The 72089-nt window shown below is 32.4% G+C and overlaps 4 protein-coding genes across 4 annotated transcripts; 1 reads left to right on the top strand and 3 right to left on the bottom strand.

Annotated features, from left to right (window-relative positions):
* Positions 1-31497: 31497 nt before the first annotated feature.
* LOC112294131 (uncharacterized) lies at positions 31498-32838 on the top strand. The gene is made up of 3 exons (XM_024544322.2): positions 31498-31825; positions 32175-32209; positions 32373-32838. Exons 1-3 carry the CDS (start codon positions 31513-31515, stop codon positions 32511-32513), a joined length of 489 nt encoding a protein of 162 aa, XP_024400090.1. The 5' UTR covers positions 31498-31512; the 3' UTR covers positions 32514-32838.
* Positions 32839-44983: 12145 nt separating this feature from the next.
* Positions 44984-46719, bottom strand: LOC112294535 (uncharacterized). Its single transcript, XM_024545084.3, has 6 exons — positions 46533-46719; positions 46259-46381; positions 46069-46099; positions 45786-45830; positions 45393-45513; positions 44984-45290 (listed from the first exon to the last, which is right to left on the bottom strand). Exons 1-6 carry the CDS (start codon positions 46590-46592, stop codon positions 45236-45238), a joined length of 435 nt encoding a protein of 144 aa, XP_024400852.1. The 5' UTR covers positions 46593-46719; the 3' UTR covers positions 44984-45235.
* Positions 46720-47399: 680 nt separating this feature from the next.
* Positions 47400-53934, bottom strand: LOC112294534 (chromatin remodeling protein DDM1). The gene is made up of 17 exons (XM_024545083.2): positions 53793-53934; positions 53118-53403; positions 52802-52867; positions 52452-52676; positions 52026-52112; positions 51530-51903; positions 50916-51111; positions 50474-50649; positions 50174-50234; positions 49767-49959; positions 49353-49448; positions 49120-49214; positions 48871-48990; positions 48561-48677; positions 48367-48465; positions 48124-48228; positions 47400-47995 (listed from the first exon to the last, which is right to left on the bottom strand). The coding sequence occupies exons 2-17, from the start codon at positions 53289-53291 to the stop codon at positions 47726-47728; spliced, it is 2454 nt and encodes an 817-aa protein (XP_024400851.1). The 5' UTR covers positions 53292-53403; positions 53793-53934; the 3' UTR covers positions 47400-47725.
* A 3547-nt stretch (positions 53935-57481) lies between these two features.
* On the bottom strand, positions 57482-59780 carry LOC112294851 (uncharacterized). The gene is made up of 4 exons (XM_024545775.3): positions 59496-59780; positions 58493-59148; positions 58027-58233; positions 57482-57892 (listed from the first exon to the last, which is right to left on the bottom strand). The coding sequence occupies exons 1-4, from the start codon at positions 59761-59763 to the stop codon at positions 57851-57853; spliced, it is 1173 nt and encodes a 390-aa protein (XP_024401543.1). The 5' UTR covers positions 59764-59780; the 3' UTR covers positions 57482-57850.
* Positions 59781-72089: the final 12309 nt, after the last annotated feature.

The following is a 72089-nucleotide window of genomic DNA, read 5'->3' as shown; positions in this document are numbered from 1 at the left end:
AAATAAGAAAGTCATTTAAAAATTCTTAAAAAACATCATTTATTAGAAGTTGGAAATCTGTTGGTGTATTAATAAGTCCCAAAGGCATGACATTATATTCAAAATGTTTATACCTTGTTTAAAACAAAATCTTCCATTCATCTCCTTTTTTGATGCATATCAGATTATATGTCTTTTATAAATCTATTTTTATATTGATTTTAGCTCAATTTAATTGATTAAGAAGCTTAGATATCAAAAATAGTAAGTACCTATTCTTGATAGTGATTTTATTGAGTCTTTAATAATTAATATATATCTACAATGATCCATCTTTTTTCTTCATAAATAAAATTAGAACTCTTGTTGAAGATTTGGAATAGCATGTGAAGTTCTTGGCTATATTTTCTTCAATATATTCCTTGAGTTTAGTCAATTTATTTTGTGATAAACTATAAATTGATTCTAATGGTCATTGAGCTCCTTCTTGAAGGTCAATTGAATAGTCATAGTGACAATGTTTAGGTAGAGAATGTGCATTCTTCCTCTCAAATACATCTTAAAAATCTTGATATTGGTTTGGAATGCCATTTGAAGTCTTTTTACAATTAGAAACAAATGCAATATGAATGAATTAAGATAATCTTGCTTTTGCAATATGCAAGAAAGCTCTTGCTCCTATAAATACAAGTTTAATTACACTAAAGTTATGACTTTCTACTTGATCAATTATACTCTTAGTTATACTTTCAATAAAATCAAGACTACAAGAAATTCAATCTATTTTTGAATTATATATTTTTAACTATGATAAATCTAAAAAGATTGAATTAAAGGGAGATCTATTAATATTAAATATTAAAAAAATACTATGAATATAAGTTTTTACTTCTATAAGAAGGATTTCATAAGTAACATTTCTTGAAAATAATAGACAACCATCTATGACTTTTATGTGAATATGTTTAGTTTTTTTTACTAAATATATCCTATGACTTTTAACAAATTCTTCATTTCAAAAACATATTGAAGCTCTTAAATCTAATAAAGTAGAGGTTTTGTAATTTTTAGGTCTTAAAATAATATTTATTATAAAACAAGGAGAAGGTTTTGAAAAGAGAATAGGACCTTCACTACATATTGTACAGGATTCTAGCCACACAATCCCTATTATAGCTGAACAAACTTATTTTCTAAAATACTATCTTCTTTGACAACCGTACTCTTCATTTTGTGGTTGTGTGGCACTTTTGGACAATATTGAGTAGTATGCTTAGATCCTCCATAATACAAACACAATCCTTTTTTATGACAATAAGTCTTTTTTGCTCAATGAGAGATTTAAAACATATCGTATGAATTTGCATAACTTCTACTTCCAAACATTTGTATTAATAAAATGTTGGTATTTTCATTGAATTATAGTAATATTGAGGTATACTTATATGATTCTTACAACAAAATTTAAAAAGCCAATTTTCACACCTCATAGCAAAGCCAATTACTTAACTCAATGTTTAAAGATTACATAAGTTGAGCATCAATTTTTTTACCTCATATAATAATCTACAGAAAAAATTAGCTAATAAGTGCAACATCATCCCACTTGATATCAATTGCAAATTATCAAAACTATGAAGCATATAACATTATCGATCAATTGCTTTATCATAAAATATGCATCTTATTGATTGTAATACGAATTATATCATATTCTCTATTCATGGATCAAAATTCTATCAAAAAATCCTCCAAATAATTCAATATTAGATCTTATCATTTAAAAAAAATAAAAATTATAATAATATTGATCTTGAAAGAAGTGTAACGATGAATTTAACTTGTAATTCTATATTTAGATAACTTTGGAGTTGAAGTTCAATCAAAATTTGTACTTGATTAATAAATCTTCAAAACTTGGATCTTATGCTATAAAACTTCTCAAATAGTATATTTCTTGGTTTTTTAATATTGAAAGGATGTTCCACTATAAGAGAAGGGACATGATTTGATGCTAATGTTGAAGTAGCTCCAATCATTTCTATATCTTTATTTCTTACTATTCTTATTGCATCCTATGGTCGTAAATTGAGTTGATCTATCATAAGCATTAATTCTTTCAATTGTTCTTACATTTGTGCTATTGCACTCTTTATTTTAAAAAGCTCTACCTTGATAATACTTAAAGAAGAGAAAATGTTTAATATTTCTTAAGATAAATAGAAGAGAATGCTTAAAAATAAATCAAAAAATATCAAAGATAATATCAATTTAAAAGAGAATAATCGACAACTCCTAATATGCTTAAGTCTTATCAAGAAAAAAGAAAAATCTATTTTTAATCAATAAAAGAAAAAAATTGATATTATAAGTATATTCTTATCAATTTATCAAGGACAAGAATCCAATGAAAGTAAATAAACAAGTGAGATTTTTTCAAAGAAATATGACAAAATAGAAATAAAAAAAATTATAGATTAAAAAAAAACTAGAATGGCTATTGCCAAAAGACAAAGAAATTAAAAACTCTTGAAACTAAAGTAGAAGCAAGAAAAGGATTGACAAGAGTAAACAATGCTTGACTTTTACCTTTATGTATACTATCTATTTAAGATCTATATAGCAACGTTCTATAAAACTTCCAAAAATATATTGACTTTGCATGATATGTATCTTAACTTGCAAGGCAAGTTTTATATATGGGCACCACATAGTTAGCTTATTTTATAAGCTATCAATACATATGGCATGTGGTTAGCTTATTGACTAAGTTTTTAACCTATTAATCAACTACAAACATATTTAAAGTCAAAATAGTATCTAAAAAGCTTTTGAAAAGCTTTTCTAAAAATGTTTTATTTTACGTTATGTTGTTAAAGCCTTCATAACTTTCGTAAAATAAAACATTTGGAATACAATTAAAAATTATTTTTATTTCTAATAAAATCATCAAACATATAGAGTCTCTTCCAAGGTCATGATATCAATCACATTGTATCTTACTATCTATATATAGAAGGATATGTCATTCTTGAGGATAATTATTTCAATTATATCATCTTGAAGGTTGTGACAATTGCAATAGCTCATCAAATAAGTCAACAAGTGATAGCTTTTGAATTGAATTTGCTGATTCTTGATTTTTCATCTCCTTAATATCATAAATACACAAAATTTACAAATAAGAATAAAAGGTAGAATGTTATCTTTCTTGGATCTTTCTTCTTTTACAGTAAATACTTTCTATTCTTTATCTTGATTTTGATAGATGTCGTTGATGAAAAGCTTCAACCTTTTTTTTACATTTGCAAGACTCTTTGTTGGCTTCCATGTGCATTCACTAATATTATATTTGTGCCAATGAACAAGATATTCTAATCTATCTTAGTACCACCTTGAATCTAAGACTTCTTCTACCTCAAAGTTTTGATTATTATTTAGTTTTATAGAAAGAGGTAGCATTTGTCTTCTTTCCAAGATATTCACTATCTTATATGGCTTAAGAAGAGATATATGGAATATAGAATAGATCTTCATAGACTCTAGTAGATATAATTAATAAGCAACATGATTGGTTTTTTTATTAATAGAAAAAGGTTCAAGCTGATAATAGTCCAACTTATCACAAAGATGAGTAATCTTGATATTATAATAAAGTAATTAGACCTCATCACCTACATTGAATTGTAGTTTTTTTTCATAATAAGCATCTGTATTGATCTTTTGTCATTCTTAAGCTTCCTTTAATTGTTCCTTCATTATTGCATATAGCTCTCACAAATAATTTACTAAATCTTTTGCTATAGAATTATTACCTTTTCAATAGTCAAAAGTATTAAGTCATAAATAATAATCATAATTAGCAAAGAAAGGTGTTTGTTGAGTAAAAAAATGTACTAAATTATTATACACAAACTTTTCTAATAGCTAAAAAATTTTCCAATTATCTTGATAATAATTGATGGTATATTTCAAATATTGCTTCAAAATTTGATTCAATTTTTCTGTTTGTCTATTAATTTGAAGATGAAAAGCCATAGAGAGCTCTATATCCACCTTTAAAATCTTAAAAAATATTCTTCAAAATCTAGATATAGATTGAGTTTTTCTATCCAATATAATAAATTTTAGCAATCCATGATAGTAATAAATGTTTTCAAGAAAAAGCCTAGGGATTTTTTTACGTGTAATAGATTTTATATATGATATAAAATGTGTCATCTTAGTAAATTGATCTATTATCACGAGTATAGAATCATATAAACCTAAGATTAGAAAATCTATAATAAAATCTATAGAAATAGAAGACCATGGTTGATTTGGAATAAGTTATGACTAAAGAAGTCCATAAGGTTGATTACAAAGAATTTTGGATCTTGAACAAATATCACATGATTATATAAAGTTTTTGATTTCCTTTCATATTTGAAGCCACTAAAAATCTCTCAATATTAGCTCCAAAATCTTATTGTATCCAAAATATTTGGTTGTTGGAAAGTCATGAGGAGCATAAAAAATGTCTAATTGTGCTTTGTCTTTTAAAATATATAATTTTTCCTTGAAGTACAATAGATTATTTTTAAACTTGAACTTAAAGTATCATGAGACTTAGAAGAATTATTCTTGATATTATCAACAAGAGGATCAGAAGTCACATTTGATTGAATTTGCTTGACAAAGATTGAATCAACATTCAATGTTGATTTTATTGCTCAAAGATGAAAATATTCCAATTTCAAGAAAATTATACTTTGTTGATTAAAAGATGTATTTTTTTTCTTTTAGTGTAAGATAAAAATATCTAAAAAAGATATTTAATAAATTTTATTATTTTTTGAATCTATAAGTGATCTTAAAATTAAATCTTGATAAACAATTACTCCAATAAGTTTAGCAATAATTTAGAATATATACAAATATGAAATACTTAAGGTTTTTGTGATCTATATACACAATAATTTGATTAGAAGTGCCTTCTAAATACTGACACCATTCTTGAAATGAATCCATAATTATAAGAAACTCTTTGTCATAGATCTAATAGTTAATCTTGGCTATTAAAAATTTCTTCAAATAAAAAGCTACCAAATTGAGCTTATCATTTTCTTCTATTTGTAATAAAATAATATCCATAGCAAAATTTGATGCATTTTTTTATATAAAAGATGCCTTAAAAAAATCAACACGACATAAAATTGATGTAAAAATAAATGTTGCCTTTAAGACTTCAAAAGGTGTTTCAACTTCTTTGCTCTACTTAAGTTTATCTTTACATATCAAATATATAAGAAAAGCCACAACTTAAGAAAAAAAATTGATAAATATTTGATAATAATTGAAAAATCTCAAAAAACATTGCATATCTTTGATTTTTTTTGGGACCTTTCAATTTATGATAGTTTGGACCTTATCAGAATCCATTATTAATCTTTCATTGGAAATGATGTATCCTAAGAAATCAACTTAAGTAATGTAAAATATATACTTTTTTATCTTGACATATAATCTTACATCTCTTAATTTTTGTAACACATGATGAATATGAAATTCATATTATTCTATTCTTAGAATAGATTAGAATGTCATTTACATAATAGAAAATAAAATCATTAAAAAAACTCACAAAATATATCATTTATAAAATGTTGAAAAATAATTGATATATTTGTGAGTCCAAAAGGCATGATATTATATTTAAAATATCTATACTTAGTACAAAAAGTAATCTTTTATTCATCTCTTTCTTTGATGTGGATTAGATTGTATGTTCTTTATAAATCTATTTTTATATAGATCTTTGCTTAATTCAATTGGTTCAAAAGTTCTAAAATCAAAAGGAGAAGATATCTATTCTTGATGGTGATCTTGTTAAGTTCTCAATAGTTTATGCATATCTACAAAGATCCATCTTTTTTCTTTGCAAATAAGATAGAAGTTCCTATTAGAGATTTCAAATGGCATATGAAGTTCTTAGCCAAGTTCTTGTGAATATACTCCTTTAATGTAGCCAATTCATTTTACAATAAATTATAGATAAAATCAAATGGTTGTTGAGCTCTTTTTTGTAGATCAATTATACAATCATAGGATCAATATTTTAGAAGAATATCTATATTTTTAAAAAAAAACATCCTAGAAATCTTAATATTAATTAAGAATATTATTTGATCTCTTTTTACCATCAAAAATAGGTGTATGTCAAGGAAAAAGACTCGATGAGGGAAAATATACACAAAAAGGCTATCTCGATATAATAAGTCAAAATATAAACAAGTATGTATATTAAAAGGAAATTGGAATGGCTATTGCCACAAGACAAGAAACTAAAGACTCTTGAACCAGGACTAGGAGCAAGAAAAGAGTTGACAAGAGTGAAGCCTTCTTCACTCTTGTCTCTATATATACTATCTAACTAGGGGCTACGTGGCGACGTTCTATAGGACCTCCAATATGTATTGACTTTGTAGGACACATGCCTTGACTTACAAGGCAAGTTTTTCTACGTGTGGGCCACATAGTTAGCTTGATCTTCAAGCTAACAACATGTGTGGCACATGGCCAACTTGTTGACCACGTTTCTAATCCAAAAAGTCAATTAAAGACACCTATGAAGTCAAAGCAGCGTCTAGGAAGTTTCTAGGAAGCTTTCATATTAAATATTATAAAATTAACTTACTTTTATCTACTTTTACTTATTTCTACCTATTTCTATATGTAATTATTAGCTTACATGATTATGGCCGTGACATTACCCCCCCTTCTAGAGACGAGTTCCACGAGGAGCGGTCATCATATATTGAGGAAATCTATGATGCGACGAATTGTATTCGCCACATACTTTGATCTCTGTTCTCTTCGAAGATGATTGATAGGGCCTCTCAACCATCGGTAGTGTCCCATACCAGGGCGGGAAGACCATCCAGTTATTTGATCATTGTTGAGGCCTTCGTAACTTCCTTCGAATAGAATATTTGGAACACCATCAGGAGTTGTTTCTACTTCTAGCAAAATTAACAAACATCGGGAGTCCCTTCTCAAATCGTGATACCAAACGCATTGTGTCTCACCATCTATTCGAGGAAGAACATATCGTTCTTGAAGAGCTTCATCTCCATTGCATCGTCTTGAAGGTTGTGACAATCGTAATGTCTCGTCCGGCAGGTCAACAAATGAAGGTTCTTGAGTTCAATCCGCTGGTTGTTGGCTCTCCATCTAATTAGCATCACAAATGCAAAGAAGTTACAAACAAGGATAGGAAATTGAATGTTATCTTGCCTCAATCTTGTCTCTTTTATAAGAGAGATTTTCATCTTGGTTTTGATGGATGTCGTTGATGAAAAACTTTGACTTTAGCTGATGCATTTGTTAGATTCCTAGATGGCTCCCATGTACGTTTACTAATATCATATCCACGCCAATGAACAAGATATTCCAGCTTATTTTGGCGCCGCCTTGAGTCTAATATCTCTTCCACCTCAAATTCTTCATTATTATCTACTTCTATAGAAGGCGGTGGCATTTGTCTTCTTCCTTATATATCCACTGTCTTATATGGTTCAAGAAGAGACACGTGGAATACAAGATGGATCTTCATTGACTCCGGTAGATGTAACCGATATGCAACTGGGTTGATCTGTTCAAAAACAGAAAAGGGGCCAAGCCTACGATAGTCCAACTTGTCACAAGATCGAGTAGTCTTGATATTGCGACGAAGTAGCCATACTTTATCACCCACGTTGAGTTGTGGTTGCTCCTTACGATATAGATCTGTGTTTATCTTTTGTCGTTCTTGAGCTTCCTTCAATTGCGTCTTCATTATTGCATGTAACTCTGACAACCGATTTGCCATATCTTCTACTGCAGGATTATCAACTTTTGAAAAATCAAAAGTATCAAGTCGTGGATGATAGCCATAATTGGCAAAGAAAGGTGTTTGTTGCATGGAAGAATGTACCGTATTATTATAAGCAAACTCTGTCAATGGCAGAAGGGTTGTCCAATCATCTTGTTGGTATTTGATAGTACACCTTAAATATTGCTCCAAGACTTGGTTTACGCGCTCTGTTTGTCCATTAGTTTGAGGATGGAAAGCCGAAGATAGCTTTATGTCCACTTTTAAAATCTTGAAAAGGGTCCTCCAAAATCTTGACACAAATTGAGTTCTCCTATCCGATATGATATCTTTAGGTAATCCATGATAGCGATAGATATTTCAATGAAAAGCTTAGCTGTTTCTTCACCTGTGATAGATTTTGTACATGGCACAAAATGTGCCATCTTGGTGAAACGATCTACTATCATAAATATAGAATCATAAGATCTTGAGCTTGGAAGATCTGTGATGAAAACCATAGAAACAGAAGACCGTGGTTGCTCTAGTATAGGTAATGGCTGAAGAAGTCCGTAAGGTCGATGACGAGGAATTTTTGATCTTGAACAAATATCACAAGATTGTACAAAGTCTTTGACTGACTTCCACATTTGTGGCCACCAAAAATCTCTTGATATGAGTTCCGAAGTCTTATTATATCCAAAGTGCCCTGCTGCTGGAAAGTCATGACGTGCTTGAAGAACACGTAAACGTGCTTCTCCTTCTGGAACATATAGGCGTCCTTCAAAATATAATAGATTATTCTTGAACTTGAACTTAGAAGGATCATGAGACTTGAAAGAATTATTCTTGATATCATGAACAAGAGGGTCTGAGGACATACTGGACTAGATTTGCTTGAGAAAAGTTGAATCAACAGTCAATGTTGATTTCATTGCTCGGAGATGAAATTGCTCCGGTTTCAAGAGGATTATTCTTTGTTGCTCAAAAGTTGCATCTCCTTCTTTTGGTGCAAAATAAGAACGTCTAGATAGGGCATTGGACAAACCTTGTTGTTTTCCTGGCCGATAAGTGATAATAAATTCGAATCTTGACAAAGACATACTCCAACGAGCTTGACGACGATTCAACACGCGTGCTGACATGAAATATTCGAGGTTCTTGTGATCTGTATACACAGTGACTGGACTAGAAGCGCCTTCTAGATAATGATGCCATTCTTGAAAGGAATCCACGATCGCAAGAAGTTCTTTATCGTGGATCTCATAATTGATCTCGGCTGCTGAGAATTTTCTTGAATGAAAAGCTATCGGATGAAGTTTGTCATCTGATCCCATTTGTGATAAAACTGCATTCAAGGCAAAATTTGATGCATCTGTTTCCATAAAAAATGCCTTGAAAAAGTCAACATGATATAAGACTGGTGCAAAGACAAACGATGTCTTCAAGGCTTCAAATGCTGCTTCCGCTTCTTGATTCCATTGGAATTTATCTTTACTAGTCAAGCGTGTAAGTGGAGCTGCAACTCGTGAGAAATCTTTGATGAAGATCCTATAGTAATTGGCAAATCCCAAGAAACATTGGACATCTCTTACTGTCCTTGGAATCTTCCAATCCATGATTGTTTGGACTTTCTTAGAATCCATCATAAGACCATCATTTGAAATGATGTATCCTAAAAAGTCAACTTGAGTAGTGTGAAATACACACTTTTCCATCTTGGCATACAATCCTACATCTCTAAGTTTTTGTAATACTTGACGAACATGTATTTCATGTTCTTCGACGTTCTTAGAATAGATCAGGATATCGTCTAGATAGCAGACGATAAAATTGTCTAAGAATTCACGAAATACATCATTCATGAGATGTTGAAAAGCAGCTGGTGCATTCGTGAGTCCAAAGGGCATGACATTATATTCGAAATGTCCATACCTGGTTCGAAACGTAGTCTTCCATTCATCTCCTTCTTTGATCCGTACTAGATTATATGCTCCTCTTAGATCTATTTTTGTATAGATCTTAGCTTGATTCAACTGGTCAAGGAGTCTTGATATCAAAGGTAATGGATACCTGTTCTTGATTGTGATCTTGTTGAGTCCTCGATAATCAACACACATTCGTAAAGATCCATCTTTTTTCTTTATGAATAGAATTGGAGCTCCTGCTGGAGATTTTGAATGGCGTATGAAATTCTTCGCTAAATTCTCATCAATATATGTCTTGAGTTCAGCCAACTCATCTTGCGATAAACTGTAAATTGGTCCAAATGGTGGCTGAGTTCCTTCCTTGAGGTCGATTGAACAATCATATGGGCGATGCTCAGGTAGAATATCTGCATTCTTTTTCTCAAAAATGTCTTGATACTCCTGATATTGACTTGGTATGCCACTTGAAGTCTTTACGTTTTCAGAAATAGGTGCAGCATAAATAGCAAAAGTTGATCCTTCTTTTGCTGCGTGTATAAATACTTTTGCACCTATCAGTACGGGTTTTACTATACTAGACTTATAATTTTTTACTTGGTTGATAGAACTATTAATAACGCTCTGGGAAAAATCAAGTTTACGTGAATTCCAATCTATTCGAGGGTTATATTTTTCTAGCCAGGATAAACCTATAATAACTGGATTGGACGGAGATTTAATTATGTTAAAAGCTATGTAGCTATCATGACCGTCTATTGTTACTTTTATAGAATGAGTTTCATGAGTGACATCTCCAGAAGACAAGGGACGACCATCTATGACTTCTACATGTACTGGTTTAGGTTTCTATATAAAAGGTATTTTACGACTTTTAACAAATTGTTCATCTAAAAAACATGCTGAGGCTCCCGAATCTAATAAAGCAGAGGCTTTGTAATTCTTAGGTCCTAAATATAAGTCTATTATAAAACAAGAAGAGGGTTCTGAGGAGAGGATAGGACCTTCATTAGGAATTGTACAAGGTTCCAGCTGCACGGTCCCTATTGTAGCTGGACGAATCCGTTTTTTGACATGTTGTCTTCTTTGACCGTCATACCCCTCATTTTATAGTTGCGTCATTTCTTTGGACAATGTTGAGCAGTGTGCTTAGGTTCTCCGCAATATAAACATAATCCTTCTTGACGACGACGAATCTTTTCTTGCTCAGTTAGAGGTTTAAAACGTACCGCGTCAATTTGCATGTCTTCTACTTCCGAATGTACGTTTGGCAAAGATGTTGATGTTGCCATTGAGTAATAACGTTGAGGTTCCCATGAATGATTTTCGGATCGAAATTCGAAAAGTCGATTATCACATTTTATCGCAAAATTGATTGCTTGACTCAAAGTTTGAGGATCAGGTAAGTTGAGCATCAATTTCTTTACTTCGTATTGCAATCCATAAAGAAATTGACTGATGAGTGCAGCATCATCCCACTTGATGTCAATTGTAAGTTGTCGAAATTGTGAAGCATACACTGTTACAGAGCGATTTCCTTGTCGTAGAATTCGGATCTTATTTGTTGCAACAGGAATTGCATCGTGTTCACCATACATAGATCAAAACTCTGCCAAAAAAGCTTCCAAATTGTCCAATATTGGATTTCGTTGTTCAAGAAAAGACGAAAACCACGATAGTGCAGAACCAGAAAGTAGAGTGCCAATAAACCTGACTTGTGATCCTGGAGTTGGATAGCTTTGCAGTTGAAGTTCAATTGCCAATTGTACTTGATTGATGAACCCTCGAAACTTTGATCTCGTACCATCAAATTTCTCGGATAAGGCAATTCTTGGCTCTCTAGTGCTTACAGGGTGTTGTACAATTGGGGAAGGAACGTGATTTGTTGTAGATATTGAAGCAGCTCCGATCATCTCTATATCCCCACTTTCTGCTATTCTTGTTCTTTCCTGTGTTGGTGAATTGAGTTGATGCATCGCAAGCATTAACTCCCTCATTTGCTCTTGCATTTGTGCCATTGCACTCTTCATTTCAACAAGCTCTGCCATAATGACACTAAGAAGAAAAATTTGTTTGATACTGCTCAAGAGAAAAGAAAAGAAAGACTTGATAACAAAGAAGATACTAAGAACAATATCAGTTTAGAAGTGGGTAATCCGCAAACTTCTAATACGCTTATGTCTTGTCAAGAGAAAGGGGTAATCCACTCAAACTCAAGAAAAACAAAGCTCTGATATTGTAAGTGTACTCTTGTCAATCTGTCAAGGACAAAGACTCGATGAGGGAAAGTATACACAAAAAGGCTATCTCGATATAATAAGTCAAAATATAAACAAGTATGTATATTAAAAGGAAATTGGAATGGCTATTGCCACAAGACAAGAAACTAAAGACTCTTGAACCTGGACTAGGAGCAAGAAAGGAGTTGACAAGAGTGAAGCCTTCTTCACTCTTGTCTCTATATATACTATCTAACTAGGGCTACGTGGCGACGTTCTATAGGACCTCCAATATGTGTTGACTTTGTAGGACACATGCCTTGACTTACAAGGCAAGTTTTTCTACGTGTGGGCCACATAGTTAGTTTGATCTTCAAGCTAACAACATGTGTGGCACATGGCCAACTTGTTGACCACGTTTCTAATCCAAAAAGTCAATTAAAGACACCTATGAAGTCAAAGCAGCGTCTAGGAAGTTTCTAAGAAGCTTCCATATTAAATATTATAGAATTAACTTACTTTTATCTACTTTTACTTACTTCTACCTATTTCTATATGTAATTATTAGCTTACATGATTATGACCGTGATAGTGTGGTATATATAAAAAAAGATGACCCTACTTTTGCTGCATGCATGAAAGCTCTTGCACCTACTAGTAAGTGTTTGAATGTAATAGTTTTTTTGATTATTATTATTTCACTATCAAGATTTTAGATTAAATTTTTAAAAAATTTAAGATTATAGAAAATCCAATCTATCTGAGGGTTATATTTTTTTAACCATAATAATTCTAAAATAATGAAATTAAATGAAAATCTTATCATATTAAATATTATTATACTATTATGATCTTTAATTGTTATATCTAAAGGAATAATTTCATGAGCAACATCTCTAAAAGACAACAAAAAATCATCTATGACTTCTACATGTATGAGTTTAGTTTTCTTGACTAAAAATATTTTTTGTTTCTTAATAAAATCTTTGCTAATAAAATAGGCTAAGCTCTTGAATCTAATAATACAAAGACTTTGTGATTTTTAGGTCCTAAATATGTATCTATTATAAAATAAGATGAAGGATTTGAAGAGAGAATAGGACCGTTATTAGACATTGCATATGATTCTAGCCGCATAGATCTTATTGGAGTTGAAAAAACTTATTTTTCTATACATTGTCTTTTTTGGCAATTGTGCTCCTCATTTAGTGATTGCATTACTTCTTTGAGCAATGTTGAGTAGCGTACTTAGCTTCTCTATAATATAAGTACAAACCTTCTTGACAATGTCGAATCTTTTCTTCTTCAATGAGGAATTTAAAACATATCATATTAATTTACATTGGTTCTAGCCTTAATAATTAAGTTTCTAAAAACTTAAGAACTATCATCATTACTTAGCTTATTCCTCTTCAAGCAAGTCTTTGTTCTTGATGCCTTTTAAATAATCAATTGTTACATGCAATGGCTTAAATAATAAATTATTTCAAAGATTTTTTTTTTGGCATTATCAATAATAAATCTTTGATATTACTCTTTAATCCATATCTAAATTGATTGAGAAGGGCTTTATCATTTGAATCCATGTCAAAAGTAAGGTTTTAGAATTCAATACCATATATAGTAGTTGATTGTGTTCTTTGTTGTAAAGATAAGAGCTTGATCTCTACTATTCTTTTTTGATCACTATCTCCAAATATAATTGTAAATACTTCTAGGAATGAATTCAAAACATAAAATAGTCAAGAATATTTTTCCATTAACATTACAAATCAAAAGATAATACTTCTAAATAAAACTATCTTTATAAATCTAACTTGAATAAATCCATTAAGATATTAGAAAAGATACAATCTTAGATAGAACTTGACTTGTTGCAAAAATCCTCAAAATTTGATCTCATTCCATCAAATTTATCAGGCATATTAATTCATATCTTCCTTATACTTATAGAAGTAGAACTTCTTAGACTTGATTGTGGAGTTGATTTATTTGTCTCTTTCAATTGCACAACTTCTTTCCATAGATTTTGAACTTCTTTCAAAGGTATAGGATTAGTATTTATGTAGTTGGTACTGATGATGCATAAAATTTTTATTTTAAGAATAATGATAAATTTATAAAGATTTACAATAGTTGCAAATCTATTCTCACTTCCACGAAGTGTAGCATCCATGATTTTTTCTTCTATTTCAAATTGGAGGAGGATAATCCACAACTTGTAATATTAAATGAAAATTTCTACAAAGAAGGATAATCTACTCTCTTTAAAAAAATATATTTATATATATGATATTAAAAAATTAAATAATTTGTTTAAAAATAAATAATCCATTGTCATATTACATATCATCTTGTTTGAGAATGCACTAGATATATGGCTGTGGAACGTGGAATTGTATTTTTTAAGTATCCAAGAATCCTAATATTTTTCATCCTTATAAGAAGAATGTAATTTGAATTTTAATTCAAAAATACTTCAATCTAATACAAAGTGATCAAAAACACTCTTTTTAGTAATCTCAACTATACATAGAGTCTAATTACCTTATTATTTTTATAATTAGGTAATTTTGATTTTTTTTATAAATCTTAATTCTAATCAACAAGCTTTAGCAAGCTATAGCTTCTAATCTAACCATCTACTTAGAGCAAAAAGTGCAAGCTCTAATTATATTACATAAATCTCAAGTTACTAATATAAATCTTGACTTTGAATAAAAATTTCCAAATCCAAACAAATCCTATAAAAACAAACCTTAAATCTCTAAAACAAACTCTAAGCTAGCTCTCAAATTCTAATTTGTGATTTTCAAATGAAATCCTATTTTTTCCTAAATTATTATTTTAGTGGTTGGAGGTTTGATTTCGACTATATCTCACAAATGGTGGATCCTTAGGTATTTATCTAACCTATCTTAGGGATTTTTTAGTCCAAACCTATCTTCAACTTAATCCTAGTATTAATCATGCTAATTATTTACTTCTTTTAATCTGATTTTACGAATTTATGGTTTTTCTAAGACAATAAAAAAAATCTCTATAGCCTAAAAGATAAAATCACTAATCAATCTTTAACTTACTAACTATTAAGGCAAGAAAATGAACCAAGAAGCTTTTATAAAAGCCATGTTTAAATATCTTAAATTATTATTGAATCAAGATAATTAGATATTAATTAAAATTTTATTTTTGATTATATTTTTATTATATAGTCATACTATATCATGATATTATAATTTTTAAAATATAATAATAGAAGTGGAATAATTCACTCACTTCTAAAATAAGATAAAAATAATAAAATAGTACTCTTGTCAAACTATCAAGGATATGAACCTTAAAGAATTAAAATGTCAATACACTCTTATGTTACTCGAAAAGACTAAAAAATCATTGAAAGATGATATAGTATCAAACTAGAATGGCTATTAATAAAGACAAGAAGACTTAAAAAGTCTCTATACAAGACTAAAGACTAGAAAGGTATTGATAAGAATGAAGAAGGCTTCATTTTTGCCTCCATATATACTTTTAACTAAGAGCTATGTGGCAATATCCTTTAGAACCTTCAATATGTGTTGACTTTGCAAGACACATATCTTAACTTATAAGGCAAGTTTTTTATATAAGTGCTACATAATTAACTTATTTTGTAAGCTATCAATACGTGATCAACTTATTGATCAAGTTTCTAACCTACTAATCAACTATAAATACATATAAAGTCAAAGTAGCATCTATAAAGCTTTTAAAAAGCTTCTCTAAAAAATATTATGAAATAAATCTACTTTTATCTACTTCTATTTAATTATATGAATAATTATTGGAATAAATATGTATGTTTATGAAATTAAGAAAAAGCTCAACCACTATTCGGACCAATCTATGGCCTATCACAAAATAAGTTGGTTGCATTCAAGGAGTACATTATTGAGAATTTGGCTAAGAATTTCATACACTATTTTAAATTTTTAGTTAGGACTCTTATCTTATTTGTGAAAAAAAAGACAAATCTCTACGGATATGTATGGACTATCAAGGACTCAATAAGATCACTATCAAGAATAGATATCTTCTGCCTTTGATTTTAAGACTTTTTGATCAATTCAATCAAGTAAAAATCTATATAAAAATAAATCTAAAAAAAACATATAATCTAATATATACTAAAAAAGAAGATGAATAAAAAACTATATTTTGAATCAAATATGGATATTTCAAATATAATGTCATGCCTTTTGGATTCATGAATGCATCAATTACTTTTCAAAATCTAATGAATGATATCTTTTGTCAATTTTTTGATAATTTTATTCCTTATTATTTAAACATCTTAATTTACTTGAAGAATATAAAAAAATATAAAGTTTATATTTATCATGTATTACAAAAACTATAAGATGCAAGATTACTTGCTAAGATAGAAAAGTATGTATTTCACATTATTCAAGTTGACTTTGTAGAATACATCATATCAAACAATGGTCTTATGATGGATCCTAAAAAGATCCACACTGTCATGGATTAGAAGATCTCAAAAAAAATCACAAATTTATAATTATTTTTTTAAGATTTGTTAATTATTATAGGATCTTCATCAAGAACTCTTTTCAAGTTGCTACTCTTTTTATATGTTTGACATATAAAGACAAACATAAGTAGAGCAAAAAAGCTAAAGCATCTTTTAAAGCTTTGAAGACAATATTTATTTATGCACCAATCTTATATTGCGTCGACTTCTTTAAGGCTTTTTTTATGGAAATAAATCCATTAAACTTTGCTATGGATGTAATTTTATCATAAATAATAGCAAATAATAAGTTCTAATTGGTAGCTTTTAATTAAAGAAATTTTTAATATGTAAGATTAATTATGAGATCCATAACAAAGAATTTCTTGTAATTATGGATATATTTCAAGAATGGCGTCATTTTTTAAAAAGCACTTCAAGTCAAGTCACTATATATTCAGATTAAAAAAACCTCAAATACTTCATGTAGGCATATTTTTTGAATTGTTGCTAAGCTTATTAAAACATATATTTATCAATATTTTATTTTAAGATCAGTCATTAATCTAAAAAACAAAAAAGTTTATCAAATACCTTTTTTAGATATTCTTATCTTACATCAAAAGAAGGAGATGCAACTTATGATCAATAAAAAATAATTTCTTTGAAGTTGGAGTATTTTCATCTTTGAGTAATGAAATCAATATTAACTACTTATTCAACCTTTTTCAAGCAAGTTCAATCAAGTATGTCCTCTAATCCTCTTATTCATGATATTAAAAAACATTCTTTAAAATCTCATAATTCTTCTAAATTTGAATTCAAAGATAATTTGTTCTATTTCAAAGGAAAATTATATATTTCAAAAGATGAAGTATGATTATATATTCTCCAAACTTGTCTCAACTTTTTAGCAACTAGATATTTTAGATACAATAAAACTTTGGAACTAATATCAAGAGATTTTTAGTAGCCTTAAATATCAAAAGAAGTTAAAGACTTTGTACAATTATGTGATATTTATTCAAGATTAAAAGCTTCTCATCATCGATTTTATAGACTTTAAAAAATCCTTTACAAGATTTTAAAGATGGACATAAAGCTATCTTTGACTATTCATCTTCAAATTAATAGATAGAAAAGGCACTTAAATCAAATTTTACAATAATATTTAAGATATATCATCAACTTCCAATAAGATGATTGGATAATTCTTTTGCCATTAATAAAATTTATTTATAATAATATAATATATTTTTTTATATAATAAATAATTTTTTATATTAGTTATGATTAGGATCCATGATTTGATGATTTTGACTTTTTAAATGTTAATAATCTTGTAGCAAAAGATTTGACAAATTATTTATCTGAGCTACATATTACAATGAAGGTACAATTAAAAGAACCTTAAGAATGAAAAAAAAATCAATACAGATGCCTATTGCAAGAAGCAATCTCAATTTCAAGTTGGTGATAAGATATGAATAAGTTGTTTTAATATCAAGGTTAATTATTCTTATGACAAATTGGATTATTATAGGCTTGGACTATTTTCTATTTGTAAATAAGTCAATTGTGTTGTTAATTTATCACATCTATTGGAGTTTATGAAGATCCATCTTATATTTCACATGTCTCTTTTTCAACCATATAAGATAGTAAATATCTCAAAAAAGAGATAAATGCCACTTCCTCCTATAAAAGTGAATAATAATCAAGAATTCAAGGTAGAAGAATTCTTGGATTTAAGGCAATGCCAAAATAGGTTGAAATATCTTATTTATTGATTTAGATATGATATTAGTGAATACACATGAAAATCAAAAAAAAAACTTGTAAATATAATAAAGAAGATTAAAGCTTTTTATCAACAACATCCATCAAAATTAAAATAAAGAATAGCAAACCTTTGCTATAAAAGAAACAAGATTCAAGAAAAATAGTATTTTACCTTCTATCATTATTTTTATAGTGCTAAGAAGATAGATAATCAACAATCAACAAATCCAACTTAAAAGATATTATTTATTGATTTATCAAATGAGACATTATAATTATCATAACCTTCAAGATAATATAATTGAGATGAAGATTTTGAAGAATGGCATGTTTTTTCTTAAATAGATAGAAAAATACAAAGTATTTGATATCACAATCTTTGAAGAGACTTTCAATGTTTGATGATTTTATTGGAAGTAAAAACAACTTTTAACGGTATTTCAAATATTTTATTTGAAGGGAGTTATGAAGGCCTCAACAAAAATCAAATAATAAGGTAGTCTTCTTGCTCTAGTATGAATTACTATTAATAGCTGAAAGAAACTATCAACCATCTTCAAAAAGAACAAAGATCAGAGTATATAGAAAACACAATTTATTACATCTTGGATTTTTTCAACATATGATGATTGTTCCTCATATAACTTATTATTTGAAGAAAGGATACTATCATGGACATAAATATTTATTACAATAATTACTCATATAATTATATGGAAGTGAGTAAAAATAAATTAATTTTATAATACCTTTTAGAAATGCTTCCTAAAAGCTTCATAGATGTAGCTTTGATTTTACATGTGTTTATAGTTGATTAATAGATTAGAAACTTGGTCAATAAGTTAGCTACATGTCACATATATTGGTAGCTTGCAAAATAAGCTAGCTATGTGGTGGACATATAAAAACTTGCCTTGTAAGTTAAAACATGTATCTTGCAAAGTCAATACATGTTGAAGGTCTTATAGAACTTTATTATATAGCTCCTAGTAAGATAATATATATGGAGGAAAAAGTAAAGCCTTCTACCCTCTTGCCAACACCTTTCTTATTCTTAATCTAGTTACAAGAGTTTATATTCTTCTTGTCTTTGGTAATAGCCCTTCTACTTTAGTATTACACCATCTTTTAATAGTTTTTTAGTCTTTCTAAGTAATACAAGGATGTATTGATCTTTTAGTTCTTTGAGATTCATATCTATGATACCAACACAATGGTTGCATTTAATCATTGGAAATACTTACACATAAATGAATATCAAAATATTATTTTTTATATATAACATATTATTAATATTATTAGGAATCTAAAGGCCATGTCACGGACCAAAAATACAAACAAGAAATCTAAACAAGAAGTTCAAGAAGAAATGACAAGAACTAGATTATCAGATGAGTACAAGAGCAACGCCAAGAGAATTGAGCTAGAGCTTCAAGAGATGTGTTGTCGAGACTGAAGAACTCTTCAGCCTCGACTCCTATATATACTACTGGCCTATGGTTCTAAGGAAGCACATTAAGAAGCTTCCCAAGAACTATGAAGCTTCTCGAGCAACTACCCAAGAGCTAGGAAGCTTCTCAAGTAACTTCCTAGAATCTACTAGAATATTCTAAGAATCTTTTAGGGCCTTCTAAGGGAATCTTTAGGGAATCTTCAAAGAATCTTTAGGGGATCTTTAAAGAATATTCTAAGAGAATATTCAAGGAATATTCTGGAAGTTTCTAGAGACTTCTTTCTAGAAGGTTCTAGAAACTTGTCTCTAGAAAGGTCTAAGGACTATGTTCCTAACATCACCTCCTCCTTTAGCTTCGAGGTCTCCGAGAAGCAATGTTATCGTCAGTCAATACCAACGCAAGAAAATGAAGATCTGTCTCATAACCTCTGCTATGAACTCCAATTGTTGTTCACGAGGCAAGTGATTCAATGGTCCTTGAAGCCACCGGTAGTGGCCCACGCCTTCAACTTCTGACCAAGCATGAACCTCCGTGTCTTCATTGTGAAATTGTCCTGCAAACACTCCTTCTGGCTGACCATTGTAGGCAAGCTCGACCTCAAATACAATCACCAGCGATTTGTTGCTCGGAATCCTTCGACGTCGTCGTGGTGCAAGCGGTTCTTCATCTCGCGGTCGTCTTCATGAGCTAGTTGCTTGAGATGACATGACAAGTGTAGTATCTTGGCTATCCATATTCAAAGGCTAAAACAATAAGAACAAACTTGGGCTACTGAAAAAGTTCTACGCTATCTTGGAGAGAATGACTACATCAACTATGGATTTTGGTGGTGCTCTCTCCTCTTTTCTGTTTTCTGGATGAGCAAGCTTCAGTAAGAAGCTATCGTCGAACCGGCTTGGGTTTCTCAAGATATCGTCGATGAAACTCCTGTATCTTTTGCGGCGCATTCGCGAGATTTTTGGCCGGCTCCCATGTTCGTTCATTAATATCGTAACCGCTCTAATGCACAAAGTATTCTAATTTACCCCGTCTTTGCCGTGAATCCAGGACCTTTTCCACCTCGTATTCTTCGTGGTTCTCTATTTCTATGCTAGGTGGTGGACATTGTACTCTTCCAGGAAAAGACAATTCTCGATAAGGCTCCAACAAAGAAACATGAAAGACAGGATGTACCTTCATAGTAGTTGGTAACTCCAGACGATACGCTACAGGATTGATCTGCTTTTGGATAACAAATGGTCCCAATCTCCGATAGTCCAATTTGTCACATGGCCGCTTGGTCTTAATATTTCGTCGAAGCAGCCAAATTTTGTCTCCAATCGTGAATTTAGGTGCCTGATTCCAAAATTTGTCCACGGACACCTTGTAAGATTCTTGGGCAGTTTGCAATTGAAGCTTCAATGTAGTTTGAAGCTGCGAAAGCTCTTTCACCAATCCTTCAGCTGCCGGATTGTTAATCGTTGACGAACTCCATAAGTCAAGCTTCGGATGGTATCCATAATTGGAAAAGAATGGCATTTGTTGAGTTGACGCATGAAGGGTGTTGTTATATGCGAACTCGGCTAGCGGTAGATATGCGACCCAATCATCTTCTTGATAGTTGATGGTGCAACGTAAATATTGTTCTAAAACTTGATTCACCCGTTCTGTTTGGCCGTCCGTTTGAGGATGAAATGCCGAAGAAATCTTGATATCCACCTTCAATATTTCAAAAAGAGATTTCCAAAACTTTGACACAAACTGGGTTCCTTGATCCGATACGATATCATCTGGTAGACCATGATATCGATACACATTATCAAGAAAGAGTCTTGCTATGTCTTCGCTTGACGATGTCTTCTTGCAAGGGACAAAATGTGCCATCTTTGTAAGCCGGTCTACGACAACAAAAATGCTGTCAAATGAATTCGATGGTGGTAGATCCGTAATAAAGTCCATGGAAACCGAAGACCATGGTCGGCGCGAAATAGGCAATGGCTGTAGAAGTCCATAAGGCCGATGTCGAGGGTTTTTGGATCTTGAACAAATGTCACAAGATACAACAAAATCTTTCACATCCTTCCACATTTGAGGCCACCAAAAATCGCGGGAAATAAGTTCCAAGGTCTTATTGAATCCAAAATGTCCCGCAGCTGGAAAGTCATGACGAGATTGAAGAACTCGGAGTCGTGTTGGCCCTTTTGGGATATACAACCGCTCTTCGAAATATACTAGATCTCCTTCCATCTTGAATTTATCATCACTAGCATGTTGCTTGATATCAAGGGCTAGAGAATCTTCAATGGTTGCGGCCCGTACCTGGTCGAGGAAGTCAGCATCAATTGGTACAATAGCTGCGTTGAGCCGAAATTTCTCTAGCTTCAACAATGTCGTGCATTGTTGATCAAATGCTGCATCTCCAGCCTTTGGCGTGAGATATGATCTCCTTGATAATGCATCGGACAACCCTTGTTGCTTCTCAAGCCGATAAGTAATAACAAAGTCGAACCTGGATAGCGACATACTCCACTGAGCTTGACGCCGATTCAAAACCCGAGCCGACATAAAATACTCTAAATTCTTGTGATCCGTATATACGGTCACTGGATGTGCAGTTCCTTCGAAAAAGTGGCACCACTCTTGGAAAGAATCTACTATAGCAAGGAGTTCCTTATCGTGGATCTCATAGTTGATCTCAGGAGCAGAGAATTTTTGAGAATAGAACGCAACTGGATGGAGCTTCTCATCTACGCCCATCTGTGAAAGTACAGCTCCCAAAGCAAAATCCGAAGCATCTATCTCCAAATAAAAGGCCTTTGTAAAGTTCGGATGTACCAAGATTGAAGCTGTAGTAAATACCATCTTCAAATCTTGAAATATTTTTTCTGCGATAGGTCCCCATTCAAGCTTGTCCTTACACGTTAATCAAGTGAAGGGGGCAGCAACTTGAGAATAATTCTTGATGAAGATCCGATAGTAGTTAGCAAATCCAAGAAAATATTGTACGTCCCTAACCGTCTTCGGAACTTCCCAAGACATGATTGCTTCCACCTTCTTTGGATCCATCTTCAAGCCTTCCGTAGTCGCGATGAATCCCAAAAACTCCATCTCAGTTTGGTGAAATAAGCACTTCTCCAATTTGGCATAGAGTCCTCGCTCCCGTAGTTTTTTGAGTACCAGACGAACGTGCTTCTCATGTTCTTCCTCGTTCTTAGAAAATATCAAAATATCATCTAAATAGATGACAACAAAATCGTCTAGATGCTCTCGAAAGATGTCATTCATCATGTGTTGAAAGACCGCTGGAGCATTAGTAAGACCAAATGGCATGACATTGTATTCAAAATGGCCATACCTTGTTCGGAACGCTGTCTTCCATTCATCTCCTTCCTTAATTCGCACAAGGTTGTAAGCTCCCCTTAGGTCAATCTTTGTAAAGATCCTTGCATGCCCAAGTTGTTCTAGAAGACCAGAGATCAAAGGCAGTGGGTAGCGATTCTTTTTTGTCACCTTGTTGAGACCTCGATAGTCCATGCACATCCGTAGTGAGCCATCCTTCTTCTTCACAAATAAGATTGGTGCCCCAGCTTGCGACTTCGAATGACGGATGAAGTTCTTGGCTAGATTCTCGTCAATGTACTTCCGCAACTCAGTCAACTCCGTCTACGAAAAATTATAGATTGGTCCAAAAGGTGGTTGTGCTCCTTCTTGCAATTCAATGGCACAGTCATAGGGTCGATGCTCTGGCAGCATATCAGCATTCTTCTTTTCAAAGACATCTTTGAATTCTTCATACTGCTTTGGAATAACCAAAGTCGGAGTTGCATCTTCTCGAGTCGGAGTTGCGAAGATGACAAGAGGTGTATTTTGCTTGGCTTCCTTCATGAAAGCCCTTGCACCTATAAACAAGGATTTGTTTCTAGACATTGTCTTGGCAGATTCCACCTTCAAGGAATTTGTTGGAAATGTCACTTTCCGCAACTTCCAATCTATCAATGGATTATATCTATCAAGCCAAGATAGTCCCAAAATGATAGGACATGAAGGGGTCTTGATAACATTAAACACAATATTGCTCTCATGGTTTTCAAGACGTACCTTCAATGGTTTAGTTTCATGGATAACATTGCCTGAAGACAATGGTCGTCCGTCTATGACTTCTACATGGACAGGCTTATGTTTCTTTACAAGAGAAATATTGTGAAGCTTGGCAAACTCTTCATCTATAAAGCAAGCGAATGCACCCGAGTCTAATAAAGCATCGACTTGTAGTTCTTGAATACCCAGATGTAAAGGTACCATAAAACAATCTGAAGGTTGAGCTGAGAGAAAGGGACCTTGATTAATTTTGGATGTTGAGATGTCCAGTCGCACGGTCCCTATTGTGGCTGGGCGTCCTTGTTTTCCTGCATGCTTGTACTCCTGAGTCTTGTTGTTTGAGGCTTCTGTTTCTTCCGACAATCTACAGCTTTATGGCCCGCTTCTCCACAATATAAACACAAGTTTTGTTCAAACCGTCGCTTCCTTTCCTCAGCTGTGAGGGGTTTGAAACGTACCGCATCAATTTGCATGGGTTCAGGATCTGTGGAGTGATTCTCTGGACCTTTTGAAAATGTAGCAAATGCTCCATCATTTCTCCAGCTTGATCGTCTTTCTTGTCGTAATTCAAAGAGGCGGTTGTCACAAATAATTGCCTGAGATATAAGTTCTTCTAAAGTATCCGCCTTAGGCATGGTGATCAATAAGTTCTTGACATCATCTCTCAGTCCATATCGAAATCGTATCATGAACGCCTTATCATTCCAATCAAGATCACATGTAAGCTGTTGAAATTCTACAGCATAGATTGCAGCAAAACGTGATCCTTGTCGCAGATTTTGTATCTTTCTTTCAGCCACTCTTTCTCGATCGCTATCTCCAAACGCAGCAGTAAGTCTCTCTATGAAAGCCTCTAGGTCGTACAATATTGGAGAATCCTTCTCCAATAGTGGAGCAAACCAAGAGCGAGCATTTCCTGATAGAAGAGTACCTATGAAAGCAACCTGGGTAAATCCATTCGGATAACGAGAAGGGTATAGGCATAGGTAAAGCCGTACTTGTTGCACAAAACCTCTGAAGTTGGCTCTTGTTCCGTCAAACTTGTCTGGCATACTCGCTTTTGGTTCTTTCGTACTAATCCTTGAAGTATCCATAGGGGTCGTATGTGACACATGTCTTGCTTCTCTCAGTCGAATAATCTCTTGTTGTAGGCTATGAATTTCGCGTCTAGCTTCTTCGGTCACTAGATCAATTTGAGGTTCTTTACTTGGATTGCGAAGAAATGCAATCTCCTTTCGTATACTATTCATAAGAGCTTGAAGATCTGCAAGAGTTGCCACTCTATTGTCTACTTGTGGAGATGCACTGTCTATGACCTGGTCTACTTCCATATTTAGAGAATAGATGGATTAAAATTTTGAGAGAAGAAGAAATTGCTAAGTCTCTTGGAGAAAATTGTAGCACTACCTGTCACTAAAATCTACTCGGAGAAAAGAAAAAAAACACTAAACGATTTCAGTTTTAGAGGAGGATAATCCGCAACCTCTAAAAATGCCTCAATGCTTTCGAGAAGAGGGGTAATCCGCACTCTATCAAGAAGGCAAAGCTCTGAAATCGATGTTAACAGTCTTTTTTACTAGCTATGCTAAACAAAAAGAAGGAATTAATATCAGTCCAAGAGAGGGTAATCTGCAACCCTTAGAACGCTCAAGTATCTCCAAGGAAAGGGGTAGTCCACTCTCTGCCTCAAAGAACTAAGCTCTGATATTGTGATTGAGAAAATATCAGTTTAGAGGAAGGTAATCCGCAACCCCTAAAGCGCTAGAATACCTTCAAGAAGAAGGGTAATCTGCTCTCAAACAAGAAGGATTCAGCTCAGATATTAAGATAAAGGTAGTCTCGACAAACTGTCACGGACCAAAAATACAAACAAGAAATCTACACAAGAAGTTCAAGAAGAAATGACAAGAACTAGATTATCAGATGAGTACAAGAGCAACGCCAAGAGAATTGAGCTAAAGCTTCAAGAGATGTGTTGTCGAGACTGAAGAACTCTTCAGCCTCGACTCCTATATATACTACTGGCCTATGGTTCTAAGGAAGCGCATCAAGAAGCTTCCCAAGAACTATGAAGCTTCTCGAGCAACTACCCAAGAGCTAGGAAGCTTCTCAAGTAACTTCCTAGAATCTACTAGAATATTCTAAGAATCTTCTAGAGCCTTCTAAGGGAATCTTTAGGGAATCTTTAAAGAATCTTTAGGGAATCTTTAAAGAATATTCTAAGAGAATATTCAAGGAATCTTCTGGAAGTTTCTAGAGACTTCTTTCTAGAAGGTTCTAGAAACTTGTCTCTAGAAAGGCCTAAGGACTATGTCTCTAACAAGCCATCAACTTAATTCAACTACCAATAGTTATAGTTCACAAAGTTTTCAATTATTTATCAAACCACTTTGAAAAACTTATGGTTCATAAGTTGAATGAAAAAGTCTTATTAATTCTAAATAAATTATAGAGTTTCTTGCATATGGAAGAAACCAACGTCACTCCCAAAAAAACTCAAGAGAATGTTAATGAAGTTCTTTTTATGTAAATTCTTAATCTCTACTACAACAAGTTTCAAAAGAGACTTTTGCATCACTAAGGTTAGAATTGAAGTAGAATATATAGACTTCAGGGATCTTAATATCAACAATGTAGAATACTGCAATGATGACTAATTTATTAGCAATAAAGGAAAAAAAAATCAAAAAAAAAAAATCAAAATCAAAATCAAATATCTATTGAATACCTATTAATATGATCTTTTATCAAGGTTACATATATTCAAATTACAATACTCATCTATTTGCCAATAACCTAAACATGTTCTCCTCTACACTACTTCCATACAAGTATGGTGTCAACATCACAAAAAATAATTATGAAGACTTTATCCTTTCTGATCTACTAAGTAACAAAAGCATTCTAGAAATATTTGAACTTCTAGCACTTAGAAACAAAGATGAGAATGAATGGATCCTAGATTTTAGTACTTTAAAGCACTTTAACAGAGACTACTATGTTTTTGATTAAATAGATCACTTCTATATCAATACTATTATATTTACTAGAAAAAATGTATATGTAATTGCAATACAAAAATTTGTTCATTTTTTTATGTCCACCAGAGAAATCAAGATTCTTTAAAAAAAATTGCTATATCCTTAGTCTAAAAAGAAATGTATAGTCTACTAGGCAAATAACAAATGTTAGCAACTATTGTATCTTTGGTTCTAAATTTTTTTTATCATTATTTCAGCACATAAACTATATTGGATTGTAAAAAAAGAAAAAGAGATCCTAACAATTGATTATACAAGTTGGAACAACTAAGTATGGACAACTTTGATACTAATAATAGATCAATAAAACTTCCTCGATTAAATGCAGAACTTCATAAACTAGAAATGTTTTAAAAGATTGCTAATTCTCTTACCTACCTTTAGCATCTATATCTAGAACACTTAAACTATAAGAGTTTGAAACATCTACAAATACATCATTTTATTTTAGATTTTCTTCTTCTACTTCTATATTTAGCTCATTCATGTTAGTTTATTATATTTATTAATGATTATTTTAGAAAATTTTATATCTACTTTATAATTACTAAAGTCAATCTTTTGAAATATTCTAGAAATTCTACGTATTGGTTGAAAAAAAACTTCTTTTCACATTCTCTTGCTTTATTTGGATTGGAAAAGAAAATTCATGTCATGAGGATTTATCAAATACCTACAAGACAATGGAATATTTTTTCAACTCTTTTTACTTATATTCTTTACTAAAACAGGATCTCTAAAATAAAAAAAAAAAATATGACAACACTAAACAAAGTAAGAACCATGATGATTAGTAAGAGCATATCTTTATTCTTCTAAATAGAAGCTATCCACATTACAATTCAACTTATCAATTGCAATTCTAGTCAAGCCAACTAAGGTATTCTTTTAGACTATCTCTTCTATGATACAAAACCATACATAGGTTCAATAAAAGTCATTAGTAGGAGTGTAATTTTTTATAAATCTACTTTTATTATCTATTAGAGATAATATAATCCATAAACTTAAGTAAATGTTGATAAAATTTATATATATATTTTTATAAATGATAATCTTTATGATTTTTAAATATAATTTCTATAATAATTTTTTGATGATTATAAAATAAACCTTATATATCACCTATGAAATATCAATGATATAAATATATTAAAAATTCAAAAAGATAATATATTCATGTATCATTGAAGAAAGAAGAATGTGATGAAAAAAGAGATAATTAAAAGATAGAAAAGTTTTGAAATGATTATTTTCAAATATACAAAGACTAAAGAGTTTTAAATCAAGATTGGAATACACAAAAATTATTGACAAGATTGAGGATGGTCTTGTGGAAGCTTCTTAGGCATTGCAAGGGTGGCGTCTAAAGTGCCAAGTTGAATGTTGCTTGTAATACAAAGTTTTAAAAGTAAAAAACTTATGAATTAAGTTTTTTAAACTAAGTAGCATATCAATACACATCTAAATATCTAATCTACATATAAGAAATTTCTCAAAAGTTTCTAAAAATAAATAACATGATTCTACTAATTTCTATTTTTTACTATTTAATTTTTTTTACTTAAATTACATATACATGTGTTATATCTACAACTTCTTTGGCTTAAAATATTTTAAAGATAATTTATTAAGTTATGTATTCATATATATATATATATATATATACATAAAATTTTATTAATTTTAAAATCTTTTTTTTTTCTAAAAATATTTATACAAACAAAAACTAAAGAAGTAATTTCTACAAAAACATTATATATATAATTCTAAGGTATGTTTTAAATTTAAATATATATATATATATAAATTTTTTAAATTTAAATATATATATATATAAAAAATTTTTAAATTTAAATATATATATATATATATAAATTTTTTAAATTTAAATATATAAATATATATATATATTTTTTAAAAAAAAAATTTAAATATATATATATATATATATATATATATATATATATTTTTAAAAAAAAAATTAAATATATATATATATATATATATATATAAACTACCTTAGAACTACATACATGGTATATATATTTAAGCTCTATCTAAGGTATGTTATAAATTTTTATAAAATAATTCTAAAACTTTTAGATTATGTAGATAAACAGATATTTATAAATTTTACTACATCGAACGATTATAAAACATGTGGATTGAAGAATTTACATTTCTCAGAAGCATTTATTTAATTATATATATATATATATATAGAGAGAGAGAGAGAGAGAGAGAGAGAGAGAGAGATATAGATATATATATATATAGAGAGAGAGAGAGAGATATAGATATATATATATATATATATACATAAATAAATCAGTTTTTATTTTGATTAAATAATTTTTAAAATTTTACTTGTTTGAACTTTTATATTAAAATCATTAGAATTTTAATGATATTAAATTTTAAAATATTTGATGTATGAATATTTAAATTTTTATTATTTTACATAAAAAATATTCTAAATCATTTATTTATGAACATAATATTTATTGTTAGATACAGAATAGGGTCAGAATTTGGATGCTTAAAATATATGCTATATAACACTATCTGAATGCATTGGATTCAGTGTATGATATCATACACTGAATCCAATGGTGTATATGTGACTTGTGTTGATTCTTGGTTTATTCTATTTAATTACAATACTTGCTAATACATGACATAGATTATAAAACTGATATGTATAGATAAATTTCCAAAATCGTATTTTTTATGGTTTATAAATGAACAAAATAACTATTTTTAGTAATATTTTTTTAAAAAATCACATTTTGCAGAGATTTCATTTCCTAAATTTTTCTTTTTCTTTTTCGATTTTTGGAATCGATTTTATGATGGGAACATTAAAGTTATAATACATTTCAAAAAAAAAAATCATTTGTGAGGGAGTATCTTTACTTTTATAAGTATTCTCTAAACAAGTTCAAAACTTCGATTCTGTATTTGTTGCAAGAAAGAATTCAGTTTTAAACTTCTGCTTACTTTCTTGAATTTTGGGTTTCAAAATTAATTAGATTCCCAGCTTTTTAAACTTTTGAAATCTTTTATATTGATAATCAAGGAAGTTTCAAAATTCTGGATTTTATAGCAATTCATGTTTCAACAAGGTGTGCAGTTTACATTTACCATGTTCATTGAAAACTTGCTCTGTAAAATACATGTGAATTTTGATTTCCAGGTTTTTAGTTATATCATACATTGATGAAGATTTCTATAGTTTTTCTAGTACTTATTTGTAATTGTGAGTGTGTATGTATGTGTATATATATATTTCATCAAATAATGTTTGAATTTTTTTTTTATTAGTTTGCAATGTTAGAAATACTACTGGAATGAATATATATATATATATATATATATATATAAACTTATATACATGTATTGAATTGCAATATTAGAGGAAGAAAAAAGAAAAAGAAAAAGAAATAAATAACAACTAGTTGAAAGATGTAGCTAGATTTAATACCCACACGTCCTTTGAAAAAAAATTTTACAGATAAGAAATTTAGAATATGAAAGAAGAGGTTTCTACAAATGAGACTATCAAACTAAAATTGAAAGGGCATTCCTTCACAATCCTTTTTTTTTTTTTTTTTTTTTTTTGTAAAAGTATATATATGTATATGTATGTATATGTATATATATCCACATCAATGCACTCCTAAAAAAATATTAGGGTAAACACCCATGACTTGAAACTTTTTTGTGTACTTTGTACTTGACATTCAAAACCATGTACTAACATAACATGGGGAATAGTTGACTTTTTCTATAATACTTTGTCAAAAGGATGACTACTTAGTCATTTTTCAAAGAATTGACTTCACATTTTCCCTCGTGGACTTCCACTTTTTAATTAAAACTCCCATATTTGTTGGTTTTGTTATATTTATTTATTCATTTATTCATGATGTTTGTAATGTATTTGCAAAAAAGAAGTGAAGGAAAAACTCATTCAACTAAGAGGCAAGTAGAACAACCTAGAACCCAATGTTATAAACTCTAGAGGGTAGAAGCTTCCAAAACTTGGTCATATTTTTAGTAAAAACGTCAATATTCATCCACCTAGTTATAAGTACATCCACCATCCACGCACTCATCCACAATCCGCTCGTTCACATATGCATCCATCAATCCATTCATCCACCCATTAATCTATCCGTCCATCTAGATGAGAACGTGGATGTAGTTACAGTGTTGCTTCGGCGATCATGAGCATGGAAAATGGCAGCGTATCGACGTCGCAAAACGACGCCGTGACACAATTAGAAATAGGAGTTTCTGCGATCTGTCTGGCATTGGGTTCATCCACTACAACACAATACAAAAATGAGGGGAAAGTCTCCGCTTCAGGCCAGTGGATGAAGCTCAAATTGCCACAAAAGGAGAGCAAAAACAACAATAGAGATAGTAAAAGGCAGAATCCTGTGCCTGGAACCTGTGAGTCGCTAAAAACATGTCAGCTAATGAAAAGGTGCAGTTCCCGGGAATCGGGATCCATCTGCGGTGCCAAGCGTTCAGCATCGCGGCAATCAAGACTTGTTGCGTTGAGATGTGGTGCAGATCCGGCTTCGATTCCCCGACGAGGCTTCGCGGATGATGCTGCATGGAATGTGACCTTAGTGGTTGGGTGATTCGCTGGAGCTTCTCGTGGTGGCACTGGTTCGTGGATGGGGTTGTTAGCGGCACAGTTCATTGCCAGTCGCCCTGAATCGGCAACTGGAGCAAGTGGTCTCTGGCTGCTGGAAGCGGTATATAGGCAAGTCAAAAGGGCCTGTGCCAAACGGGGCTCAAAATTTAGGAGTGGATACGTGTTTGTGGTCTCTCGACGTACCACTGGTTCTCTCAACGGAGGACGGAACATGGCTATCGTCCGGAGCGTAGTGACGCTTCTGTGTGTTTGCAGTGCCTTGCTAGTACTGCTCCAGGCGGATGTCAGCGCTGCGCACGATGCGGAGCAGAAGCAGCAAACTGTAGTAGTTGGTAATTTTGTGTTACAGAAGCGCATGCAAACATGAAATAGACTTTAGGTTCTGATTTTGCTGCGGCTAGTTTCCCCTGAGTCGAGGATGTTCTTGTTTTCAGTGGCACCAGTTAGAGCATATTTCTTGTGTTGTTCTCGGCTTGAATTGGCTGCGGCTGTTGCCACTGATTCGATTAGCTTGGATGATATGTGATTGTGAGAACGATGGAATCTAAAACATTTAGAGAATGCGACAATGTTTTCAATAGGATCTAGTTGGTATCTCTGAAGAACTGTAAACATGATTTTGTGTTAGCCTCATGTAATCTTTGTACTGAATTGTGTTAAATGAACTCTCTTCGTGCGCAGGCTCAACCCAAACATACTACATTCGAGGTGGCATGGTAAGCCTTCGATGTACCAAAAGTCATCAATGATATTAGGTTACCTCAATGTAAATTGTGAACTCGAAGGTGCTTTGTAGATTACAGTTAATTGTCATTTGTTCATGATAGTGTATGGTTTTCTTTCAAATTGAAACAACGCTTTGAGCCTTTATGTGAGCAGAATTTTCGAGCCGGGAACGGAGTTAATGTGCTGCCTGAGGAAGAATTCGTACGTCGAGAATTAGCAACAGTTGATAACTACGACGACAACGGCGGAGGCGTAGCGAACTGCAACACAGCGCAACCCCAGGGGTGTCCTTGACGATGGTAGGAGCTGCCGAAGATCGGCACCGCGACTCAGTCTGTGATGCCTTTTGACTTGGATGTACTCTCATGGAGAAGCGAGTTTTTATTGTCTTGTGTGTAAAATGCATTGGCAAGTGTAGTTCGACAATGTCGATTCTGTGAGAGGGTTGTCTCAAGATGTACAAGATCCTGCCGGATCATGTCTTACCACCCTGACTGATGCGAAGTGACCTATTGATGGGGGCACTGGTGCTTGATATTTCAATTTGTACATAAAGTCACATGTCCTTTTCACAGACAGGTTGTTTGAATAAAGTATTGTATCTAGGCTTGCTTGGTCATGATTATCGTCTCTAGATTGTGTAGTAAATTTTGGCTTAACGATTGGATGTGTCAAACAATGTCCTGAATGGTATTACTTGAGACTTTTTCCAAGTGTTTACTGTATCAGGGTGGGACACGTTCACCATCCTTCAGAATGAATAATTGGCACCAAGTTTGTTTGAATTAACTTTTCGAGCCCGTGAAAAAGGTTGAGTGCTTGAGATGTAATGTCAATTTGACGGATGGATCTTAGCCCACGTGCCCACAGTGCGTGCTGCTATCCACGTATTCCAAAAGATGACAGAGAAGGGCGCTGACTTTGGTACCCTATCCTGAGCATGGTGATCCTTGTTCCCTCGTAAATGCTTTGAAGAACTCTTTCCGTCATCTACTCCTCATGCCTCACGAAAATCACAGAGAAATAGGAAGAGACGAAATCATCTAATTATGGGCAGTTTGCTGGTTACTTCGTTGGCCTTTGAGTCCATCACTTTAGAACTATTTGAACTCGTCTGTCAGCACTCAATTGCTACGTTCATGGGCCCAAGGGCGGCCGAGTAAATGATGAGAATTAAGAAGTTCCATTTATGAACCCTTGTGGTGTACTGTTAACCAATAAAGGCAGAGCCAATTGAACGACATTATGTCATTGGTACTAAAAATGGCTGTGTGTCCACTGTTTGCTGAAGTCAAACAAACAAGCATGCAAAGTTTTGACAATGCACCCCTTGTTCCCACACCATGATGCCACATTGACGAAAAATCCAACTCCTTGATTGTACACGTACACCCCAACCATGCAAATGCTGACACATTTTCTAGCAGTAGTTTCTTACTTGACAATTTTTTTTAGACGTTTTAGAAAGTAAGATTTATATGCATTGGTTTATTAGTGAAGGGTAAAAATAATTGCTTTAATAAGAAGACTCTGAGTTCTATTCATGCTTTTACAGTATTTAATTTAAAAAATTACGGAATTACAAAAAAAATAAATGGTTTGAATGCAATTTGAGTTGTTCTCATGTATGCTCAAAAAGCCCTCCTGCAACAAACCTTAAGAGTGGATGGATATTTCCTCAGAAGACGCCTAATTATATGACACCCTCTCCGTTACAAGGACATGGGATGTTCTGTAACAACCCATAGCTTTTGTTTCGTGAATGTTAGTCCATCAACCCTCTTTAAGTAACGCCACAAATAACACATGACTGGGTAAATAATTAAAAGACAAAATCTCCTGAGATCGAGATAGAATTTCTACATTCACGATGAATGTTGATCAGTTGCAGTTTCAGGTGAGTTATGACCTTGGTGTGGAGTTTGTTGAAGGGTTGGATCAATATCAATTCCACACCCACAGATAGAGGAATCTGCCACTGCCTCATCTATGAAATCCCGGGATTGAATCATACCAGTTATTTAGATCCTACAGATCGTTGAGAACCTAGGGAAGCAGCTCTAAAGCAGTTTTCCCTTGAAAGAGAGAAAAGCTGAAAATTCCAACATTTGATTGCACGTTGACTCCGATCATATCTGAAGTGATGTTTCTGCGAAGGCATATGCGTCCGTCCTCGCATTGTGGCGCACATCTTCCTGGACCGCAACAGCCAGTTGAAGGATGCTGGCATGAAGCTTCACAATGAAGCAAAATAAAAGGCAAGGTTCTCAGGGTCGTGTAAAGTTACCGATTAGAATGACAGTCGATTGATGACTTGGAAGTAATCGATGGCTGACTTGGACCTCGACTAGATTATCATATAATACTTAATCCGATGGTCAGGGAATTGTACCGCACCATGGAGTCATCCATACTGTAATCCTTCCTTCTGTCTGAGTTAGTTGCTAATAAACTGAACATGGGGGAAGTACTCGATTTTTGTTATGAGTCACTGTAGATCATCGCGGATGTTCTTTATGACACACCTCAGTGGCATTGTCTAGATGCACATTTAAGAGGAGCTGTTGGGAATTTTATTCTATATTGTTCACCGCTAGCTCATAGAATACTTTTCTGTGTCAATTGTGGCTTCTCAATGTTGTTGTCTTTTTTTTAAAGTGTGGCTATGTCTTCTGACCAATAAATTGATTAAATGAAAAAGAAAAAGAAAAACCTTTTCGGATTCTTTTTGTTACCTTCAACAGCTGTTGTAAAACTAGGTTTAGAATAAAACGATACCTGGGTAGCGTGTGCTGGATCTTTGGCTGCATTTGATAAATTAATGAGCTATCGGATGTTGACCTATTAAGATCAGATTTGATGCTGTATTGCATGGGTCCCATCTGTGGCAGAAGTTGATGAGGAGAGTCTGCAGCATCGCGGCACTATTTATAGAATCTCGAATGCTGGGCATTCGATCAGCATAAAGATGCTGGGAATAATGGGACTTTCACACGAAAATTTCAAGATGAGACTTGCAAGTAGCCTACTGCGATGACTTTGCTTTGGAATATTTGCTTACTGTCACGAAGACCAAAACACGAACACAAGGAAATTATTACAACATTCAATACTTAAAAGCGATTTTTAGAGCTCGAGTAGTCAGACATGACGACTATTCTTTTTTATGAAATGCGACGTGATCATGCTAAATTCGGAAAAACTTCGCACCACGTCACCGGTGGCATGTAGAACCGAGACGGCTGTGTGAAAAGATGTCTGCCCGAGAGACTACCGTTTTAATCATCCAAGGTTCAAACGATCAAGTCCACACTGAAACACCAAATGCTCAAACTTCAGTGTATGACGGAAATTAGTAGTAAAATTGTTGTGAGTCAATTAAAGAAACATTAAATTTCTCGCTGAGTGCTTCATTGCACTAACTTGATTCCAAACAAGGAACCAGGTAGTAGTTTCCAAACGAATTGATTAACTCTTTGCTTGTGAATTCTAGCACACTACTTGCGCCAGATCAGGAGTTTCAGTGTTCAAATGAGCTGTATCCAGTTTATGGGGCTAAATCTCAACTATCTCATTCAGTAACCAGTTTTGCTTCGTTAGCAAGGCCACAGCATCACGACTTCTGCAAACTGGATACATCGTATCCTCAAAGCCTCGTCACAGTTTCCGGAAGTAACGGCAGTGCGGCTTTGCTACCGGAGCAACAGGACAAAACGATTTCTTTCATGACTCACACTGTCACCAACTCAACCAGCTTACTCATCATGAAACCACTCAGTTTCGCTTTTCCGGTGCAGTTAAAATCCATAAATTGACCCAATGAAACTCATTCACGACAACTACCTGAAACAGGTTCAGTGAGAGAAAAAACAAAAAGAATATACATATATAGATAGATAGATAGATAGATAGATAGATAGAATTGTGTTACTCAAATTTCTTCTGATACAATCGTTACTCAAAGCAACGCACGTATTGGAAGCAACACTAGTACTGTGCATTGGTTCTACAGGCATGTTCCTCATCACTGGTGCCAATATCCTCAAACAAACAGCAGATTGCAATATCTTAGTGCAGAAATTGCTCCACCAGGTTAACATCTTACAGGTTCTCACCAGTTGGGCCTGATTCATGAACCCTGTGCAGTTCGATCAGCTGGTTGAATAGTTGCAGTCTGCAGCTTGTTGCCGCCGTAGAAACCCTTTTTACTTGTAAACAATCTCTCGAAACTGATGCCTTTGGAATCTAGAAATAAGAAGATTACTTAACAAACCCCACATTTAAAGATCTGTGAGAAATCCAACAAATAGATAGATGACTGGAGTATGTAAAAATAGGTGCGGTGAACTTTGAGGTTATACTATTTTAAACTTTAAAATAATGCTTTTATTTCACTACATGACATATATTCTTCCAAAGAATTTAGAATTCATGAATGCAAAATTTAAATATCAATTTTTAAAAAGATAAATATGGAAAGGAATTTTTTATGTATATGCAAAGTAAGTCTTATTAGGATATGATGATTTTAAAGAAAATCTAGTATTATATTTAATGAATGCAAATTGATTTTATTCCACACTTCACTCAAGGATTATTTTATCTCTTTTTTAAAAAAATTGGAATATTTTTTATGGTTTTTTTATGTTCTTTCACAAAATTTCATATTATTATTGATGCTTTGATTTGCATAAGTTAGATACTATATTCTTAATAATAAAAAAAATCTAACATACAATTATATTACTTGTAAGCTGCTAAAGAAAATAAAATACTAATAATAAAATATTTTTTATTATTTTTCTATTTTATCTTTATATCAATATATATAGGAATATTTTTATAATATCTTTATACTATATATTAAGATTCATTTATTTTTTATATTATACTTCTAAATTTATATTATATATTATACTTCTAAATTCACAAGCTTGTTTTTAATTACTTTTTTTACTTAACTTATCATTCCAAATATTTAATTTAAAGACAATTCATACCTACAACCATATTCTATACTTAGCATGATTCTATAAAAAATATCAATATATTAAAAATAATTTATATTTATATATCTAATTTTAAAAATATTAAAACTCAAATAAAATCATATAAAAGTTTAGCAACAAATACGATTTGTACTTGATGGCACATTACTCCTAAATTCTTTGTGTATAATAAGAGAAAACAATATTAATATTGAAGCTTTAGTTTTAACAAGTATTTTAAAAAACTAGAACTCACTATAAATTTTTAACTCTTCATACTATGATCTAGTAATTTAGGCTCCTAAAATTTTATTAAGTCGTCCAATTTATAATAAAATAATAATAATAATAATAATAATAATAATAATAATTTTAAAAATATATGAATAATCAAAGTAAGCAATAATTTTTTTCAACTTTTTTTGCATAAAATCAAGTAAATTGTTAGTTTGTTTAATTTTGATTTTAATTTTCTTTGTACAATTTGAAAATTAATAGCATCTTCAAAAATCTACATTAAGTATCTACTTTAAATAAATTAAATATCTACATCTTGTTAAAAAGAACATAAGACTTAGAATTAATTTTTTTTTAAATGATTTCGTAATTGCATACTCTCACATCTTATATTTAATTTATTTATAAATCTATAATATCTTTAATAAATTTAAAAATAATAAATGGTCTTAATTTATTTATTCGATTACAATCTATTATGCTTTTCAACTACTAATCCCTTTGTATATAAAAAAAATTAATGAATACTAAGTTACACAAAAATATGTGAACCTAAGTTAACGTTCTTTTTTTAAAGATTAAATGTCTGAGTCTCTCTCAATAAAAATTAAATTTGTATGAGCCATAAGATTAGAATGAAAAAAAAATTAAATACTATAATATTCTTATAATCGTCAAAGATGCACTCTAAAATAATAAATCTTCTAATATTCTTAAAAATTAAAATTATATATATATAAACATATATAGTATATAAACATATAAACATATATAGTATATAAACATATAAACATATATAGTATATAAACATATAAACATATATAGTATAATATATAATTCTATTATTTCTTCAAAAACTAAATTTAAAATCACAAGTTATAATCTAGTGTTAATTTTTTTTAAAGTATGAACTAATAACTATATCTATATATATATATATAGATATATATATGTACATACATACAAACACATTTGTGTGGATATTCTACACTTAAAATATTAAAAAAAAATTATACATGTATAAATTATGTATGATAGAGATGCAAAATTTTAATAGTTAATTAAAATTTAGGATATAAAATCTCTATTAATATATACATATCCAGATAAAGATAAAAAATAAAAAATATATATTTAAAAAATGCATGTGTATTTATTTGAAAAAATAAAACAAAAACTATATAAAAGAACAAGAATTTTATCAATATAAAATAATTTTATTTAAGAGATTATAAATTATTAAATATTATGTTTAAATTTAAAAATAATAATAATAAAAACACACATACACACACATACATACATATATATATATATATATATATATATATATATGTATATATATATAATTTATAATTTATAATATTAAAAATTAAATTAAATAATAAAAAATATTACAAAATCATGTTTGTATGAATTAGGTGTAAAGATCAATTTAGAGTAATAATTTAAGACGATATACAAAAGAAAAAAAATCAATAACCTATGTAAATAGTGTGGTGATTAAAAAATATTTTATGATGTTGTTCTTATAAAAATTTTAAGTTCAAAGTACAATATCAATTAGTGGTGATATTCTATAAAAAAATATCAAAATCTAATAATTTTTGAAACAATTCAAATAGACATCACTAACTTATTACAAATTATTTTAAGTTTCTACCTTCCAGTACTTATTTCAAACTTCTTACATGCATCAAGATAAAATATACAAACATCTATACACATAAAATCTTGAATATTAGAGCATCAAAGTGCTTAATAGAAGAAAATAAGAAAGCAAATAAAAAGATGCATGTGAGATGTATTTTAAAATTTTAGCATATATTTTAAAAGCCAAAAAATTAAAAACTTATAATATGTCATTAAAAACTTCAACTAATAAATCTAATAAAAATTCATCTATCTAGTATATGACTATAAGGATGTATATGAATAGAAAATAAAAATGTGTTAAAAGAGTATTAACAATATAATTGTAAAATTAAGTTCAAAAAAATATAGTTTATATTTTAAAAAACCTACCAACTGTTGAAAAATAATTTAATAATATCAAAAAATCCATTGAAGAAACTCAGAAAAAAAATATTTTTACATGTAAAGTTTAAATCTTTTAGTTTTAAATATATTTTAAAATAATAAATATGGACCATAATAAATATGTGTTTATTATTAGGAACCATCAAAATATATATATACATATATATATAAATATATTTATTATTATTTAATAAAAAAATATTCTAATAACTTTGGCTAATAAATTTTGTTATAATGAATGATTTAAGTGGCAATCCTTAGCTTACTACAATTATTAAAAAATAAATAAAATAAATAAATAAATAAATATAATATAATATTGTATATAAGATATAGACACTTAAAATATATTTTTATATCATCTTTTGATAGAAGTGCATTTACAATCTTCTATAAGATAATTAAGTAGATTAATTAATATTGAACAAAAATCTTACAAAAATGATATAAATTTATATTTCTTCTAAATTTAAATTATAAAAATCAAGGATATTAGAATTTTTGCTATAGAAAAAATTAGTTGATTAACTTGTTATCACCAAGAAGGATCTTTCATGTCAGCTTCAAGAAACTTAATTTTAAAAACTATTAAAAATTAAAAATATTAAAAATTGATAAAGAAATAAATTTAACATAATTCTAAAATCTAGTTTAAATCATATTTTAGTTCAATCAGATTAAAAATTATATAATGTACAAGTTGCGATATTTGAAAATATTTATGGCTTTTTTATATAATGTATATTATGCAAGTTTAAAAATTTGAAGTTTTATTTTGGTTAAATTTTTTAATAAGAAAAAAAATTAAAATATAAAATCAGTTAATTTAAAATATTTTTTTATTATTTTTTATGTTTTAAACAATATAGTCAATATAATACCATGAATAAAGAAAACCATCAATTTACATAATTATATAAATTATGATTTTTCTTCGTAATATTATCCAAAAAAAATTAATTTAAGTTCAATATGTTATTTTTTAAATTGCACTATATTAAAAGGAAAATTAGACAAGACAATATTCTATGTTTTGATGAAATGTCCTACATTAAATGAGAATGTATATACCTATAATTTTGATTTTCAAGTTTGAATATAGCACATAAGTCTAAATGATTGTTTAGTAAAAAGATCTTTTGGATAATGACTGAAGCAGTATTAAATCTAGTTTTAGTGGAAGTTGAGTAATTTGACTTTGTAGCTAATACTAGATCTAAGAAGAGATGTTATGTGGCTCTTTTGAATAGGACTAGTCGCAAATCGCACTTCAAATGGACATTTGTGAAGTCAAGCTGTCTTAACCAAGGGAGTTTATTTCACAATTTTAGATGCAACTGAGCAAAGGATCAATTATTATCAAACCCAATCAACTTTATTCAGACAAGGGGATTTATATTTTACGAAGATACGGTTGGTAGAGAGTGAGATGTTGCATTGTTTGAATATTGAGATGGATGAGTGGGAACAAAGTAGCTAAAGCCATCCTTGATGCTGGGTTGTTCTCAGTGTCAGCTGCTTGAAAACCCCTTCATAATGCACATCCTGAATGTATGTTTCTGAAAATAAAAATGTGTTGGAGATACCGTTTTTGTGTATTTCTTGTGCAAGTTTGATTCTTGGAAAGTACGGCATGGGATGCTACTTTGCAGAGCCTGGATTGAATTGCCAACAAATCTGCTAGTCAAATATATATATATATATATATATATATATATTCTGATTAAAAATCAGCTAGTTCTCGTGTCATGGCTTCGATGGAAGCATTACATAGGACCTGAGATTGTGAGTCACAACAGGGTCCTGTCCAGGCAAGTATGCGTGGGCTGTTCTGCTGATCTATGTTGTGCTACGGCCAAATTAAAGAATAAACAGTTTATTGTACTCAGATTGGAAAGTACTACTAGGCTGGTCACTGTGACCCGCATAGAGAGTATGCATCCACAGAAGCTTAGAATTTGCTCTCGAGAAATCTGTAGTCACGTGCCATTGATGCAAACAAGATATTTCTAAAAATGGTCACATACGCAAACTTAGTTTGCAATTCTTCACAATGGCCGGTAAACACTCGAAGTCTCATCTGTGGAGTTTTGGAAAGAATACACACGATCTGAGCTTATTCGAAATTACAAGTCCAAATTAATTAATATTGGGCACAATTCCTGTTGCACACTTCGTCAGGCTCTGCAGGTACGGATCCAATACAGACCCAATTCTGGGTTTTTATTTGCAGGCTCTGACTTGACGGTGTGTGTTGGTTTGTTGGATTAAACAGAATTCTTTTGTGTTTGTTATGTCAACTGTTTTCTAGTTGCTTGCATTTGCGATGGTGGCTCTAATCTTTGTGTCCAGCCCTGTGTTTCAGGGTGAACCTTTTCTAACTTCGTGTGACATCGTGAGGGGAGACGTAACAATCGCAGTTGGCAAGGAGATGAGCTTCGAGATCTCTTTCTAAGGAAGAGCTCCGCAAAAACCAACCTCCTTATGGAGGAATTTGTGTTCACTTGTTTAGGTGAGAAGAACTCCATTGCTAAGTTTAAGTCATATGGTTCCACAGGTGTTGAACCGGTTGCCCAGCAGATGAAACTCTGGATCAGTGATGCTGTCACATGATACTGGAGTAGAGTGATGTGCAAGTTTGCTACACTCCAAATCAAAATCAAGTGACATGAGACCTATCTTGTATGCCTTTGTGCTAAAGTCTAACTCACATTTTTTCAATTGTAAACTTCATTTGTATCTTTTGCCTCTAGATTGTGTACCATGAGCTCTTTAACTTTAGCTATTCCTTGGTAGTGAAGCTGTTTATAGCCATGCTAGTGAAAAAAGATTACTTGTGCTCTGATTTCTAGGCAAAACATCTTCAATATAGCCTCTCTTTTGCAAGCTTTTGATTATTATATTTTTGGAACTTGCCCTAAGAAGTTCTCAAATTGTATCTCTAATATTATATTGGAACTAATCTCTAGTTTAATGTTAAGTAGTTTTAAAATTTAGTGATAATTCTTATTTTTAAACATAATTTTTTACAAAGTTTTATATTGTCAAAGAGAGTGTAACAAACAAGGATTGCAATCCCTAGACTAGGTCTAACTCTAACCTTATATTAGCATAGATTGGTTATTCGTAATTTGGTTATGTTATTCTAATATGAAGTCTTTCTATCTTACACCTAAGATGGGACTAAATAATACTTCAATATATACTTAACCTAATCATTATTAATTGCATCATCTAATATAAAATAATATAATTTATATCTAATTTTTTTATTGATTATGCATTTAGAGCTTAGATAAAATCATATATAAGTTAAATTAATGACTAATGATAAATATTAAATCAATTCCATTAGTTGTTAAAATATATGATTTTATCTAAGCTCTAAATGCATAAATATTAAATCAACTCTATTAATTGTTAATTTGACTTAAATAATCATCATCAGATTGACAAAAAATATATATCATTATTTGATTACAATAAATAAATGATACACTTTTTTATCCATCCATCGTAACTATCATTGTATCCTCCATCCTCATCGTGATTCTTTTGTCTTTTGTTCTCATTTCTAGTCTACATCTCTCATCCCAACCTCACTATCTGGGTTGAAATCCTTTTGTCTCTCATTCTTATTTCTAATCTTTGACCTCCACTCCCATTCCTAGCTTGTGTCCCTCGTCCCAACCTCCCCCCCCCCCTCTATTATAAACTTTCTATTTCTTGTTCTTGTTCATAGCCTCCAATCTTTATTCTTATTTCTACTTTACATCCTCCATTCTTTGTCTATGTTCCCATCTCTTGTCCTCCATCCCAATTCTCCTATACTATATGCCCATTCACATCCTTTTTGTAACCCTCCAATGTTTGTTGCCATATTTTAGAGATCACCATGATAAGTAGTTTCAATACCAAATCAATCATCAATATAGGCAATATTAACAATTTTTCACCATTTTTATGGATGGCCTAGTTGGTCTAAGCGACTTTGTTCTTTTCTTGTTCATCAAAAGTGCAACTTCATTAATTTGGAGTATTGAAGATTGTATCCTCTTTGTGATTTGGAGCTCTCAAATTGAAGTATCACACTTCCTCAAGGTCTTTCTAAAGATTGATCATGTTGTAAAATTAAATCTCTTTTTGTGCTTAATCAAGGAATCTTCTTGGTCCTCTACACATAAGCCAAACTAGTATGTCTCTACTTTTGTAATAAGCCATAGATTTGTTTCTCTTTTTCAATCAACTTCCTCTTTGTCTCTTGTGCTACAAAAAATTTCTTGTAAAAAGTATTTCTAAGTTCTTTCAAATCCTTAGAATTAGATTAATGAATCATTTATATGAAGAGTCTTATAACATTGCTTTTGACAAGAAAGAAGAAGGGATTATAAAACATTATATAGCATGGGTTATACTTTATAATCCAATCAAATTCTAAAAAGCATCGATATGTAAGGTTTATTATGGTATTCATTACACAACCAACAACTTTAAATAGTGTAGACTAATAATACAACTCTTAAAGTCTTTAGGGAAGAATTATAGAAACATTGATAATTTAGGATTAAAATATCTCATTGACTTGTCTTATTCTTGTATCAAGGCAAGAAGAACATTATTGTATTTGTCTTATACTCTTTGCAAAACAAGGAAATTGGAACGAAGAAGGAGGGATATAGTGCTAATTATGATAGGTGGATTAAATTAACAATCAGTGGGTTTGATTTAGCATTCTCCAATCTTTAATATTATTTTTAAAAAAATGAATATAAATAATTAATATTTAATATTATTACTTCAAAAATCAAAATTTATAAAATACATGATTTCTATTTTGTAAGTAATATATTATCCAATTTGTTAAGTTTAAATAACACACAGTATTTATTTGCTTTTTTTTGTTATATAAAATAAATTTCAATTGATTTATGTACAACATCATAATTCTAAATATAATTATGAGTGTTATAACAAACAAACTTAGAAAAGTATAAATAGGATATAAACTATTATTTCACATTTTTAATAAAAGAATATTTTACTAAAGTTCCTGTACATTGATTAAATATTCCTCCTTTATATGGCACAACGGGATAAGATGTAATAAAAAATCACTTCATAAAACAAAGTTTCATCATATATTATACTTCTTGGGCAAGTATTAGAAGATAAATATTATTTGTTCTATGCATATTTTTTTTTCTCTCCTTAATAGATTTTGTACCCTGGTTGTTCACATTCACAAGAAAGTTCACCCGAAAAACAGTAATTACTTCAAAACTACCACCTCATTTATGGTATACAAGTCTTTGTTTTCAAAGTTAAATGCAAAAGCTACTTAGACTTCATACAAGCCCAGGCTTCGCTTCGAGACACATCGAATATGCCCCCAAATCAAAGCCGCACTCATTAAAACATCAAAAAAACTATTCCAAGACTCTAAATGGCGTAGCTGCCCCAAAGCAAGAGATACAAGGAAAGTTGTCAGACTATTCAATCTTGAACTAAATTTGCTTCAAGGGTGCAAGATGATTTCTATTTCAAATACTTGTGCTGACAAAATTAGAGTAGCACCTCAAGAATAGTTGGTATGCAAAATCACAATGTAACTTATTTACAAAGGAAACGAGCAATCAGCACATTGACAAAATCTAATGCGAATCCAGAAATCATTTTCTGCACAATGTTGAACAATGAGGGAAATTTTTGGACGCCTTCGAAACAGATATCAGAAACATCACCGCATGTTGTTCATGGCAGAAATGGGTTGCGGGAAGGTGATTCATTTTGTTGTTTTCGGTATGCCCTGCTCAAAACAATCAAGTAATGTAAGTTAGATTAACATTCATGGTATTTCACCAAGCAAGTGTAGTTGTCTCTACACCCTAATAAATGCTTGAAAAATCACCTGGCAGCCCGAGAGAAGCCAAGAGCTAATGTGCCAGCAATGAGCAAAGCAAAAGGAGCACTTGCGGCAAAAGTGCTGATTCGACGGCCCCTGGGAACCCATGATGAGCCGCCGCTGGAATCTGCAGACAAAAATAGCTCAGAAATAGCATTCCAAAGCCCTTAAATGTAATTTACACGAAAAGAAAAGAAATATAGTAGAAGCGTAAACAGAACGAAGTCTCTCATATCAAGCGTATAACAGTTTTAAGTCAACATAAGAGTTCCAAACAGGAAAGAGTTCATGCACCTCAAACAGTCATAAGAAAAATACTTCTCCAAGGCAATCAATTTGCATTACTCAACACAAAATTCAAATGATCTTACATCCAATTGAAGTGACTCAGTTACTTACTTGGATGCTGTGATCGCCCACCATATCCATATGCACTTTGTGGACCTATTCCACGTTCAGCAATGTCAAGTCAGCTCAATGAGAAATTACAAGAACTGGCGGTGTATACACTTCCAAGTACAGTCTCGTCAAGAGAATATCTACGCAGAATTTAAAGAATTCCATCCAACCCAAATTGCAAGTCAAGTACATCGGTGCAGTTCATTACACATTATAATTATAGTGTGTAAAAATTCATAACAAAAACAACACTCACACAAGCAGCGTTTGAGTGACTACTCACCATTTTTCAGACACGAATATGCTTCTGAAATCTGCAGAGATAACAACCACAACCATCATTTAGGAACACCATAATCTAGGGTATAAACTTACTTAGATATACTTCCTCCATTGAAAAATTACTCGGGCTCAGAAGAACTCCGATTCCTGACGAAACCAACCTAACAGACGAAACCTCAATTAAACCCAACCTGTGATGACTCAAGGTTCAGGACCAGTACATGCTTGAACCGAGCCTCAGCCTCAAGCTTAACATGAGGAGGGAACCGGTCAGGGTGATTCTCTAACGCCTTCCGCTTGTACGCACTCTTAATCTGCCATTCCGAATCAACCCACGAATCTAACCCATGAAGGAAACGAAACTCACCTCTCCACAAATTGGCACTCACCGCATGCTTCCTCAGGGGAATTCGTAACTGAGCTACACATGAGCAGCAGAAAAGGAGAAGTAGAGAAAGACGAAACCTGGTGTGGAGTGGCGTTGGATGGCAGGCCAAGCACAGAGCATGCCTCCCTGTACTGCATCGCGTTCAGGCGCTCATGGCCGGACTCACAGCGTGAGACACCGATGGATTGCGCGGTTGGGACACACACACACACACACAACAACAACAACAACCACAACAACCCCTTCAGAGCACAAGGACATTCAGCCACGGAAATGCAAAATCTGTAGACGCTGCCTGCCGCCCTTTGTTTGGATGCCGTTCTTCGAAACTTCCTGGTGACGTGGTCAGTCTCTGTTGGCTGAGAGCCTCTCAACCTACGTGGAGGTATCGTGCAGACGTGGCTGAGAGTTTTTCCACCTACGTGGAGGGGTTATCCTGACATGGAAGTGGCCATTTTTTGCTTCCTACGTGTATGTTGTCTGAATCTGCTGTATCTTGAGATTTCAGGTATGACATTCCAATGTTGGTCGTATTTGTTACTTCATTAAGAATGAGCAACCTACTACCGAAATATCTCAATGGAATGAGGAGGTAAATGCTCACAATGCTTGTGTGGTTAGAGTTCGTTTAGAAACAATGGAGGGAGTTAGTATACATTAAAATTCATGATTTCCAAGAGATAATGTAGTATCGGTGTTGGAACTGAGTGTGTTAAGCTTAGCTCGCGCATGCGGGATCCGAGCCTGACAATCAAATGGAAGGTTCGTAGGCACCTACAGCAATTGAAATACATGGGCGAGTATGGTGAAATGCAGTTGAATTTGAATTGAGATGGATGCGTTGTATGAATGAGCAGGAACGTAAAAGGGAAGTGGTCTATAAAACTATAGAAAGAAAAGTGGCAAAAGAATAAAGGTAAATCTGATCATGCTGGATAGGTGAGTTCGGTAAAAAAGATGAATTGATAGGAAGGAAAAAAGATGTTTGGTGAATGAGAGTGCAGCATGTCAAACCACAATGGAAGAAACTACAGAAACCTTCCAAAGACAGCTTGAAGACACTCATGGATTAAGTTCAATTCCCTCTCACGGCTGGCGACGGAATTGCTTGTCAGTGGTTCAAGACCACCTTGAGTGACGTCAGGAGCAAGACAATAATATGGGTACTTACAACCAGCTACAATAAATGGTCTGGGAGCTATCAGTGGCCAAAACAGTCAAACCAACAGTGTTTTACAATACAAAATTCGCCTCCTGCTACATTACTGACTCAACTTGCAGCTGCTGTCTGAGCCACCTTCCTGTAGCCTTCTATGGACGAAAGAAGGTTACCATCCGAACCACCTTGGAATACTTCTTCCCAGCCAGGACCTCTCTTGGGGAGTAATGGTATTCCCTGTTTGATGCACTCCTCAGTGCCGATTACTAGTTCTCTACGGTCCATAGCAATCGCCAGATCCTCTTCGCTTATCTCTCTGCTTTGCACGTATTCCTCTTCTTCGCCTTGGTTGCATGTAAGAATAGCCACCAAATCCTTTTCCTGTGCATCAACAAGATCAGGTTACAACTACTAGATGTAGCAGCCACGAAAGAAAAACCATACAAGTCAGTTATCCTTCCGAATTATGTAGTTTCAAAGGACCAAGGGAATAAGTTCAACGCACTCACCTGCAAGACAGTCTTCGAGGGCTCCTTTTCCTGTTTAAAATGACCTTTCTCGATCACAAGGTGCTCTAGCTTCAACTTGCCAGTTGCCACCTTCAGCATGTGGCACTGCATGATTTGAAACCAATACACGTGGACAACCTTAAGGTCAGGCACATGGAACGTTCAACAACCTCGATTCATATCGACAAGACGGAGCGACATAGGGATAATTGACCCTGATGGCTTATCATGTACAGCAGTTACCTCTACAGACTTTGCAGTTGCCAACCGATACACATGAACAGGGCGGGTCTGTCCAATTCGATGACAACGATCCATGGCTTGCATGTCCATATGTGGATTCTGAGAGCGAGGATGTGAATGTCAGTGTCGTCTGCATAATATTTTCTGAATTAGCAGCATCCAAATGGGTAGACCAGAGACATGAAAAGACTTACCCAGTCACTATCATATAAGATAACAGTATCTGCGGCAGTGAGATTGATACCGAGCCCTCCCGCTCGGGTACTCAATAAAAAGACAAACCTCGACTTTTCCTCGTTAAAACTTCTGATCTGCAGGCCAAAAAGAACTTGAGAAACTGGATTCTGGAAGTTATGGCAAATACATTTTAACTTTTGGGGACAGAGCCAGCGAGAGTGGAGTGTGCGAACATGCATCCAATATTAGAGTCCTCTGACTATCTCCGAAAGACCATACGAATTATGAATGTTTCATCGACGTTGGACACGGTTATCCTCGCCTTACCTGTTCCTGTCTAACACTCTGTTGCACACCACCATCTATTCGGCAAGGATTATGGCCTCGCTCTTCCAAGTAGTATTCCAGTAAGTCAAGAATCTTGGTCATTTGAGAAAATATAAGGACCTGGTACAAGAAGAGGAGGCATCAGTTTGATCCCAAAAGAAAGAGTGTCGTTGGTTGTTAATAAGCAAGTAGTAACGACAAAAAAACAAGAGGTAAATGAATTAAGGCAGGAAACAAGTGAAGATTTACCTTGTGACCCCTTTCTCTTAACTTAACCAGCAACCGATCCATGAGCTTAAATTTGGCACACTGTGCTACTAACTCATCCACAGGAGGATAGTTAACTGCAAAATTACAAACAAGACAAGTATGAGTGAATGTTTTAAGGGTTATACACAGTTCCAACCCAATCCAATCAAAGCACGAAAACAGAGGCTTTTCTGTACTAATTGAGCACCAAGCTGAGTGGAGCAGAGACGTACTATCGTCCTCAAAGTGAGAATGGAAGAGATCTGGATGATTGCAGTTCTTTCGAAGTTGCATGCATACACTGTTGAGCTGTGCCTTCAACATTGCCCCTGCAAGATTGGAAGGTAAAACGGAAACAAGAACGTTCAGTATCATCAATCATGGCCTTCAATACACGGCGTTCATTTGATTTGTGCAAAAAACTCTCCATTCTTTCACCAGAGGATAATTGGATAATTCATACTTCAGTGCACCAAGAGTAAGATAATCTAGGAGGCTTGGGGTCCGTAAATCACGTCAGAGTTCATCAACAGCTATCAAACAGGTTGCAACCTTGATATTTGTAAAACCCCGGGAGGGTATCTTAAGTATGTAAAAAGCCATTCAACGATCAAGTATTCACTGCAGGTGTAGACTAAAGAGCATACCAGAACTGTTTCCTTTCTCAGCAAAATACTCATTGAGTGTCTTAGCCACAAGATGGTCATTGAATGCCTTTTGCTTCTCGGTCATTGGTGTGTACAGGATTATTTCCTTTTTCTTAGGCAAAGATTTTTCAACTTCAGACTTCAGACGTCGCAGCAAGAAAGGCCGCAATATATGATGTAGCTTGGATACCACCTGCTCATTATCCGCGGAGTTCAAACAATTTACAAAGATTGATGGTCAGATTGTTAGATCACTAGCGTCATTCTGCGAGAAGGAAGTGCTTCTGCCTCGAGTTAATTCATATGGTTTATGCACCAAAACCAACAGGCCCATCTTCCGAACCTAAAACTTGAAAAATCATAACGCAAAAGGAACTCAAGAATGAAATGAACCGAAAAAGTTGTACCTGAACTTTCCGCGACTCTAGCGCGTTGTTATTTCCAGAAGCTTTTCCAGCAATGTCGAACCTATTGCACAAATTATGTCATAATCCAAGAGAGTGATCAATATGATCATAGAACAAGCCATATGTAGCTACCATCCCAAATCCCATTAGGCAGGAGACTGTTCATGGAACTCTGTGCCAGTACTAAACGGATTAAAAGTGGCGGTTAATCAGGCTCAATACATGTACTGCCTCCAGAATCGATTCATTTGCAAAGGGACTAGATATTGCAACATTTGAAGTAGCTAAAGTCGTACTTACCAGGATTGAAATTCTTGAAGTGAGGTGAAGATATTAGGAAGAATAAAGTTCAACAAAGACCACAATTCTGGCAAATTATTCTGAAGGGGTGTTCCCGTCAACAACAGTAGGTTCTCGGCCGACAACTGCTTGAGTTCTCTCAATAACTTACAATCACAGTTCTTGAGCCTGTGTCCCTGTAACATAAAAGATAACTCACTCAATAACTGAACAAAGGAAATATCTTATTTCCTTGTCAACTGACAGAAAGTCACATGATATATATAGTAATTTTATCTTCTACTATAATCAAGTCAAACTCGGAAAAATTGAAGCAAAGACTTCAACTGAACAACACCAGGCACACGATACAGTTCAACGCTCCTCCACTCAGCAACCAAGTAAATGGATGGTAATAAAAATTTCAAGTGTCATCAATCAACAGGCCCATGATAGAACTCACCTCATCCACAATGATATACTTCCACTTATACTTGGCTAAAAACCTTCTATCGTTCATGGCTACCTCAAAAGAAGTGACAATGACTGGAAAGGATTCTTTCGGCACACTAGTGGGCATGTGCTGTCTACGGAGCTTCTCACGACCAACTCTCCCTTCCGATGAATGGTATAAAAGAACATTCATTGATGGCACGAATCTGCAGTCAAAATTCAGAGCATATCATTGGAAAGTACGTCAGACGTGTATCGATAAACGATAATACAATGAGTCGAATGACGTCCTACTTGTGCGTCAGCCAACTCGGCCGATAACTTATCCGCAAATAACATAGAGCAACGCTCCCTATTGTGATTGTCACAGTAAGCCCTTTCATGAGCGACACTACAGTCCATAGAGTAAGGCACTCTTATAAGGAGAAAACAAAAAATCGGTGCAACCACAACTAGTACACTTTGTAACTTCCATAGCAGATTGAGATTGAGATCCGTGAAGCGCCAGCCGGTTAAACAATAATGAGGCTTGTTAACACTACAAATCAATTCCTTCCAGAATTCTTATCCATTTGATATTGACACTGCACGCGAGGGAAGAGAAATGCAAGGAGGAACCTCCACCTTTTGATTTCGCTGACCCAATTGGATAGTGTCGAGAGAGGCCCTACAATCAAAAATGGGCCATGCATCTTCTTCCCCTTCAAGTGAGAAAGAAGACCAATCGTCTGCACCGTTTTTCCTAGCCCCATCTGGTCAGCCAAAATCCCATTGAGGCCATTTTGCCACAAGGAAATCATCCACTTTATACCCTTCAGTTGATAGCCTTTCAACCTCCCTCCGGTAAGAAGCGGGCAGATCTCCTGTTGCTCCTTGTAATTCCGCTCCTCTTCGGTCATAAACTTCGTATCCTCCAACACTACCTCTTCCTCAGCTTCTCCCTCTACTCTAGCAATTTGAGCGTCCATGGCCTCTTTCGCTTCTTTTGCTTTTTTAGCCTGTCCATAAGATCGACATGGAGGACCTTAAATTCGCACTCACATCCTTCGAAGTCCCCGAGACAGTACCAAGAAATGAAATCTCCTCAAAGGACCAACAAAAAGGAACTAAAGCGGCTAACCTTGCCAGCCGCTCCTCTCCGGCCCCCTCCTTTCTTCTCTGTGTCTTTGACGTCCCCTTTTCCGCCTTCCTCTTGTTCATCAGGAGCCTGTAACAGAAGTAGGATATGAGCTGTTCTGTAATTTCTGTGAATAGAGAATTGTGCTGTGCGCAGAAATAATTCCCATCCAACCGATGCATGAAGTATAATACGTTAATCGTGAAGTTCATCCTGAGAATCTGGCTGAAAGTATACTTTACTCGAGGATACTCACTCGCAGTATTCATCTCTTGTCACCAGGTCCCTTGAGCTATCCAAACTGTTTATCCTCATAAGGTAAAAAAAACTACGTTAATCCATTCATGATGAGTCTCAAACCATCAATCACAAACATCCAAGTCTCACGAAGGGCTGTTCTCTTCAACTAAAAAAACCAATGAGACTCACCAGGGCAATGTCATCCATTCTCTCAAGAAGAAACTCCGAATACATCTTCGTTTGATTAAGGAGCTGATCGAGTTTGCTGAATGAAGATTCGTCCATGTCAGGTGCAGCTTTTAACAGTGCTTCTGCCTCCGCAGCTTCTTCAGCGGCTCTGATCTCCGCGAGACGCTTTTCTTCCTCCAACATTTTCTCTGTAACGACTACGTCGTCGGTTGCCACAGATACTCCCTGGAATCAAGCGTATAAGAGTCAGATCCCTCGCCTTTACTCTGATAGGTCTTGCGCATGTAACCCTAACATATTTCGGAAACTGAAGTAAACTCCAAAATGCACGATAATGTGAAGCAGACAACCTCGTCACACAGCACTGAAACGGGCGATTCGGCATGTCCTTTCTCATCTGCAGCAACATCATCTTCCTGGAGGAAAAATAATATTAAAAAATAAATAAATAAATGACAAAAACTAAGTTAAAGTTTGTACACCAATCAGTCGATCCACGTTTGTTGAACCTGATACTGAGATCGAGCAGTGCAAGTTGTTCCTCGTTTGGGATCCTATCGTTTGAACGAAGCGATACAAACATAGTTCCTGGATTGTGATAGACCTCTAGGTTAAATTCTTGGAAATTACTAACACTTGCAGAGGACCATTGTTGGCACCACTTACTTTGATTTTGAGTGGAGCAGCAGCTGTGCCTTCTCCTGACACCTGCTCTATCACTTCTTTCGCCTGCTCTTTCGCCTCGTCTTTCTCTTCAGCCACAGGGGATCGTTTCGCCCATCGTCCTCTTTTCCTCGGTTGATCACCATTACGACCGGCAGACTTCCGCTTAAAAACCATTTCTCACTTCTACAACAGAACTTAACAAAGCGCAACTCGGCAGCTGAACCCCTCTCCTTTCCAATTTCTCAACACTTACGACTCATGGCTCCAAAGACCCCTGTCTTGTCCACTGATCAAAACACGTGACAATCAGCTAGTAAATCGCTACATACGAACTAAAAAGACATTCATCGCTCGAAAATACACGCAACCTAAACAAAAAGCCAGAGACCGAAAGCTTGTGAAACTCTCGGTAAGTTTCGCCTCATGCCGTGCCGACTTCACTCCGAAAGAGGAACATCAACAGCAGGAGAGAACCTCCTACCCTAAACCTAAACCACAATCCTCAGCGCACTCTACAAGGTCAAAAGCACGAAGCCATAATCGTCCAAACCCATGACCCAAGACTAGATCACAACATACATTTCCTCGGGCATCTTCACTAACTACACCCTGAGCGAGAATCTAACTCAAAAATCAGGGAGGAGCATCGAAAATCCACGAGACAGCAATCCTTACCTGGAGAATGCGACATGAATACGCCGGATGACGACCATTGACGAATACCCTCAAGAAGGAGATTCGATTGCTGCTTTTTCCGTTTCTAACAGGACGAGACTGTTGCAGTGACTGAGCAGTGAGATCCCAGCTTCGATTGAAGTCCGGGAGACCAACAATGCGAGCCTGACAGGCTGATGATTGTGATGCATGGATGTGCCCAAGTCCGATTTGAGGGACGGGCGATGCAACGGCAGAGGTTTCGAACCAAACGCGGGAAAGTGCCGTGATGCTGATTGGCCGCTTTCGAAGCTCGCTTAGGTGGACCCGAATCTGCGGGAGTGGCAGCCCGGCGCTAACGGTCAGAATTTCCCGACGAGGAAACAGAGGTTTTATAGACGAGGGTCTTCACCGCCGTCTTTTGCCTTGAATTTAGGGCATTCCTCCCTACTTTCTTGTTGTCATCCCGGGCTTTTCTGAAACGTCGTCACCATTTACGGTTCAGTTTGGCACATTGTTTCCAAGCACAATGCAGAAGAAAAGTATTAATGTAGTCTTCTTTCTAAGAACGATTGACTACGAATCTTGTGTGGGAAATCCAAGCAGAAGGTTCGCCTCAGCTGCTGTCGCTTCTCGCAATCAACACTACAGTGAATGATTTTTTCACATCACGCGGTGTACAATGTCTGAATAAAATATTGCATTCAAGCCTTCCAACAAGTACTTCTGTGTGATGTCTTGCAATGGAAAATGTGATGAATGTTAGGTACTATAGGATTACCACGATGAAAGAGATTCGTCAATTGAAAAAGTGTACTCAACGAGTAAGACTAGTTGCAACGTATAATATAAAACCCTATTTCCATGCCAAGAATGATGATTGTGACGATGTCACAGTTGCGGTGGTTTTCAACATGTCCGCGTATAATTTGTGAACAGCACATGAATGGCTTATTCAGGTGAAGTCACTCTCAATTTACTTGCAAGCAAGCCCTAACTGCTGCAATTTCAGTTAGCTTCGGGGGGGGGGGGGGATGGTCATTCTCTTCACATTTGGGGATGGATAAAAGGACGTTAGCCAATTCTCAAGTGAGTTATAAGAAACCCTGATCTACTTGAATGAAGTCCTCCACCTGCAACTCGGTGAAAAGCAAACCCCACTAAACGCCGTCGCAGGTCGATGCCCAATTCTAATCCGATCAAGCTCGAGGTATTCAACCAGGCGGAAACCAGTCCGAGATCGACATTTTTTGCGAGAATTCAACACTCGACAGTATTACAACAATTCACGTACTCGCAGTTTCTCACTAATCACTCTCATCCTACGCAATTCCTTCCCGCAACATCACCATTAGGAAACCCTCGGCTGGAGATGTGATTTCCTACACGGAAGTGCAGAGCAGTGACCTCGACAACTACAACATTTTTCTTCTTCTGTATGGTTTGTTGCAAGTCGGTGGCACTTTACAGAACCATGTGTAAAAACACCGCACGCAAATGGGGGTTCCAAACATGGCCTTTTCGGGTGATATTTCACCGAATCACTCACCTCGTTAGGTGGGTGATTTTGAAATCAAAAAAGGGGCAGGTCAAATATCAAAAACTGTATCAATTGCCTCAGCTCTCTTTCCTCTTTGACTCCAGAACAGGGAGGTAATAAAGTTTGAATCAAAAGTAATATTCTGGGGCCATGGAGTTTGAGTGATGATATTTCAATTGATCATGTGCTCAGTCCTAATTATTTGGTTTTGCAAAAGCGCCATGTTTGAAACCCCTTAATAGAAATGGTTTCTTAAGAGTGTGACAACACAACTATTTGAGGACAACTTAGCAAGCTTTGACCTAAAAGTGAAAAGAAGGGGGTATGACATGATGTGTAGTGTGGAGATTATATTGGAAGAGGATGCCTAATTAATAGTGTTTGTTAATTTCATTCAAGGGTTTTTGACAAGTCTAATTCTGTTTTTGGTTTATTTAATTTTTTTATTAGGTTGGAAGTGATGAGTGTAGGTGGAACTTATTTTCTAGGTGAATCGTAGTTTTAATAATAGCAAATATGTCAAAAGTGAGAGTTGTTATAATGCTTAGATTAATAAGGTAGTAGATGTAGTAAGAATGAAGATTGATTTTCTTAGAAAGATTTTTTTTTTAATATTTTTTTATCAAATTAAAAAAATAATATGATTATGATTTTTTAACTTAAATTTCTATATTCTAAAAAGAATGAAAAATATTATCTCTTAATTAAAAAAATTGCATGTTTGCTATTTTTTTCTAAAAAGAAAAGAACACGTCCCTGCTTATAATTAGGTAAATATAAGTATTAAGTCACCGTTTAAATTAAGATTGACATCCAATCCCTTTAATGATGTCATACTTTTAGATTCTACTTATACTATGGTTCATTATTAAATCTTTCAAATAAAAAAATTAAAGAGTATAAATATACAAATTAGAATTTTGTCCATAAATGTTTTTAACTAAATGTTCTTATGCAGATGACTAGCCACAAGGTGACATTTAGCAACAAAACACTTGATACAAGCTTATCAAATTTCTCATAAAAGCAATAAAATAACATCTACATTTATTTATATTTTTTTGTGGAGTATTGTATGTCAAGCTTAAGAGCAATAAAAGTTTAATAACATTATTTGTAACACCTTTATTTACATCTTTAAAATAAACTTAAGATATATAAGTACAGCAGTTTGGACATGTAGTACTATTTAAAAAATTTTAAAACTTATATATATTTATATATGTATATATATGTATATAAATTTCCTAAAAATAATTATAAAAAATTTCATAAAAATTTAATTATAATTTTTTTTTGTTGGACCTATTATTAAATATCTTAAAAAACTTTGAATAAATTAAATCAATTAGCATTGAAGAAGAATTTTATAAACAAAAAATCATCTTTATGTAATATAAATACAATTCTTAATTTATTATCTCTTATGCTAACTACTCCAGGTTTTATTTTGTATTCTTTTATAATAGATTAAGAATAATAAAGCAATATTTATTACATGATGGCTTCAATTTTTTTGATTTAAAAATCTTTTGTGTGACACAACTTTTTAACAAATATCTTACTAATTTAATTGTTCTAAGTGATGATTTGCCATGAATTAAGTAACCTCTTTGAATTATCCTCTTTCAAATAGACCAAGTTATTATTATTAATACGTGTGTATATACATATATGCAGTAAAATTTTCAATGAACTGATATCAAACATACCCTAAATCAAACATAACAGAAATGACTCATTACACATTTCACGCCAGAGATGTCTCTCGAGACTTCTTTTGGATGTGTTTTAAGAACATAAATCTAATAGTATTGAGCCAATATGATCAACCATGATTAAACATATTGTCAAAAGACACAGGGTTAAGTCACAAGGCTGCATGCAGTTCATTGCTACTATGTGTTTTATGTCTTGTTTCCATTTTAAGCTGAAGTAGACACATAAAAAAAAAAATGAATAAAAATGTTCTGTGAAACTGAGAATGACGCATTAAAACTGTGAAACTGCAGTAGAGATTATACGGAACATATCACTAGTTGTGTATGACTTTCACGCCATCTTGTGCTCCAAGTCAAATTTGACATTTCCTCATTTAATAAAAATTTCTGACTGGAAAAGCAGACAAAATTCACACAAGTATGAGCTCTTGATATTTTCACCCACCCTGTTGAAATTGCTTGCCGAGAAAAGATTTATTCATACAAGAAGTTTCTTTTGCAATACAGTACAACCTGGGCCTCTCAAATGGATTACAATAAGATCGTCAGCTTTGACTCATTTACCCAAGGAACGAATGCTAATACATGAATGAAAGTTCAGAACATTGCAGGCTTGTGAGGATCATCAAGCGTTGCAGTTTCTAGTATACATGGTACTGCTTTACTTGCAGAAGCTTGGACGTAGTCAACTTTCTTGTTGTCTTAGTTGATTTACCTTCTAGATAAGTAAACTATAAATCCACTCTCAGAAAGAATAGCAAGATAATACACAGGCAATTATAAACCAACGGTTTCTTCAGATTCTTCCAGAAATGAGCTCATTTGCCTGGGATTCGCTTCTCAACTCTCAAGCTGACGGCCTGCAATACGGAAAACGGGTTAGCGTCACAGCGATTCAATTTTCACGATAACAAGAAAAGATTTCCAACAGCATTTCCCATTTCTGTAATGTTCTTATTTCAAAGAGAGGAACACCTAAGATTGATCGATTTACCTTAAGATCTCCGAAGCTTCCCACCTCGCAGATGGAAACTATTGCCTGATCAGGTTGTACAAGCCAGCCAGTTTCAACAACAGCATTCCCAGACTCAGACTTTCTGAGACAAGTCCACGAATCTTTAGGAAGGTAAAGGGCTTCATCAGCCAACTTCCTGTCAAAGTCTTCCACGCCTGACGGAATCAGTTCACCACTTATGAACGTCTGCAATAAACAAGCTCTCCATAAGTATAGGCAAGTACAATCACACCAACATTCATATTCAAATCAAATGAATGCCCAAGAGCCTTGATAACGCTTAACATAAAAAAATAAAAATAAAATACAAAAATAGAAAAACTACGAAAAGCAAGCCGCAAGGAGTTTGAAATACGTTCAGAATTTAGAACCCAAATTCTCCAAAGGTTGCAAAACGAAAAGACAACATTGACATTCAACAGCTCAGCTTGCAATTTTACAAAACCTGCTGATTCTCCAGGTTCTGCGCGGTGTAAAGCTCGGCATGCCAGGATCCTGCAAGAGAATCGCCCTGCAAAGGCTTTTGTGTGGCAAAAGCTGAATTACCAGTCGCACAACCACAGAGTGACTCGCCATTGCGGAATGGACCTTCCCAGGTTTCACGATATATCATGACACGTCTCCGAGCTCCCAGCTGTTGCAAGACTCGGATTCGCTTCCGATCATGCACAATACATTGCTCCAGTTCTATTACATCGCCCTCCCTCGTCACCTCCTTGCCTGGGCCAGTGCTCTTCGATTCTTGTGTGACGCACTTACCACGCCATACAGTTGTGTATGACCCGCTGCTGTGATATGCAAGCGCGGAGACATTTGACTGAACATCAGAAACCTGGACACTATACACAGTGGCAGCATCAGCTTCACAACCCACAGTTGGGTGTAACCTAATCACTTTGTACCACAAATGACCCTCCTCCGGATGAGCAAGGGTCGGAGCCTGGGTTTGCCAATCGTGAATCTCGACTCCCCACTCGCGAAATGCATCCGGTACAATGTTACTCGGCAGCTGAATGGGCTCCCCAGCGAAATTGAACTCTGCACTGTATCCATCCCATTCTCCACTCACCTGAGCAGCAAACGCTTCCCAATTTAAACTTCCTGCGGAAATCTCACTGTTCCACCGATAAGAATCCCGTTCCACCCATCACACGAAGGGCACCCCAGACACAACATCCTCGGCAAACCATATCCACCAAGGGCCATGGATGGGAATAGCCCAATATCCAGACTTTCTTATATAATTCTCACCCTGACCACGTTTGAATTTCGCAACAAACGCATCCACAGCATAAATCCAGCATTCAACCTCAACCATCCGCCAATTAACTCGCTACAACTAACAACACCACGATTCTCATGCGTCAAATCTCTCATCTCCTGGACCCTATTCACTACTCAATGAATTGATCCAAAATACGCAAAACACAATTTCAAGCAAAACCCACCAGAGCTACCAGTCGCAGACGTGGGTTCCTCCAGAACGACTCCAGAAGGTTGATCCCCACCAGCCGCACGCTCCACAAGCCTTCTTTCGAAGCTGACGCTGCCCGGCATTCCTCTGCCACATCTCTCTCTCCCTCTCAGATTCCCATTCAAAGCCAATGAAGTAGTAGTAGTACATGAGGCTCTTTCAATGGAGAAACTCGACGACGAGAGGCTCCTGGAAAGGCATGTGGGTGACGGTGAGAGCAGCGACAGCAACGAAATCGACATGATTGCTTAGAATTCGTGAGAGCTCGAGGTGAAAACTCTGTGGTGCAACAGCAAAGGCTTCTGGGGGAGGAGCAACGACGACGGTTGTGGGTACACGAAAGAGGGCGGAGACCCGCCCACGTTTCCTTCTGCGTTCCTAAGACCGTCCCCCATGGTTATCCCTACGACCGGGACGTTGGGTCTTGCCTGCCTAACATTCTAGAGTGTGAATGCGGTTCTAAAAAGGATTTTTTTGGATGTTCTTCTTCATCCAATTGCAATGCAAACAATGCAACCAAAAATCATGGGAACATATTTCTTTAATGTTGCACAATAATAATAATAAGAATAATATTATTGTTATAGGATTTATAATTTCACAATTCTTTCACGAGTATTAAATAATTCTTCATTAAGATTTCCTTTTACTTGTGTTTGGTCCATCTTAATTGTTATAAAAAAAATCATATAACAAATTATTTTTTAGATTTTATATATATACACATACACTCGTCTACACAGACATTTATTATGCAAATACGAAGTTAGCCACACTTTCTTTTGGAATATTTTCTATTGATACATTGTAAATTATATTTCTAAAGTCGTCTTGAACTAAATTATTCATTACTGTTTTGTATTTATTTATGATAATTATATTATAATTGTATTACACTATATTATACCGAGGTTGCTGCCTCCAAAGGTATCTTAAGTACAGCTCATAAACCCACCATGCAATCCCACATGAGTCACACTAAAACATAATCCAGCGCTCAAGTCTATCGAGCAAATACGACACTGATATTAAGGACCATTTGAAGAACAAAAACATACACGGCCACAATTACTATTTCATGATATAGAAGGGAAGCACAAGTGAAGGATAACGTGGAAAAAAAAAAAAAAACATTTATTTAGACATGAGTTATTCCAGTCGTTCTCTCACTATATCCTTGTTCTTCGACCTCTCATGTCGTCTGTTGCTCATTCACGTCTACCATGTCGGTCCCTCTCCTAATCCGCTTCTTTAACTACTCCACAATTCTTTTCCTTTCTCTTGTCGACATCCGTTTCGGTTTAGTCGCAGCTATATATATATATATATATAGGTATCAATTGGTAAGTAGGTGGGTCTAGCACTATTGTCTGCAGGATCCTATCATTGCACGCTTCTAAATTGACTACTTTTAGGAATTAAATTCCATACTTTGGACATATAATTCCTATTGGTTAATAAAACAATGTTCAATCAAATCCATTTTGTAGACGTTGACTTTGGCGCTCCGATAGATTCGACTGCCTTCATGTATTGAGAGTGGTTCAAACTGCTCGAATGAACTATACTGAAAGAGATAATTGTTGTAACGGACCTCCTGGTCATCACTCTATTCGCCCCTGAAACACAACCACCAAGCTATTCCGTTAGTACTCACGTCACGAACTGATCATGTCCCCAAAAAGCCGTCCACACAATCCAACCTTCGTGACCTTGTTTGTGACGCAATTCTCTCTTATTAGTTGGTTCGGTTGAGTCCTTAGACCTCCTTCGAATCACCTGGGACTCAACTGGAACTCTACATATCATCCTTTACACCGCACAATGCTCTTGCACTTTGTGGTCCCCTGATGTAAGGGAGGTTTCCTGCCCAACCACTGCTTTGCTACCTCACCACGGCACTCCCATGGGCTTGCGGATTGCCGAGGCTCAAATTATCTCTTCGACTCACAAGTGCAAGGATCTGAACTTTTCGACCCTTATACCTTCCTCCACTTTGGAGAGTCAATGTCCTCATTGACATATAGAATATGAGTCTTATTTCTATTTTAAAGATCCATTATAATGGATGTTTTGCACCACATCCCTCTTCCTCCTAAGTAGTTTGAAGGCTTCTTTTCTACTTAGCCTCCATTCATTCCTTCTAGTCCTTCAAAAGTTTTTTTTTTGACATATAGGAGGATTTTTTTTTTTTTTTTTTTTTTTTTTTTTTTTTGTTTTTTTTCATAGAGATGGGATGCTACCCCCTTCTCACATTTCTTGTACAATTTTCCTTTTTGCCTTCAACTTCCTTAAGTTTCCTCAATTCCATAAATTTTGAAAGTTCACATTTCTCAATGTGAATGGTGGAAATGTTACTTCTTACTTGGACTTAACCTCGACCGTGGAACTCCTTAACTAAGATCCGCCTCACCTTAGTACCTTTCCTTATCCTATGGAAGTGACTTGCTATTACTCTATGAGAAACCCATTTAGGAAAGGCCAACCATTTAGGCCTGGTTGCTTAGAGCCTTGTATCCACTTCATACAAGCTTCTTAAGGTTTCCCTCTATGAAGTCTCCTCGGGTTGGAATCCTTTCAAAATCTTCTATCTTTTGAAAACTTCTGCCACCTTCTATTCCAAGTTTTAATATCTCCTCTTATACTTTAACTTATGGATACTTTTTTTATTCTTTTCTTACAAGTCACATAAGCTTGTGACCTTCTTCCACTTTAAAGTGAAGATGTCCTCATCTTCTTGGTCACTCTTGCTATTAGTCCCTCCCACATTATCAATCAACCAACTTATCCTTTAGTAGTTTTTGATCTGCTTCCTCGTAGTCATAGGTCTTCTATAGTCACCAACTTTTTTATTGAAAGCTGTGACTAATCCTTGTACATGTCGCAAGTTCCTTTCATTTATCCATTGGAACTCATATAGAAGATACCCTTTGAAAGTACACAAATATTGAATCTTCCTAACATCCGTCCGTTTCTTGTCAAGTATTACTTCTACTTGATCCATGGTTTAATCCCATACCTCTTCCTGAGGTGGAATTCTTGCCTTTTCTTTGTAATTAGAACTCCAATGACTATTTATTTTGTGGCAAAAGCTATCAAACTTTTGAGGCTTGTATAGAGCAAATGCATAGAGAACATGGCTTAATGAACTCTTGAAAGATCCAGTAGGGATATTTATTCAACTTGGATTGAAGATTACAAAAGGTTATATATGCATCTATTATGATGAACAAAGAAAGGAGTTCCAAAGTCTAGAAGCAATACAAAAGCATATAATAAACAAAAATCATTGCAAGTTATGATATCACATGTTTTGTCTTTTAGTGTCTTGTCTACATATCAAATAGTAGCAGATTGTTTGTAAAGAATTGATGAAGTTCCAACAATATCTGATTATAAAAGAGCATGATCAACCATAAAGATCAAATCCTTAAAAAGAAGAATTTTCAACAAAATCATACAAAATTTGAAAAAAAAACCAAACCTAAAAGACAATCTAAGTAAAAAACTAAAGTAAACAATTCCAAGATTTCCATGACTTCATGCACATACATACCACCCTCATACCCAAAATATCATTAGTTAAACTAACATACTCAAATTAGTAGATGTATCTACAATAACTACTTGCATAACATAAAGTTATGATTTGAAGTGATTGGAGTGCACTTTTGACATATTAATAGTGTGTAATTAATAGTGTGTAATTTTTTCTTTGAGTGCCAGAGTTTATATAATAGCATAATTATTTTATTTTATTTTTCTATATGTGAATTATTGAGAAATAATTCCTAAACTTGAGAATTGAAAGAAAAAAAAAAATTAATGTTGATCTAATTGAGCAATTTAGAGAGGTTTCAATGTTTTTAGAATGTTTGTACAAGCAATAAGAGAGTGATAAGTGTGGCCAAAAGAAAGAATTATAAAATCAATTCAAATGTACTTAATGGATACTATTAAGATTTAAATCTAAGATCCTATCATACTTGAGAATGGCTTATGTTAAAAATCAATTCTTTATTCTACTTATCAATTAGTTGTTATAACATATATTTCTATTTATAAAATAATTATATCACCATTTACTTCTTGTTTAGGATAATAGGCAAGAAACAAGAATTATATAAAATTAAGTCTTATAGGTTATAATTTATTGGATAGAATTAAAATATGGAGCCCAATATAGAGATTATTATGAAAAACTTATTTATATTTGTATGTCTTTTATAATTAGAATAATATTTTTAGTTTTCTTAATATTTTATTTTCTTTAAAGTCATGTAAACAAAGAAGTTAAGATGATAAAGATTAAAAAATTAAATGCCCTAAAAAATTAATACATAATAATATTTTTTTTATATAATACAAATAAACTTTTGTTATAAAAATTTTAAACATAGTTTTTTTTGGTATTATTGGTTTATTATAAAAGAATGTTTTTAATTCCTTTATATATATATATATATATATATATATACATATATATTGAAAGGTGGATATCATTTTAAAAGATTTAATTTATCAATGAAGTAAATGAAAAAAGACTTGTCTATTTAAGAAGAAAATTCTATATTATTTGAAGTTTTTTTACTAAAAAAAACCTTGATTTTTATAAATAAGCTAAAAGCAGTATATATGTCTACAATTTAAATTATTTTTTTCAATATAAGCTTATTAATAGGATATCTGTTAATAATATCTTAAAAATAATCTTAACAAAAATAACATAAAAATATTATATAGATGTGAAGAATATATATATATATATATGTATATATATATATATTTCTTAATTTATAAACCTATGTCTTTACTTCTTTATTTTAAACTATTAAATAAATTTCTTAAAGAGTTATTTTTTAATGTGTATCAATAGTCTTTTAATAAATAAGTAAAATTTAAATTTGAAATTTGAAATATACCTAATGCTCAGGTGTTTTATTTATTTATTTATTTTCGATGTTTAGAAAAATGACTTTCTCAATGTCTTTTGATACTTTCTTGTAGAAATTTTTTAACATTTTTTCTTTCTTAGAAAAATTTCTTTGATAATTAAAAATAGATTTAAACTATCTTAATTTTTTATAGTATATATTTAAATTTATTGGTCTTAAAAGATTTTAAAGTTATTCTTTTCAGTTCTTTTTTTCTTTTTTCTTCCTTTTAAAAAAAATTCAATTCAAGTTTTATTTTTATATTTTAAATTTTGAAAGTTTTTTTTTTAATTTTTGAAGTATGAAATATATAACTTATTATTATTATCATCATTATTTTACGTACATATCAGAATGTGTTTATATATACAAAAAAATAATTAAATGATATATTATTATGATACAAAAAACTATCATATCTACTAAAGTTTAAGTTATCAAGAAAGTTGATTGAATTTCTTTGGAGCATGTAAATTTATTTTAAATTAAATTATTTTTTCTAATAAAACCCAAAAAACTTTAAAACTTAGAACTATATAAACATCTTTAATGACACAAAAAAAAGAAAAAAAAAAGAAAAAGAAAAAATAAATTATAATCATATCATTCAAAACATGATTAATTGAATCTTTATTATTGTTGTATTTTTAAGTATGTGTTGAATGTTTAATGATTGAGATATGCTTAAATTCTTTATTTTTATAGCATTTTTAATTTCGATTTTTTATTCTTATTTAATTCAAACATTCATAAGACTAATAATAAAATCTACATTTAACTCTACATTTATTTTTAAATAATATTTTATAATACATGTTTATATAATTTTTTTATATCATATCTTATTTTATTTATATATAAATGTAGACTTAAAAAATATATATTAGATTTAATATCTAAGTTTCATCATGATTTTATTTCAAATATATGATAATTCTATAAATATAAGCAACATTTTAATTTTTTATAATTTTATTTTTATTTCTTATGTTGTTACCACTAAAATTAAATCTAAAAATGTAATTTGATTTTAATAAACAGCCATGACCAACAAAAAGATCTATTAATGCAATTTTTATCATTCAACAAGAAGTATAAAATATTTTCTACTAATATATATCACAATCTTTTTGTAGAATATAATTAATAATAATCTGATTTCATAGAATCATATTTAATTACTTCAAAGAATTAATGGATTATATTTTTAATCATTATATTTAATTATATTATAATTTATCTAGATATATTCAAATAGTATATTAATTATGAATAAAATCTATATATTCATACTATATTGTTTGCTAATTTTAAAGAATCAATATATATAAGCAATTATTGATATTTAATTCAAGTTGACTTGGTTTTTTAAAAGATATAAATCAATTGGAGTAGGTGCTAAGAATGTAAAGAATTTTGATTTCAAAGATTAAAAACTAAATTCTCTTAATATTAAATTAAAAATTTTATTAATAAAAAAAGAAAATATTAAAGCTATACCTAAATTTTATTAAAGCCACACTCTTCTTACAATCTTACAATTGGTTTCGTCCATCTCCATCTCCATTTGTCATGCATCCCCTATCCCTCATTCCTAGCCTTCCTATCTTTGGTTCTATGTCTTTCATCCCTTATTTGAGGATTATGTGCATTGTTATTATGTATTTTAGGATTTTTCTCTTGTCAACTATCATAGTATTTATTTCAAGTTCCTTTCTAATTGTCTTTGTTTATTTAAAGAAATACTATTATAGAATTATTTATTATATTTTTGAAATAAAAAAATAAAATAGAGATATTTGATTCAAATAATGACATACTAGAAAATGAAAGAATATTGATTATTTATACTTTAAAATAAAATAAATGTAAAGTAAATATGAGAGCAAAGATTTGACTTTATTTACCAAAATTATTTGAAATACAATTTGTTAATTTATATGTTTCTAAATATTAAATATTATATTATAATAATCTTATAATTTATAAATAAATAACTTCAATATACAATATGTTGTAAAATTATTAAAGTAATAAGGGGCCAATAAATCTACATATAATACTTGCTAAAATCTATAGGCTAGAGCAAATTTTAAGTAAATAAATTTTAAATCATCAGTTGACAGTGCTAAACATATTGAGTATTTGTGCTGAAATAGCAATAGGAACATTGAATACAAAATGGTGATGGATGGCATAACTATTCTTCGACAAAATAAAAATAAAAACAAAAAGAATCCAATTCTAATGCAATTGGATTCTTTAATGCATGTTTTGAAGTTCTTGAACTAAAACACATAATCACGACAATATAAGAAACTTAATTATGATGCTAGTGGAACAATTATTTCAATAAAGAATAATCATTTATAAAATGATTTTGGTGATCCATTAAATTTAAGGAACACATATTAAAAAATAAGCTCAATAATATTCAAAGACTTGAAAGTCATTTATAATATGGCTTCAGAAATTTCATTTATGTAAATAATTAAATATGTAAATTAAGATTCTGCACAATAAATGACATTTAAGGCATTTGGTTCCTTTGTAATACAATTAAAAAATAATAATAATAATAAAAAGAAATCTTGTTAACTAAAAAAATAGAATAAAATAAAAATAAGATTTTCTTTGTTATTAAGAAAAAATGCATGACTTATTTAGTATTGACACAAATGAAGAACATCCAAGAAAACAAGAATTTAATGAAATATTCTTATAAATTTAATTTGATTATCCATTTTAGGAGTTTGGGCTAAAATAATCATTCAAAAAACATGTCCATAAAACAAGGTGCTTTTTATTTAAATTTATTATTTGATTTTTTAATATATATATATATATATATATATTTTTTTTTTCATGAGACCTATTTTCAAGAAATAATGAAATTATTATCATTTATCAAGCTTAAATTGGTTTTTATCTTCAACTTTGAAAAATGAAGTAAAAAATAAAATTCTAGATGAAAAAAAAGAAGAAAATAAAATGTTACAAAAAATGTTATATAAAAACAAGCTTCATTATTACAATTCAAATTGAGTTTTTATGTAGGAGATAATAGGGTTTTGGACAAGGAATGGGAAATAAGAGAAAAGGAATAGAGGGGACTAGAAACAAGGAAGGACATGGACTAGGAATAGGGGGAGGGAATTGAGAACATGAAATAGGGAACATGAAATTGGGAACATGAAATTGAGAACATGAAATTGGGAATATGAAATTGAGAACATGAAATTGGGAATATGAAATTGGGAGGAGAAAAAAGGAGAGGGAGGTTGGGAACAAGGAACAAGGAACTATGGACAAAGAACAAGAATGGAAACGGGGGACGGAGTTGGGAGATGGATGGAACTAATTATGAAATGGCAAGGAAGGTGTGGCTTTAACAAAATTGAGGTATAGCTTTACATTTTTATCAATAAAATAATAAAGCCTAATATATATATATATATATATATATATTTTGACTATATGTTAATCTATTTTTTTATTAAATTTAAGAAATATTATTATAAATAATAGCACAAAAAATATTTTCTTTGGTTTTTAGAAGAATAAATTATACCCATGATTATTTTATGAAAATATAAATTGATGCTTATTTTCTAAATACAAACTATATTTTTAAACATTTTTTACAATAAGCTTAGTAGAATATTTGTTTTTGCAATAATATATGTACTTGTTGATTTTTTTAATATATATATTATTTTAAATTTTAAATTTTTTAAAATTTTAGAAATCTAAAATTATATTAAATTATATAATATTTTTTATTTAAAATAATATTTGGTAGTTAGAAACTTATAATATATATATATATAACTAAAAATAGTAGGATGCATAATTTTTAAATTAACTTATTATAATACTAAAATTAAAAACTTAAATTACCTTTAATCAAATATAAAACAATGCATCATGTTGTATTTTTAATGTGTTTGTTTGTTTCTTTTTTTCTTAAAAATTCTATTAAAATGAAAAAAAAATAATTAAATTTTGAATAGAGTGATTTAAAAATATATATTTCACATGAAAAAACCAAAATTATAAATAAGAAAACTTAAATTTAATTAATGAGAAAAAAATTATGTTATATGATTTTTATAAACCACCTTTATACAGATGCAATATACTAATTTGTTCTGAAGTAAATAATATATATTATAACATCTTATCTTATTAATTTTTGTAACTTGCTACATCCAATTTCTTCTACTAAGAACTATCTTTTCCACATCAACACTGATCTTATTACTATAATTATTTTATTATTATTATTAATACCGTTTTAAATTATAGTATAATTGGACTTGATATCATTGTTTTATTAACTTTATTTTAGATGTAGATTTACTTTATTTTTTTGACAAGTTACAATGCCCTTGACAATCTTTCAAGTTTTTGTTGTCCATCAGATAAAATTATATGTAAGAAAGACCTTGATTGACTTTAAATTTAATAATTATTAGTCGCTTCAATCCAAGCCTTAAATAAATACCATTAATTTAACTATACGATTATAAGTTTTTAAAATATGTGTTTTTAGAATTAATTCTCAAGCAATATTTTAAGTTTATTTCATCATATTAAGAGTAAACTCTATATTTTTAAAATATTTTTCAAAAGAATTAATTTATCACTTTATTTATAATTACTACCAGCATCTCAAAATGCAGCTTTTGTATATATATATATACAAACCCAAATAAATAAATAAATAAGGTTCATCTGAGTATAAATTCTGCATTTTGGTGTTTCCTTGTGATAAGTTTTCATTACCTTCTTAATATTTTAAATACGTCCTCAAATAATTGCACAACAAGAGTGATATGAAAATTAATAAATAGGTATTTTGTTACGCAACCCTCTTTACTGAAGGAAAAATACATTAATGATTTAAAAATATAAATATGAATATACCAATTTTGAGCACTTTGTATAACATCACAATTGAAAGAGGAAAAGAGTGGTGGTTTTCATTCCTTAAATGCTTGCATGCTGGTACCAAATAAACACGTTTTCTTTTCTTTTATTTTATTTTATGGTTTTTATTGAAGGTAATGTAATGTTTAACATGGCCATTGGAAACACATGGTAATTCTGTGATTGTTTAGAATGTAAATAAAATAATATTATTACTAGCACACATCATCATCACTGTTATCATCTAACTTGGCAGTTATAAGCAGTCACTTTTCCCATTAGAAAAGCCCTGCCCTAATTAGAAAAGTCAGTGCCAGATCAGATGGTCCTTCACTTGGGTCTTGCTCATCTAGAAATCCACCTCGAGTAAGAGACTTTCTAAACTCACCCACACCATAATCAACTTTAAAAACACACACAAAAAAAAGAAAAACAAACAAACTGAAACATGTGTGATCTGCTGCACAAGGAATAGAACCTGCAGTAGAATAGTCCACTCTGACTAGATTAACACAGATTCAAACTCCAGTTTTGTATATCACTGCTGAAAAATATAACATACTCCTTGTAAATGAACTGACACACCAGAATTTATTTATTTATTTTTGACACAAATGAAAAAAAACTTTCATTGCAGGGAGAAACTGTTACAGAACTAGACTTAGATGGAGTTTTGATGAAACCCCCGCCTTACTATGACTCCCTTAGTAACTCAAAGTAATATAATGGTACAATCCAGTGATTGGGTGAATGCTAAGTGCAAAGTCTAAGTTGCTGATAGGTTTTGCATTCAATGGACACTACTGCATTCAAAGGTTTTAAATGTATAGTCTCCAGCGGTGCCATTGGTTGGGGCCTCTATAAGCAACTTTTGCTAGTCTATATGGGCATAGTCTTGTATATGAATCCAGATGTTTGTGGTAATTTGTTTAAAGGGCCATTTGTTGTTATTGAAGACCAACACATTCCTTTCTAGCCATAATTCCCACATTGTAATTCCTCAAAGTAAATTCCATATAAATTGCACCTTATCAAAGTCATTAGGTAATTTCTTGTCAAAGACACACTACTGCCATGTCAGTGTGAATGGAGGTTGCAAATTGTTTGTGTTGTACTACAATGCTTGGAATTGAGAGGTGCACCATGTCCACATTTGTTGAGCTTTGAGGCAATACTAAAATCAGCATAGAATGCTCTCAAAAGTGCCAAGGCAAAGTAGGCACAAGAAATCCACTTGCATTTTATTTTCTCCCTCCATTTGTTAACAATTGTTGCTTTGTAGTAGAGACTCCATATAAAAGTAGATTCTTTTTATACACGTTTCTTAAGCCATAAATTCTTCTAGTCAAGCTTGGTTCTTCTATCTTATGGTATGTAGGTCCATCAGTGTATCTACCTTGGTGAAAAATTGTGGTATAGCCTTAGTGATATACGTTAGTAATGGGATCTTATAGGGCCACATTGTCATATTACGTAAAGTGTTGCTTGAGAGTGCACTGAGCACTTGGCTATAGAAGGTAGAATGGAAATTTCAATAACAAAATCTTAATTCTAATAGAATACTAAATAAACTCTAATTAAACCTTAACAATTCTAAACGAGCTTTAATCAAATTCAAAAGAAACCTTAAAGAAATTACAAAAGAAACAATAAGAAATCTTAAAGGAGTTGAAAAAAAATCTATAATAAATCTTAAAAGACTCCTTAAAGAGTGCTAAAAAATATTAAAATAATCTTAAATATATCTTAAATAAATCTAAATTAAGTCATAATTTAACCTTACTTGAAACCCTAATGCACTTCAATAAAATCCTAGGCCAAACCTTAAATTCCAAATCCTTAACAAATCCTAAATCTTAAATCCTAAATCCTAAACAAATCCTGATTCAAATCCTAAACAAATCCTAATCTAAATTCTAAACTCTAGTCCAATCCTAAATCCTAATTAAATCTTAATCAAATCCTAAATTATAACTCAACCCTAATCCTAAATCAAATCCTAACCAAAATCTAACCAACTCAACCTAATCCTAGTACAATTTAGAACCTCAATATCTATTGATTAAACCATTGATCTTCCTTAAAATTTTATATACTTCTCAAAAACTAAGTTAACAATAAAGATATAAAATTTAAAAATAATTGCACTTACCAAATAGAAGAAAAATCCTAAAATCTGCTAAGGTATTGCCTAGCCTCCTACTTTAATCTAAATGTTGAACTTCTAATACCAATATCTTCTTTCAAACCATTCAATTGTTTTCAAAATTCACACATGTGTAGAAAATCAAGTCTATTATCCTTACACATAAATTTCACTCCGATCCAACAAGTAGATTGTTGAAGATCTTAAAAATCCTAAATGCCCCTCAAAGTCTATTTTCCTAGACCTCAACCGACTTGAAATTCAATAACCTTTAATTTAACTATTTAATCAAGCTATAACTTATAACATACACTCCAAACAACTATTTATAAGTCTTAAAAATTTGAACTATAGATCTACTATCAAACTCACAAAATTTTCAAAAATGTACTAATTTTTTTATTTCTTAAATTCTAGAATCATCCAAAACAACTGACTTTGTAAAGCTCTTATAAATTTATTATATACTCAAATCATAAAAATGAATGCTAAAAAAAATATTATTAAGTTTGCTCTCAAATTACACTCTTTTATCTGCAAAAGAATTCCAAAGTTG

This window comes from Physcomitrium patens, chromosome 17 (assembly GCF_059467195.1).
Source record: "Physcomitrium patens ecotype Gransden chromosome 17, ASM5946719v1, whole genome shotgun sequence".
Taxonomy (NCBI): Eukaryota; Viridiplantae; Streptophyta; class Bryopsida; order Funariales; family Funariaceae; genus Physcomitrium; species Physcomitrium patens.
This window is presented reverse-complemented; position numbering and strand designations above follow the sequence as displayed.

Bases quoted from the DNA above. Each gene is read 5' to 3' on its own strand.
- LOC112294535 (XM_024545084.3), bottom strand. From the start codon at position 46,592: ATGCAGTACAGGGAGGCATGCTCTGTGCTTGGCCTGCCATCCAACGCC. The intron at 45,831-46,068 runs GTGAGTAGTCAC...AACGTGGAATAG, and splicing joins ATATTCGTGTCTGAAAAATG to GTCCACAAAGTGCATATGGA. The intron at 45,514-45,785 runs GTAAGTAACTGA...TTTTGTCTGCAG, and splicing joins TGGGCGATCACAGCATCCAA to ATTCCAGCGGCGGCTCATCA.
- LOC112294534 (XM_024545083.2), bottom strand. From the start codon at position 53,291: ATGGTTTTTAAGCGGAAGTCTGCCGGTCGTAATGGTGATCAACCGAGG. The intron at 52,113-52,451 runs GTGAGTCTCATT...CTTCTGTTACAG, and splicing joins GAATGGATGACATTGCCCTG to GCTCCTGATGAACAAGAGGA. The intron at 51,904-52,025 runs GTTAGCCGCTTT...TCTTATGGACAG, and splicing joins GGAGAGGAGCGGCTGGCAAG to GCTAAAAAAGCAAAAGAAGC.
- LOC112294131 (XM_024544322.2), top strand. From the start codon at position 31,513: ATGGGGTTGTTAGCGGCACAGTTCATTGCCAGTCGCCCTGAATCGGCA. The intron at 31,826-32,174 runs GTAATTTTGTGT...CTTCGTGCGCAG, and splicing joins GCAGCAAACTGTAGTAGTTG to GCTCAACCCAAACATACTAC. The intron at 32,210-32,372 runs GTAAGCCTTCGA...TTATGTGAGCAG, and splicing joins ACTACATTCGAGGTGGCATG to AATTTTCGAGCCGGGAACGG.
- LOC112294851 (XM_024545775.3), bottom strand. From the start codon at position 59,763: ATGTCGATTTCGTTGCTGTCGCTGCTCTCACCGTCACCCACATGCCTT. The intron at 58,234-58,492 runs GTTTTGTAAAAT...TGTTTATTGCAG, and splicing joins AGAACCTGGAGAATCAGCAG to ACGTTCATAAGTGGTGAACT. The intron at 57,893-58,026 runs GTAAATCGATCA...TCCGTATTGCAG, and splicing joins GAAGCTTCGGAGATCTTAAG to GCCGTCAGCTTGAGAGTTGA.